The 60,948-nt window shown below is 43.9% G+C and overlaps 4 protein-coding genes across 6 annotated transcripts in view; all 4 read left to right on the top strand.

Annotated features, from left to right (window-relative positions):
- Nucleotides 1-5,114: 5,114 nt before the first annotated feature.
- LOC125759161 (uncharacterized) lies at nt 5,115-11,123 on the top strand. Its single transcript, XM_049417557.1, has 7 exons — nt 5,115-5,282; nt 7,191-7,237; nt 7,316-7,354; nt 7,442-7,477; nt 9,079-9,175; nt 10,559-10,704; nt 11,112-11,123. Exons 1-7 carry the CDS (start codon nt 5,222-5,224, stop codon nt 11,121-11,123), a joined length of 438 nt encoding a protein of 145 aa, XP_049273514.1. The 5' UTR covers nt 5,115-5,221.
- Nucleotides 11,124-12,293: 1,170 nt separating this feature from the next.
- LOC119400255 (serine-rich adhesin for platelets) lies at nt 12,294-28,836 on the top strand. The gene is made up of 12 exons (XM_037667266.2): nt 12,294-12,338; nt 12,468-12,503; nt 14,228-14,423; nt 17,883-19,756; nt 20,606-20,644; nt 20,759-20,791; nt 22,158-22,257; nt 23,401-23,513; nt 25,311-25,358; nt 26,661-26,696; nt 27,833-27,998; nt 28,692-28,836. The coding sequence occupies exons 2-12, from the start codon at nt 12,468-12,470 to the stop codon at nt 28,697-28,699; spliced, it is 2,649 nt and encodes an 882-aa protein (XP_037523194.2). The 5' UTR covers nt 12,294-12,338; the 3' UTR covers nt 28,700-28,836.
- Nucleotides 28,837-35,036: 6,200 nt separating this feature from the next.
- Nucleotides 35,037-60,948, top strand: part of LOC119400253 (uncharacterized) — a 344,569-nt gene continuing 318,657 nt past the window's right edge. Inside the window, exons 1-9 of one of the 3 annotated variants that reach the window (XR_007416987.1) lie at nt 35,037-35,248; nt 36,621-36,667; nt 37,098-37,136; nt 37,393-37,428; nt 39,804-39,900; nt 41,220-41,362; nt 43,072-43,119; nt 43,713-43,748; nt 45,835-46,806. Coding sequence is in view for 2 of the 3 variants with exons in the window: in XM_037667264.2 (XP_037523192.1) it covers nt 35,179-35,248; nt 36,621-36,667; nt 37,098-37,136; nt 37,393-37,428; nt 39,804-39,900; nt 41,220-41,362; nt 43,072-43,119; nt 43,713-43,748; nt 45,835-46,026 (708 nt within the window). In the remaining variant the exon portion in view is untranslated. Of the gene's footprint in view, nt 35,249-36,620; nt 36,668-37,097; nt 37,137-37,392; nt 37,429-39,803; nt 39,901-41,219; nt 41,363-43,071; nt 43,120-43,712; nt 43,749-45,834; nt 46,891-60,948 lie in introns of those variants that run through there. The other 2 variants (XM_037667264.2, XM_037667265.2) reach the window with 2 other exon arrangements.
- The window catches only part of LOC119400251 (uncharacterized), a 16,353-nt gene continuing 7,815 nt past the window's right edge, over nt 52,411-60,948 (top strand). Inside the window, exons 1-4 of the mRNA XM_037667262.2 lie at nt 52,411-52,847; nt 55,335-55,381; nt 56,175-56,213; nt 56,831-56,866. Of these exons, the coding sequence (XP_037523190.1) occupies nt 52,784-52,847; nt 55,335-55,381; nt 56,175-56,213; nt 56,831-56,866 (186 nt within the window). The 5' untranslated portion in view covers nt 52,411-52,783. The remainder of the gene's footprint in view (nt 52,848-55,334; nt 55,382-56,174; nt 56,214-56,830; nt 56,867-60,948) is intronic.

The following is a 60,948-nucleotide window of genomic DNA, read 5'->3' as shown; positions in this document are numbered from 1 at the left end:
TGCACTTTACGATCCGTTAATTATAACGCGAAAAAAAAAAAACAAACTAGAAAACACGACAGCGAAAGTCGAATAAATTGTATTGCGAGTCTCGGAAAAATATTTTTCTCGCGCCACGGTATGGTTCTTCGGTCGCATCGTCAGTTTAATTTGGTCGGTTGTCGTGTGCTCACAGTACTTTATCTTGTCGCCGTATGCGAAGCTTCCCGGAGGCAAATTAATTACTTATGCGGCTTAAAAGGAAAATACATATAAGAGCTACTTAATAAATTATTTAGCACAAACATTTGACCAACATACGATAGTTTTTCGTTCTTGTGCTTCTGCCGATGTCTGTGCAGATTATGTCACTTCATAAATCACGGGTTTTGGAAGCGGGCTCACCTGATTGAACTCCAGTTTTAGTTCATACTCCACCATCGCTTGCCTCAGTATGCCGCAATGTAAAATCGCTGCTTCTGTGATTTGCTTTTCTGCTGTCAAGACCCGTTCTGTGTGTAAATCATCCGCTGTTCAATTGATGAAGCCAGCCTTGAACAAGACAGATAGCGATGTGACACATCGATGAATAAACTTCCACTCCATAGTGTAGGTCCCCTGACGGATGAGTCATTGCGCTTTTATAAGTTACAATATAAAGGTTACAATGCTCATCCCGGTGCTTTAGCTTTTAACTTGGCACGCTACTGTCGATGTAACCTTTATGAGAGAGGGAAATAAAGAAAACACAAAGATAAAATTGCTGTAACAGCCATGTAACTTATAAATTATAAGTTACATGTCTTTTTATGCTGTCGTAAACGTTACCGTGATTAGAGTGTATGACAGTCCCGAGTTGAACTGGGGCCTTTTCAGAATCAACGAGTTTGTGCCCGAGTTCGCGCGTCAATCAATTTGATTGACAGACGCCCGCGGCGAAGAGGGGGTCCACCCACCACGTTTCCTCTTGCCGAGGAGCGGTGCTCACGCAACAACGCCTGCGAGCGGTACGATTCATCTATGAGCTTAATCGCACATACTATGCACACACGCACGAAGAACTAAAGGTTATATCATCACGTGGCTACGGTGCCTCGCATTCAATTTCACCGCTCTCACGTCGTACCACTCACAGCTATGAAGAAAGTGCCTCTGGTGGGATTTGCGGCGAGAAATGTTACTATTACTTGTTTGCGGAGACACTGTTTCTACCGATTCGCTAATACAAAAAAATATTCATACGTGTAATGTAAGTATAGCAGTAACCTGCACATTTATTAATATGTAATATTCCAGAGAAGCGAAACGAGCTGCACCAGAGTGCTGCTTGGTCGCCCTTGTTGCCTTCGAGAGTGGAAATTTTCATGCTGCAGGTGGAACGAAAGAATTTTCCGAAAGAGGACAAACGCCCACGAACACGCCCGTGGGAGGCGCGATGATCAGTTGGCAAAAAGATAGCGCGACAATCACGCTGACGTCGCTGCACTGTCAAAATGTTGACTAAGTGGCGGCGCTGACTCGTTCGCACGCGGTATTCCTTTGAAAACCGCCGCAAATGCCGCGCATGCGTTTGTGACGCCATTCTCGTTCTCGTAGCCGTTTTTATCAACGCTTCTATCGCGCGCTCCGCACTGTCTTCCTATCATGACCGTCGTAGGGCGGGCTCAGAGCAAACTCGTGTGCCCGAGAAGCTCGGGCCATCCTGCATAGCACCCCTGGGCCAAAAAGGTCGCGGCGAGCTACTTCCCACCACCATTCGAACCACCGGCAAGCTAAATTCCATGACCTCGCCGTGCCGTCAATAAAGTTGTTTCTCTCTCTTGCCAACATGCGCGCTACTTCGCCACGCCGTTATCGAAGGTGCGCCCCGCGTTGCGTTGGTGTGCCTCAATGCGCACCAGCCTGCTGGAGGGGGGCGGGGGGGGGGGGGGGGGGGGGGAATATGGGCGCGCATCGGCTGACACGACAGCTAAAAGATGGAAACCAGTAGGCAGTTTTTAAAGCTTACTCGTTACTTTATCTCGAAATATTAAGAGCATTGGCTACTAAGTCCACCGAAATGGAAGTTCAAGGTTGCCAGAAAAAAGTCATATAGCCAACCTGGGACGCCACATTGTCGAATTTCGTAATGGCGGCATTTTAAGCTATTGAGAGACGCGGAAGCAGTCCTCTGGGCCAATCAGTGTTGATCAATGGCAGAATTTGACGACATGGAGGAATTTGACAATGTCCTGAATAGCACTCCTGAAGTTTTCGTCGCCAGGCTTGGTTGCAAGGTAGCCAAATTTGGCGGAAAGCAGTCGGGGGGGGGGGGGGTGTAACCACTTTTTGCGTACGTTCGTGTGTGCGTTTGTATGTTTGCGCACGTACACAGGCATGCAAAAGTGAACTTTTTTTTACTTTTTCCAGCGCCTGAAACCTTGAAACGGAAACCGCAAGCAAGTTCTTTCGTCATTCATGCACAGAGGCTCAGAAACCTTCCAGCTGTGTCGCTATCACATTGAAGCATAGATAACCACCAAGTGATGACGCTGCCGTGACGTCATCAAAACCGTCATGTACCAGTATACGCTCAGAACCTGCGTCCTTTACGTCACGTGCGGCATATTAAAAGAGAGGGTAGATGCTTCGCCGATCACCGCAGCCGTGGTCTAGTGGTTAGGGCGTCCACTTCGGCTACGGAAGGTGGCAGGTTCGAAACCCCACCGCCGGTGACCCGACCGGTTATCAAACGGGTACAGACGCTGACCCTGGCCCTCGGCGCCCAGGGCTATGTCAAGGGTGTGTGCGTCTGGGAGAAGACTCGCTAACCCCGCCAGGGCGAAGGCGGCAGAGCCCAAAACTGAGTTTCGATACGATGCGGCTGTTGTTTCGACAACTGCCCACCATGTAGCCTGCAAAGGTGGTTTCACGCTGAGGCGATGATTGCATGCCGCTTGCGATCACGTGAACCTGCGAAGGTTTGACGTCGCAGTTTGCCCACGGTTATGGTTTGGTGGTCGACGCGCGCCATGCCTGCCAGTGGTCAGTCGAGATGCTGGTTATTACGGTCGAGCTAAGTCGGTGTCAAAAAAGAAAAAGAGAGGGTGTATGGGGCCGTGACTGGTGGGGGTTGCGGCCAATATAACGCGCCCGCGAGACTTCTTTTGCAAATTAAATGAACTGTCGTGGGCACAGGGCGGGCGGGGGAGGGCAGTAGCGTAGCCAGAAATTTTCTTTAGGGGAGGGGGGTGTCTGTTCCGCCATACTTTATCCACGTTCGTACGCTCGTGTGTTTGCATGTGTGCGTGTATATATACACATGCGAAAGTAACAAAAATTTCGAAGGAGGGTTGGACCCCCCCTCCTTCCCCCCCCCCCCCCCCGGATACGCTACTGTTCGCGATGGGTAGAAAAATGCAATTGAAGCGGCGACGTGCTCCTGACAATGGCCTGACTTTGGTCACGGGCTTTCCGGGGGTGAATGTGAGAAGTGAACATCTTGGAACGCAACATCGGGTATCCTCGGCCGCCTTTATCGACAAAAAAACTTGCGGGCTCATAAACTTGCACATTGAAGTGTGACTGGACAGGTCCGACAGTAAAGATGTCGAGCTGAGTTGGCGCCCCCCTTGGATGATTAGTGGGGGAGGGGGGGACTGCCCTCCCCCTCCCCCATGTGGGCAGCCTATGAGCGGCGCACACTTTTGGCGTAGAGAGCAAACCGGCGAATGCTTTTTACATGACTCGTGTTGACGCCGCCGGCGTGGGACGCGGATATGGGACTCCGGTCAATTTTCGTGTTTGATCTGAGGCTGTCGCCAGAAAAAAACGACCGTTCTGAACGTAGTCTTTGTTTGTTTATCCTACTCCTCTTTTGACACTTATTACAAACGTACTTACCGTGTACAAACAGCCAGCAAAAGAGCGAAAGCTGCCTTTACAAGCGCCTTTACATTGACTTCGTGTTTCTATACCCGTAATAGCGCAATGGTAAAACGTTCTGAGGCCGTCACATGCGTGAGGTTCACATGGCCTGAGCTGAAACGTCACGTCTGACGTTATTCCACCGTCGTAAAATTTGGATCAAAGGGAAGGTTCTACCGCTTCACACAAAGGAAGGAAAAAAAATCACAGGGTTTTTTGTGCATTCACCTAAGACGACTCGAAGGCGCAAGCCATCTTATGTTTCTTCTCAGTCGATGTGTTATAGAGCATACATAAACGGTCCGTTATGTAGATGACGTCATGAAGATGGCTCCCTAGATGTACTTATTCTGCCCCGCCACCCTTCGAAAGCTTTGTGCACCTAGCGTGGTTTTGCACTGCCTCCAGGATCGGAGGCACTGCACCTGCTTTTGCACTGCCTCTGTGATCAGCCGACCTTTGACCAAGATACGATGTCATGTGATGACAGTGAATGCGCAGGAACGAAGGAACGAGACGGATGAACCAGAATTGGCGCCAGCAGGGAACACGAGCCATGACTTTTTTTTTTATTGACGTGATGTAAGGAGATGTCGGCGCACAAATAAGGCGCCGGCTACTCCTAACTAACTAACTAACTAACTAACTAACTAACTAACTAACTAACTAACTAACTAACTAACTAACTAACTAACTAACTAACTAACTAACTAACTAACTAACTAACTAACTAACTAACTAACTAACTAACTAACTAACTAACTAACTAACTAACTAACTAACTAACTAACTAACTAACTAACTAAGCAAATAAATAAATAAAGTAAAGAACCGATGCTGCATACTTCGGCTAGGCTTACGTGTTTTGTACACAACTTTACTTCAACTATGCCTGTAAACTAGAACAGGCCGTTCTTGACACACTAAAGCGACCTGAAGGAAGTGCACAAGGTTAGCTCCGCTTTCGGAGGATTTCAGTTTAAAAGCAGAAAAATGCCTACAAAAGCACAAATGCTCACAAATCCCTACACATTTTGTGCCCATCTTTATTTTTATTTTTCGGAAACATCGTGTCACTCGCATATTGGAAAGAAACCTTCACACGATGGGGTGTGAAAACAATGGCTGCTACCTGGTATCACGTGACTGGTATGGCTGACGTAGCAGGTCCAAGGACTCAACGACGGTGTCTTCGCTTCCCGGTTTACCTGACAAGGGCGCTAGGAGCGCCGCAAGACCCAGTCACTCACAGGAATTTCGTTACACTGCAAAAAAAGCTGCTGCGGAGCTGTCCATGTCGTTTTGAGTTGGCCGTAAGAGCTTAAATGCTGCAGCCATGGGTGTTCGGAAGGTCTTATACTACCTCACCGTTTTTGCGACGCTCGCCGGTTCACACGGTGAGCCTATTGTTCCTTTCCAGTCCCTCGCAATGCTATTGGATTACAGTGTGTGTTAGGGGAGTGCTTTATCGAACACTGAAAGAATAAACCAGTCCATAGAACAATTGAGAAAGTGGAGAAGTGACAGTTGATACTCCACTCGCTGTGTGTACCTGCCACTACTCTCCTTTGTTCCTCGTGATTTTGACTGGCTCATTCTTTCAGCGTTGTAACGGACCCCGACTTCAACCTTACTGCAATGCTTCATTGAGCGGCGTGGCAAGCTTTTGTGGTAGTCGAATCTACCTTTGCGGCACTGCCGGTTTCTTACGCCGGTGACGCACAGACACTTTCGATAATGGTCGCAGCCAATACGGATTTGATTTCTTCATCGTGATCAACAATGGTCTCTGGTACACGTTCGAAACTAATCCGGATTGTGTTCGGCGCAGACTTCAACCAAATCGCGATCTGGAAGCCAGATCGCAATTGTTTTGATCCCGATCGGGCCTGATCGCAAAAAAAACGTGACCATGTAGCAGCAGCATCTGATCCGGATCGGGCCTAATCCAGATCCTCCCCGACTGCGTGTGAAACCTGTATTAGAATATTCTGTATGATATACAGGAAAGTGTTCCAGCGAATAGTTAAGCATTTGTTTACAGTGCTGAACATAAAAGATTGATTCATGTTGGCGGTGAAACAACACTAAAATCAATGGATGTCAGTAGTTGTTTATTAGTCAGCGAATATATTTTGAATCCACAAATGTCTAGTAGTTAACGCGGCCAAAACATGATACTGAGCCAAATTCTTGCTTGCGAGTGCCTAAAGGCCGATCATTTATCAAGTATTCCGAAATTACACCACAAGAATGACTGCAAACGAGGCCTTTCATAGAAACACGAAATATTCATCTGGTAAATCGCAGGTCCTGTATTTGAAATGTCCAGCTATTTTTCTTATAAACTAGAAAGCATATTGTGGGGAGAACAATTGGAGTGCTGTTATTTTTGTAGCTCACTTCTCAAACGAATATGATGAAAGTTGTAGCAGTATTTGAATTCAGATTTCGTTAGCTTGTCTTGAACGACGTGCTATTTGGTTTCCTGAGTATGCACGATGAAGGAACTTGGCTTTATTTGGTCATATATGCTAACGAATAACTTCAAAAATCAACGTACAATCCACTGTGCTTGGTAGCTTGAAATATGTATGCTCTTTCGAAAATGTGGCACCTTTTCCTTTACCACGTATTTTTTCAGCAATTGCTGGTAGTCCATGCTGAAAAGTTTTGTCAACTCCAGCCAAGGCTTCGATGATACAGAAACTACGATATCTCTTTTCAATATCACAGCTTTTGTAAGCATATTCCAGGACCGACTAATTCGTGGATAGCGATCATTGCGAGTAATAACTGCGATCCCTTAACTATTACATCCTTGTCATTAATTGGGCTACAGTTAAAAACGACTAATCTTCCCTACGCCTTCTTTGGATTCATTGTCTGTTTGCTTGATTCAGTCGTGTCTAACAAAATAAAAAAAAAGGACCTGATCCATTCCCTTTCTTTTGTTCTACGCGCTAAAAAAACCCGAGTAAAAAGGCTGTCTTTTTGTCCCACAGTATCGTCGTACGGCAAGCTTGCGTTTCCTTTCTTCAAAACTCGTTGCTCGCCAATTTACTATCAAGAATGCGATGCGACGCTGATAACGGGCACGCCGTTTGTGACCTGGAAGTACCGCGTGCCCGACGATAACGTAAGGAGAGGCGCGCGATATAGATTACGATTATTGTCGTGAGACAAAAGGACAATCTTTTCACTCGGTTTTTTTTTAGAGTTTAAGATTGCTTACGAGATAATAGAGCAGAGATAATAGAGAAGCATTGTGATTCTCAAGGTTCCCTTTTTCTCTTGTCTTGCAGCACAGTGCGATAATGTGCTGCTGCCCAATGTGGGAAGCTTATCACAGGTGAGATACCACTCAAGTCAGGCTTGAGTTGACATTACGCGGATATAAAATGCGATGCTTCGTTTTTCTTGTTTTCAGTGCCTCGACAGAAGGCTAGGCGAGTGCGGCACGAATACGGTAAGTTTCCGTATTGCGGTTATTTTTAAGCTTGCCGATAAAGTTTGAATAAACATTGACAAAGCTAATGTCTTATTTCCTGTGCAGGAAACGCTGGAAGAGGACTTGACACAGTTTTTCCACGTCAGTGGGCAGCTCTCAACTTTCTTTATCTCGGTGTTACCTTTGGCTGGTTCACGTTGTTGTGCACTAGAAAACGCGCTTTCTTTGCAACTCTAAAGATGTCTACCACTACATGAAGCACATAACATACAATCAAAATTTTAATACTTCCGAACGGCACGCTATTAACAGTAATAAAAAACACACAAAACGACGCTTACTTGTTTTTTGTATGACACTTCGGTGCGTATGTCAAATGTACTGTTCACAATCTTTATAATTAAATAAGCATAAATTTTACATTTATATGTTTCACATAACCATATTCATTTATTAGCAGATACCACATGCCCATACTGCACTCTATGTATCGGACATGCCACTTTTTGGTGGGCAGAATAAACTGGATTGGGTTGGATTAAAGTAACTTAAATTAGGTTGAGCCAGGTTCTAAAGAAAACTGTTTCAGCCTTTCAGTCTATCACAACGCGTTGATAAAGTGAACAAACAACGTGAAGAAGCATTTTCTTTTCTGCGTAGTCCGCAGTGAATCTCAACAAGCGTCGTAATTTTATAACTACACAGAAAAACTTTTCTGAGTTCAGCAGCGAGCCTGTCTTAATTATAATTGACGGAGTCGGGACGTATTAGAACCACGACATGATTATGAGAGACGCCGTAATGAAGGGCTCCGAAATTTCGACTGCCTGGTGCTCTTTAATGTGCACCTAAATCTAAGCCTGCGGTCCTCTAGCCTTTTGCCTTCAGCGAAAGTGAGTCTTTGTGTAGTCGGCATTTTATTCCAGCAATAATGACACTCCGCCACATTATGTAACACTCCATGACATGGCGGGTACAGACAAAACGGCATCTGTCAGGCTTGATGAGGTCTTAATCTCCGGTCTTTGGCAAGCAAGGGTCATGACAGCACACTGCAGGACTAGAATCACAAGAACAAAAACAACAACAAAACGAAACCAATGAGTACACCGAAAGCTGAACTCTTCAATGAAAGGTTGTAAAAGAGCTTGTTATGCCAGGAATGTTATTATTATAGGTACGCGAACAGCAAAACCAACAGATCGTAAAAAAACAGCGCAGTAAACAACGGACGAACACAGATAGACAAAGGAGCGCTGACTTGTTTATTTTTCCAGAAACACCCAATTTTTATCATTGGCATCACAAGGAACATAGAGTTACAGCATGCGCAGAAATGTCTTTTCTTTGTCAAGAAGGAATATTGAAGGTGTGCTTACACACTGATCACCAAGTTTGTCTATGATGTCAGCTTCTATATTCTCACATGTAATCGGTTTCCCTCATTTGTCTCTTTGTGTTCGTCCGTTGCACTTGCGCTGTTTTCTACGATCACGGACAACTAACTAGCCCTAGCCCGAATCACCACCCTTGTGAAAAATAACAACAAATGGTAATGCAGACAACCAGTAAGACACTGACGCTGCGATCGTCATACAAATGCGAATAGAACAAATGAAAGTGCAAGAAGTCTAGAGAGGATGTGACATCAGCCGCTCTGAGTAGATGTTGGAGCATTGCGATCACAAGAAAGGTTGCTCTTGCGTGACGTGGAGGTTTGAAGTCCTGTTGACATTTCGCAGTGCATGTTTGACGAGTTGCCCCGGATCACTGACCCCTCCGCAGCGTTGTTCAACCTCGTGGATCTCTACCAAGCCGTGCTCTCTGAGCTAGAACTGCGTGAGTTACGTCGTTTGCATTTCTGCCGCTAAGTTTACTGTGTTATGCGAATGTAGCACTAATTGCACTAACACAACTACTACGACGCCATGCTGTTTTGTCTGAGTGTAAAGTGCAAATGAAAGCTTATTTCTTGAAAATAATCGCTTACTGTTATAAAGGAAACCTACCAAAAAGCTATATGTAAACAATTACGTTAGATGTAAAGCCCGATGTCTTCAGGAACAACTCAATCCCTGCCTCAGGTGTGACCATAGGTTCTTCCCAACCAGACAGTTTGGTATAAATGTTCATGTTTAATTTTTCAACATCGCGTCCGAAATCACAACGCCGAAGGGGTATGTCTGTTACGTCACATATTGTAGTATATTTCGGCTGCTGTTGTGGCAGGAAAGCAGCCTCAATCGTTTCCACTTCCGGTGCCCAGGTTGGCTCCAGTACACTGACACCTTCCTCTGTTTAATCGCCAGGTTGTCTTTCGAGTTTTTCTTCCTCATAATATTTTGAGATTTTCAACTATTTCTTATCAAACAGCAAATCGCCTAAGCGAAGAATTTCACTTGTCCGGTCACTGGCCATATATTTTTATTCAAATTGCAACAAACCGATTGAAATTAGTTGTAGTGATGACCGATAACAAAAATTAGGTAAAGAAAAATGAGCTTGCAGTCTTATTTAGCCAGCATTATACTAAACAGAGCTTCTTTGCACTGCCTAATTGATGGCTAATTTTTATCTTGCCTGAACTCCTGTTGGGTAAATATGGCCTGTGAATAAATGTTGGCTGCAGTTAATATTGGCAAATGTTGGTTGGTGATGTGACACACTGATTTAAAGATGGCTCTTTAGTAAGCAACAAACAGGTTAGTGGTAAGGCAGACAGTAAGTTGCCAATGTTCAGAGTTCAAAAATAGCGGGGGGGGGGGGGGGCGGTTTGCGCAAAGCATAGATCCCGCATATGACAAACTGAAACGGTTCCTTATGGTTTCGCCTAAAACGACTCGAAGGCGAAAGCCATTTTTTCCTTCTCAGTCGATGTACCGATTCTCCCCCGTCTCCCTCCGAAGGCTCTCTGCACCTAATGTGGTTTTGCATTGCCTCTGTGATCGTCCCACCTCTGACCAAGCTACGATGTCATATGATGACATTTTCGCACCACTCGTGTTGACGCCGCTGACGCCTACGGTCAAATGTGGCGTTTGATGAGGCATCTAAGGCTTTCACCATAACAGCAATACAACAATCTATCTATTACAATAATGGACAAGAGCACACTAGTTAACGCTTCCTCCTATACTGTCGCTGAGTTAAAGTACTCGACTTTGTATGTAGAGCAATCACTACGAAATAAAGCGAGCGCTTCCATCGTCACAATTCACGCAGCGGTCAACGTGACTTCCGTGGCTACGCTTCTGTGCTATCGCCTCAATTTCTCCCTGGAGGCCTGCGCCCAGCCGGCCGTGTCGGGAGACGCTCGCTGCGGCTCTCTCCTGAGTGTATTCTTCCCTGCATCGTTCGCAGTTCGACAGGCAAGCCGAACTTTTCACTGTATCATTTGGCTGGACGGGAAGTTGTACTCCGTTTCATGCATCATGTTTAGCGCTGTAGAAGCGTTAAGTGTAAGTACGCTTAGAGAGTGTAAATACGCTCGTCTCACGTTTGGATTTCGTTGTTGTGAACATGGCCACCACGATTGGTTCCGGCTACACGCTACCGGAACTAATCGCGGAGGCCACGGTATGAAAACAAAAAGACGTTAAGCGATCCCGAACAACCTATTGACAACGTCATAAATAACGGGGTTTCTTGATTTCTAACGCACAAAGCAGCGTCATTTATTATTCAGTCCAAACAAATCACAGCACGGGTAGAAAAATCATACAACTATTTCTTGGCGGTAATGCGTCTACTGCAAGAACTCTCGTTATCTTCATAGGGTTGCACCTGATGTTTGAAACACAGTATAGGGCACGAAGAAGCAGATGTGCGAACGAGAGTACATGAACACGAAGTGCTAGGGGATGAGTGATTTGTAGGAAAGGAGGCAGTCCTCACGTGCGTAAACTGCGCTTTACGATTGGTGGCACGCGGTCGTCCCATTGAAGACGCACTTTATTCTGACATTCGAATGGCACGTTAACATTTAGAGGGCCCCTAAAGTACCGCTACAAAGGACGAGGCGTCATTCTCTACCGGCGTTTCCCGTATATTCCGCAAAGTTCGTGATGCCACCACTCCTTTAGCGTGACGTCACGAGAAAATAGCCTCTCGAGTGACCCGTATACGGGAGATATCAGCCGTGAATTGTCTCCTATACCCTGGTCTTCCGTGCTGTCGCAAACCCTTTCTGCCTTGTCTCGCATGACTATCTTGCGCGATCGTCTATTTCACTTCGTTTTGCGCGTTTTTGACTGCGCAAGCGGAGATAACAGCGTGCCGCCGAAAAGCGAGAAATCCTGATAGGTTCAACGCTTAGTGGTGACATTGTCCACGTGTTTTATGACGAAATAAGTGACGGGGAGCAGGTAGCGCTTGTAGGAAGGGCAGTGGAGGCTAGAAAGAAACCACTATCTCGTCTCTTCACGCCACCCGGCTAGTCTCCTCTGGACCCCAATAAAGTTTGCATCATCATCATCATCATCATCATCATCATCTCGTCTCTTCAACTATGAGTTATTTAGGGGCCCTTTAAATCCGTGGGAAGGAAAGCCAAATGAAGTTATTAAATGATGAACAGGGGTACAGATAAAAACGAAAGTTGTTTTATTGATATATTTAACAGAACTGCAAATTGGGCTAGTTCATTAATATGTAACATTTTTTGTAAAAATATGAGTAAGTTATAGTCCGATAACTTATACTTAGGTTGACACAGGTAACTAAGGTAAGCTACACTAAATTGTAATTCAGAATTTTCAAATTGCGCAGGCTTGTAGGCGTTGCAGTTTTCATTGCAAGAATCGCCTGCGCGTCACAGGTTGACTTCCTTGCCCTACGACCGTGTTATGCGGCGATGCACATAATGTCTTGGGGTGAATGCATGCGAAAATGTTTTTGCCTGTAACACCCGTTTTTTGACACGTGATGCGCTGGCTCGTTTTACGTGTTATTGCAGTGCGCCGACAGATCCTCTCTTATCTGCTTCGAGGATGAACAACCTCAGGTAATGTCGCTTTTCTTGGTTAGTTACGCATTATACCAAGCATCTACCGGGTCCCGCTTTACTTGTTTTATGAATTCTGGATCTATTCCTGCGATTGAAGTTAATACCCGTTCTTCTCTCTTTCCTCAGATGAGAACGTTGAAGGCGCTCTTCGGAATGCTCACGGTAGGTACATGATGCCCTTGACATGTGTCACAAGCAAAGAATGTCTAGCACCGCTGTCACACGGTCAACTTCAGTCGGGATCTGGCCTCACCCGGATGGAATTTCGCGATCGTAATTGGCTCTCTTTACGAAAGCTGCGGAAGGAAACTAATTACTGTGGAGAAATTCGATCCTGATCGGGCTTGATCGCGATCAGCAAGCAGTGAACGGTGTGACACCGGCATAAGACACTTTCGGATGACTAGACACCATTTACACGCGCGTTCCGCGTTTAGCGGTACAAGCATCGAGCGACACTCTTGTTCCTGTTCCAAGTACTTCCGGTCGAGCACTTATTTCCTGTTTTCCGAATATTTAGAAAAAAATCTTCTAAAAAGTAAAACTGGCACGAAACCGATCGTTCTGGTTCAAGTGGAGAGTTATGTTAGATAAATATTATATAGGAGCATTTTACTTAAGATGCGGGGCAATTAACGCTCATGGCAATTCAGGAAAATTTATTGAATGAGTTCATTGGAAGAGCACATGGTTTTCTCGTGAGCAGTCTGGATCGTTGGGACACCTGGAGGAGCACATCTGAACCACGCGCTTCTTACTACGTGGCCTCCGAGATCCGCTTCGGCAGCGCGACGAAACGCAATGTTAACCCAGAGAATACACCAGGACACATGAAGTCCCACGTGCGAGTGCCACAACCTGCAACCTAAGTCCCTTTTTAGGGTCACCTCCAATTTTGTTTCAATGCGTAACAGTATCCGGCGAGTAGGCGTGAAAAATCCGTTGGTCACGTCAAAAAAAAAAGAGTATATTGTGAGAATTCCTGGGTCCATGGCCTAGGTCCATGGCCAACACTTGCTTTGAAAAAACGCGCACTATCAGTAATGAACACAGTTCTAGAAGCAATTGGCGTACTTGGAAATTATCTAGAAAACTTTGTAGGCTGATTTGGTGCATACAATCAGTCTAAAAGCACCCGTCCTGTGTCTGTCGTTCAACGTGAATGTCTGTCTGATTTTGCGCTTCAATGCTCACAAATAGCTATGCACCATCTCGCGGAATATCGAGCCTTGTTAAATTACGCGTATAATTTCACCTGACCGTGTCGTGTTATGTGTCGCGTCGTGTGCGAAATTATTCTTTTTCCCTGGGATTGGACTTTGCCAATTTAGGTGTTGTTACGTGACTGGGCATTGTGTATAATTTTAATATCTGGGGTTTAACGTCCCAAAACCACGATATGGTTATGAGGGACGCTTAGTGGAGGGCTCCGAAAATATCGACCGCCAGGCGTTCTTTAACGTGCACCTAAATCTAAGTACACGGGCCTCAAACATTTTCGCCTCCATCGAAAATGCCACCGCCGCGGCCGGGATTCGTTCCAGCAACATTCTGTGTATCACTTTCAACATATACTATGTTCGCGTGACTGCATTTTGTATGAACTACAGTGTTATGTGACTGGACTGTATTTTGTCTTGTTTTCCGTGTCGCTACGTGAATGGACCTGCATGAACTCACCCTAGGTGCTCTTTTATGAAATTCTGTTTTCATTACTGCGATTTCCGCGAATTCTATTACCTGTGAAAATGAGCAGCTGACACTACTTAAAAGCATTAACATCTCCTAAATAACACATACTTAAAAAAATGAGTTAATTTTGTTCTACATTCTTTCGTTGCTACTTTTGTGCGATCCTCTAAAGCGATACCTTTCAATCTGCGCAGTGTGTTTTCGAGGGCGCTCCTGCAAACGTGAGATCACGACTGGCACTCTCGCTGGCATGTCCGCTGATCCAACTGCTAAGACAAGCTCTGGGCCAGTTCACCCAGGTGATCACGTGGCCCATCTTCGCCGAACAGGTCCGCGACTCGGTCGAACAGCTGACCACTCTGCTGCTTCACTTGGCTAGCTGCGAGGACGGTGAGTCAAATGGCTTTCAATTGCAATTTCAATTTAAATGTTTATTAGGGGCGAAGCTCCTTAAAGCGGCACCCGTTCGTCCCTCGTAGTTGTCGTAGTCGTAGTGCGTAACCAGTCGTAACGCTAGTACCAGATCCTGACCTCCAAGGTGGTGCCGGTGGGAGATTTTTTCTGTGCGTTGTTGAACAATAAAAAATTCGCAGCGTGCGTGTTAACTAAAAGCCCAATTCTTCTGTCTCTCATTCCCCATTAGCAGCCATTGGCATGTTCCAGTAGGAAACGTTAGTAGAAGTAGAAGTGTAAGTGTTAGCTAAAAGCCTACTTCTTCTGTCTCTCATTCCCATTAGCAGCCATTGTTTACCTCCAAGGTAGTGCCTGGTGAGATTTCTCCTGTGCGTGATTAAACAATAAAAATTTTGTTCAAAACGCCGTTGACTGATGAAATAAACCAACGAAAGACGCCAGATGTTTTCTAAAAGCAAGACGAAAGAACACCAGATGTTTCTAAAGCAAAACGAAAAGACGCCAGCTGCTCAACGAAAGACGCCAGATGTTTTCTAAAGCAATGGTTTTCTAAACAATGAAAATTCACAGCGTACATGTAAAATAAAGTGAGCTGCAAGTCGTCATAACTCATCGAACCTTTAGTATACACGCGCCCGATCTCACGTCGTTGATGATGTACTGGGCAGAATTCACGGAAGATTCACGGTTTACCGATGAACCTCCGCAGCTTCGCCCACTCATCATCATTCACTCCGTGGATATGCTGTGATTTTTTTATTTCCGTAAGTATGGAGGAGCGCCTGAACAAAGAGTCGAATGGCACAGGGTCCCTTGTGCATTCGCCTAAGACAAATCGAAAGCGAAAGCCTTCTTCTTTTTTTCTTCTCATTCGATGTATTGATCCTCCTCTCTTTCCTTTCATCATTCCTTTCCCAGAACTGAATCTCTCAAATTGTGCCACATGTTTTCAGCATGCAGTGATTCTATAAGCTGAAATTACCTTTTTTCAACTTTATGCTAACTATTTCGACGCGTCGTGAGTGTTGTCTGTGGTGAGTCCTGGGACCCCGGTATAGTTCTTCTACCGTAAATGATGGGGTTAGGATAGCAAGACCTGCCTTGTTAGCTTAGCGCCTAAGGTGTTGTACTGCTAAGCTCGAGCACCAGGGTTCGATTGCCGACCATAGAGGCCGCACTTTGACGGAGGCGGAGCGCCAAAACACACCGTGTATTTTGATTTAGGTGCATATTCAAGAACCCCATGTGGACACAATGAATCCGGCTTCCTGCACTACGGCGTGCCCCATAAACATTTCCTGGTTTCGGTACGTAAAACCCTTGAAAGTAACTAACTAGACCACCAAGACGACGGCAATCAGCGCGAGAGTACGTAAGACGAGTGAGAGAATTGAAGAACAGGCGCATTATACAGATGGCCATACAGAAAAGAAGAAAGTAATCGACCACATATCCAAAAACTCACAGTGTCTTATGCATTAGCCTAAGACGACTCGAAGGCGAAAGCCATCTTTTTCCTCTCAGTCGACTCTATTGATACCCCTCTCCCCCTCCCCCCCTCCAAACCCTTTCTGCACCTCACGTGGTTTTGCACTGCCTCCAGGAGCGGCCCGCCTTTGACCAAGCGACGACGTCGAGCAATGACGTTATCATGTGTCATCATTATGACGTAATGATGACGTCACAGGGATACATCATTGATGGCGTCATGTTACATTGCGGTCATGTGACTTTTTTATGCCAACTGCACCTACACGTTCACTTGAATATCACGTGATCGATTTTTATTACGTAGTGGTTTTTTTTTTTCATCATTTGTCTTGACGCAGACGCCGGTTTCGCGATGTATCGTCAGGTATCGCCAAATCTGGAACACGCCACCGATGCCGGCGGTCAATTCTTGCGTATGACGATGCATCTATGGCTTTCGCGCTGAAAAAAAAAAGAGAAATGAAAGTGCTTAACTTCATGACGCGCGCTGACGTACGGACATATCTTCTTGTCCTCTGGTTATACTCCCCTGTGTAGCTTTCAGAGCGTGAGCTGGGACGAAATGCGAGAGAAAGCGCATAAAGCGTGCGGCAAATTCCTGTAACTTCACTCGTACTTGACCGATTCTAAACAAAATGGCGGCAGTCAGTTTGTGAGGCAATAAACTCTGATAATGAAGTCATACAACAATTATTTGGAAAAGTGTTGCACGGGCCCTTAAATGTGAGCCAACTGGAGTGTATTGCACGCTCACTTCAACAAAGCTTTGACTGCATGCCGTGGCCATAGGTTCGGGTGTTGCTTTAGCAGTCTAACTGTGGGTCGCTAAGCCACATCTGATTGTCTATTGACAAATGATTCTCTATTTCTTATAGGCAGCGGGACCACCCTGCGTACTCCATCACAGCAGTAGATCCTCGAATGACCGCACAGGCTAGAGACTTCTTCATCTTATAAGCAACTACTTAAGACCCCCTGCGATGAAATCACGAAGCCCTGTCAGTCTACTTGTCACGTGGCTACAACCTATCGTCGTATCGTCGTAGCACCTGCGAGACATCGATAAGACAGAATGTATGCAGTGTGTAGAAAGTACGAGATTATGCCATTAAAGAGGATATGAATTCAAAAAACAAGAATCATGTTGTCCAGAGTGAGCTCAATTTAGTTTATTTCAGAAGCTAATGATATTTTGTATGCGCAAGTAAGAATGTAAACCTTGAATATACCTCATAATATTTTGGGAAAGGTCCACGTCTGTATTCAGTATGTGAATGTGACTATAGTGCATCAGTTTCCACCAATTAAAGGTAACCAGTTCACAATTTTTTTCTTTGCGCTTTCCCACATATTTGCAGTTGTACATTTACAAGTTACACATACATTTACAAGTTCTACTATAATTTTAGTGTAGTGTGAGCACACCAGACCTTTTTTGGTGAGAATTTTCGAAGATAATAAGGTCAGTTAGATTAATTTACATGAATTTCCGCCGAAGCTATCAGAATAACACAAAAAACTATATATTCCAAAATTAATACAACGCAGCCTTCAGTTAAAATTAAAACTTGTGTAAACCATCGAGATTTCCCTGATACAAAATAACGTCAGTTATTATTTAAAATTCGTATATATATATATATATATATATATATATATATATATATATATATATATATATATATATATATATATATATATATATATATATATATATATATATATATATATATATATATATATATATATATATATATATATAAACAATATCGCGAAAGTTGTCGAGTTTATGATAAGAAACATTAATGTGGCTCACTTATAAGAAGAAATGCATTAATACGTTTCTCACTTTTGCTTTAACTTGCAGTAACTATGAAGTTTTAAAACAGCAACAATATCTCCAGTTTATGAACAACGCGTCCATTACTTTCTTCTTTTCCATAGATATGACTACCATACCAAGCAGCAGTGGAACCAGTATCGCTACGATGTTACCAAGTTTACCGTCATCGTCCAACTCCGCTACCTCAACTACGATTCCATCCACAAACGTTTCGTATACTACTCTAACTTCAACCAGGACATCCGGGAACACCGAAATAATGACGCCAGTTTCCCCTGAGGCAAGCACAACGAGCTCCAGTGCTACGACGCTAGCGAGCAACAGCACAGACATAACAAATTCTTCATCTTCTCGATTAACTAGCTATTCATCGAGCCAAAGTTCAGACACTCCTACGCTGAGTACTGAGCCAAGTAGAACAGCTTCACCTACGCAGTCAGTGAATTCCGAAACCACGACAACATCCGCGACAAACGATTCAAGTCGCCAGGAGAGCTTGTTGACTACAAATGAAAGAACGACCGTAACGGACTCGGGGTCTGTTAATTCTACTACGTCCCAAGAGGCCAACGTCAGCTTTAGTAACAGTACCACAACTGCTCCTACGAGAACATCGTCCTCTTCATTTGAACCAGACCAAGGTACGGCTTCACAAAGCTTCGGAACTTGGAATGCGAGTATCACGAACGCGAACGCGCAATCCAGCGTGGCTTCAACCTCTGGTAACGGCGCTTTCTCAACCACGAGTGACGTTACCACGAACACACCTGCTACGGTGTCCATCGATGGAACCACAAGCGCAGATCCTTCCTCAGAGGTCTCAAATTTGACTACAGAATCTTTTAATTCGACGATGACGGGAAGCTCCTCGGTAACTTTGTCAGATACTACATCGGTATCACTAATAACGTCATCACAAACGTCCTTATACGTAACGACATCATCAGTGACGCCATCATCATCGTTGTCTGCATCCGGTCAAACTTCAACGCTCGGTCCAAGCTCCGCCCCCGCAGAAGACGACGAACCGGGTACGCCAGCTAACGTCACTGCGTCCACAATTACAGCGTCCAATCAAACAGCAAGTGGCGTTTCTGTGACGTCTACGACCCAGACGCAAGACGGGACGATTACCACAATAAACGCAACCTCGTCGCGTAGTCCTTCGTCTGTTACATATCAAACCATATCTACCTCACTGTCAAGCACTGAACCTTCGTTTACAATGACGAACTCCTCAACGATTGGAGTCAGTGATGAGCCATCGAACGTGACTACCTCGGAAAATTTCCCGACGCCGAGCACCATGACGAGAAGTGTCAGTGTTTCAGACGTCAGCTTTACATCTGATGGAACTGCTACACGGAATGGAACGTCTGTCACGCAAACCAGTACAACGAGCGTTTCGGCTTGCGGAACGACAGTTTGTCAACAAGACGTAACAACAGGAAAGACGGGTGAAACAACAGAGTCCCAAAATAGCAGCAAGCCAACGAGGATGACTACAGTTTCCACGACGACAAACAAGCCCGCTGGTTCCACAGTTAGCGCAGCTTCCGACAGCTCTATGGTTACGTCACCGACTCAGGGTCAAAGCACGAGTCTCCCAACAACGAAGAGTAATTCTTCAAGCACTGACGTCACATCCGGTGGTCCAAGCTCCGGGCTGTCATCGACCACTTCCTCGAACGCGTTTAGTTCCGAAACTTTCAGTACTGCTACCGGGGAAAACTCGTTCACGAACTTGACTACTGTTATGACATCTGCTCGCAGCACGACCATGACGTCGTTCACGACCCCGTCATCCGTAACTGCGATTGCGAATGTTTCCACGACTGCCTCGGCGACGCAAGGTGGAAACGGAACACCGGAGGTGACGTCTATCTCAACGACTGCGACATCTGTCGACCCTACGACGGGATCACCGGCATCATGTGTCAACGTTACCCTGCCAAATCTCTTCGGCCTCGACACGGTAAATTGAGCTCTGTTCATCACAATAAAAAGCTGGGCGAGTGGGTTTTGATTCATGATGGGAAAAGCGGCGACTAAAACGGCACACAGGAAAGAAGGACACAGGACGACACGCTAGGAACACCACCTGCTCCAGGAAGAAATTTTTTCATGTGCTTGAAGCCGCAGAAGCTGCGGCATCGAGCACGTGAAACAATTTGTTGCTTGTACACGTGGTGTTGTTCATTGACTACACTTGTCGAGCGGGAAGAGAGAGAAAGGGCAAGTTAATTAGAAGACGGCAGAGAGGTCGGCTTGAGCTTGTGAGCTCTGGCCTGCTACTCTCCTGGGGAAACCCGGAAGGTGCCTGAACTTACGTCTTCGGGAGCACAACAGTTGTTTGGTTGTCAGGCCGTTTGCTCATCTGTCGTTGCACTGCAACAAGTGTGACGAAGTCATTTACAAGCCTCTTTTTGTGCAAACTACGACAATGTACAGGCGCAGGAGCTCTACACAAATGGCGATAGTCCAGGCGTTCTATTTCGAGCGGGAGGGGCAAAGTCACGTAAGTAATCCTTCGGCAGAAAGCATAGGTGGCCTTTCTAGGACGACATGTGAAGTGATTGGGCTTGGGGTTGGTGCGGGTTTCTGTCAGCACGTTTGGTTTATCGGGTTTAATTGCGTTAGAAATATATATTTTGCTGAATTAAACATGTTAGTTGCCAGAAGCACATCCTCCTCTGTCCTTCTATTCTGTGTACCGCTTCAGTCGCTCCTTTTCAAATCATGAGTTCTGTTATTCAGTTATCAGAAACTTTGAAAGTGCCGCAGTGCTTAAAAGGCAAGTTTTACTGTCAATTTTTTGTTCCAGTGCCTCGGACCCACTCTTGACTCTTGCACAACTGACAACGTGAGTTGTGGTATGCCTCTTCTTGGTATGAGTCGCATGTTGCACTTTCGTTTGTGACTGCTTCGAAAGCTTCACGAGTACATGGTAGCCAGTTTGTTTCATATTATTTCCTAGGATGCCTACGAGACCGCTGGAAACGTGGTGAGGGTAAGTAGCTCACTTTTGTTTCCAAAGACAAAAAGAAACGCTCAGCTTAGCATATTGCTTTAAAGCTTTAAAATATGAACTTTCATTCACTTTACACGGTGTGCCTTAAAACATTTCCCGTAATTTGCGCAATCGATAACCTGTAGATATTACGCCATGCAATGTGCACTATAGAAAAAAACCCATCGTGTAAAGAATGTAAAGTTGTGTAAAGTTTAAATGTTCCACATGAACGTTGTTTGCTTGCGTCTGCTTTTCGGCTCGACGTGTCTAAAATTCTGCAGTATTATAAAAGAATGCTCGCAGATCCTGCGGCCTTAGTTATTGTGCTTTTCAATTAATACAAACATTTATTCATATAAGCAACGCTCACAGATTTGAAAGAGTCATCAAATCGAGTTATGGTAACATTAAAGTCACCACGGTACCATTGTTGATGCGACTGGACTGAAAGAGCCAAAATCGCTTTAGTGATGAGCAGTCATTTTAAATTGGTTTGGTCAGCAAGGAGGCACATTCAAATGTGTACTGAACTCCTCAAGAAAAGAAAGGAACACATTGACATCTTGCAAACAAATGGAACGTGTTGAAACAAGAACCGTGCATGTGAGACTTGAAATTTGGCTAAGTCAAATGTATAAACAAGAACAAAGAGAGTAATTTAATTGAAGTTAAGATATAAGCAAGAGTGAATTCTCAAAAACCCATAATGCTTAATGCAAAACGTACTGACTTTAGGTTCACAGGCACAACAATATTTGTTCACATGCTGTGCAGTAATAGAAATGTAATGCATAGAAAATAAAGAAATCTCAAAACGCTGCCGAAATTACGTCGTCAGCTATCACATAGTTTAGTGCGAAACAAGTTGTGTGCATGCATAGCCTCTTGTAAATAAAGCGGTATATACGGAATCACTATCAGTCTACAGCCGCTCGTGCAAGTCCGCTGTCCTTAAAAAGTTTTGACAATGCATTCGTTGCTCAATTATTGATGGATTTTCAGGATTATATTCGCTTTTCGTCTCTCTCTTTCTATACTTTTCTTTCAATCTCACCCATCCCTTTCCCCTGTGCAGTGTAGCAAACCGGTTATTCTAAACTGGTTAACATCCCTGCCTTTCATTTCTCTCCTATTCTCCTTCCTTCCTTATCAGAAAATTTGAATTAAATCCGTCAGTTCAGCCTTATGCGTGCCTAAAGAAAACAGCAAAAAGAGGAAAAGCGGTTATTGCTTTTACCATGCTTATAATAATGCGTTCATCGTAAAATGAAAACGCATGCAATCTAGTGTTTCCGCGTGTGAAAAGGCTGCCTTCTGATCGTAGCGGGTGGCACTGAGTTATACCTTTTTTTTTTCATTTCAGTGTACCATTCGAGTGCTCAGCACGTCCATGAGCCTGCAGTGCGTACTTGCCGCAGTTAAAGATCTCATCATCGCGGCGTTCACGAGGTTCAGTACAGATGGTAAGGTTCGCAGCATTTGTAAGCGTAAGCACTAAGGATTTAATCGTATAATACCAAGGGCCGCATTCGCAATGCTGTGTCTTTAAGTGATCTGTCACTGGCCGAATGTCTTCGCCAATAACGCGAGCGGCACCAAGAATGGGCAGAATGTCTTCTTGTGAACAATTGTGCAGCGACAGATTTTTGCGTACACAGTCGCATCGTTTTTTGCACGCTAAGAATGCGCGCCTGTATGTTCGTATGTATACAACAAGAAAATGCACTAGGCCAGAACGTGTCGCAAGAGCACACGATATCAGTTGCTGAAATTCTAGAGATGAGCTGAGCCTCAGCAGCCGGTCATTGACATACAACACTTGCGAACGAGAAGATTTGCGCCTTCCACTCCATGAAGATAATCGTCTTTCGAATTTATCAGTGGCAAAAAAGTTGTGTCAACATTATTCTGACGTCATCAAATCATGCATGATAGTTTAACCCTATCCCCCAAGAAAATTGTATATAACAGCTTCATGCTACCGGCGCTTACCTTCTACGGAGTAGAAAGCAGGAGGTTTACAAAGAGCGTTCAACTTAAATTGAGGACGACGCAGCGAGCCATGGAAATGAGGCTGGTAGGTGTAACCTTAAGGGACAAGAAGAGAGCAGAGTGGGTCAGGCACGGGTGTTTGGACATCTTAGTCGAAATCCAGAAGAAGAAATGGGCTGGGCAGGGCTGTTTGTGAAGGAAAGATAACCCCTGGCCATTAAGAGTAACAGACTGGATTTTAAGAGAAGGCAAGCGCGCAAGGGAGAGGCTGAATGTTAGGCGGGCCGATGAGATTAAGAAGTTTGCGGGGATAACGTGGCTGTAGGAAGCACAGGACCGGGTTCATTGACGAAACATGAAAGATGCCTCCACTTAGCGAAAATAACCACAAGAGCTCACAGGACAGAGAACGAGACACCACGAAGCGGTTGTTCTCTCTTTCTGTGTCCTGTATGCTCTTGCTGTTACCTTTGCTAATCATGAATCACCAACTGGCCTCCACCCACACCCTTCTATGGTGCCTTGGCCCTGCAGTGGGCGCAGTCAGGCTGATGAGGAGGATGATGATGATGACAAAATCTTTGAAAGAAGTGTTACGTACAAACATATTGCAGATGACGACAGCCTTTCGAGCGTTCTCAGTTCCTTCACATGCAACAGTATGGCACTGGACGGGCTGTCCTGCAGCGGAAACTTGAGGTTGGCACTACCAAGAAGGTTTGCGCAGGTATGGCCAACAGTGAACTGGCAAGTGGAATCGTGGTATCCTTTGTTACACCCGGTCACCATCAACGTCCTCATTGTCATTACCATCATCACAACCATGTGTGAATTATGAGATATATATTAATCAGAGAAAGCGAAAAACATTAGTTCTGCCAAACAAGTCAAACATTGTTTTGCTTTGATCGCTTTCAATTCAATACAAGCCTGTTTCTTACCAGAGTGGAAAATATTCTAGATGGGCCTCTAGGCTAAAGCCGCAAAAAGCAGCTTGACGGGCCCAGGAGATCATTTACATGGCAACATATGGCAACCTACAAATGTTTATAAAAAGACACATACATAATTATACAGAATCTTATACAATCACACATTTGCAAAAATATACAAGTCCTTACGCAAGCAGCAGGACACATTTTTTAAAAGATACATTGAACTATAAGTATGCCCCTACACCGTTAAAAGTATCAATAGATAATTCCATATTTGGTAACAAAGAAGAAACTGTAATGTATGCAGCGCAGGTTAATATAAGCGTTTATGTTTATTTAGAATTTGACTGAAGCGGCTTGATTACTTCTCAATAATATGAAAGTCAAACTTATCTGTTCTTCAATTTTATAGCATAACTTCAGGGACAGCACGTTGGTTTTACTTCATTGCCATCTTAAAACGTACGAACCATTTTGGTGGGTAAAAAGATCATCAGCGCTTCCTAGGGGTAGCTTATCGCTTGTATAATATGCAGTGCAATCCTTTATTACTCGATAGAATCACTTCGACTTTATTGCGCCGTGCAGAAAATAAAGACGTCACATAGAGTAGCGTTAAAAACGTAATGGTGCAGTTGCCACTTCGTTATACGTCTTTGTTTTGCCTTTTCTGGCTTGCCATGCTTCGATTAAAAGTGTGCCTTTACTGTTACCGTATCGTCGTTAACTAAAGTAGCTTAGTATTCCTTATTGGTTACCCCCCAAAAACCATGACAACGTAGCCACATCAGAAACCACGACAGTGTAGCCACGTCTTGTGCTGGATTGTACTGGATTTTGCGTGTGCTGGATAGGTGCCTTTTACTGTGACTTTCCCATTGCCACGATTCTGTGTAACTCCTTGTAGCCTGTATCGCATTTATAATCACATGGTATTCATACTTATAATATGAAACACCGCTTGTTATGTGGTTCACGTCACTTGTAACTTGATAAGCTTTATTGAAGCCAATCTTAAGCTATAAAAGCATTCACCCCTGCTTTTTTAATAATGCGACGTTTTCTGGCTCACTTTAAAAATAAAGTTTTTATTTGGCGGTCCAAGCTAATTGGACATATAGATTGCAAAGCTGCTACAGTAGTGCTGAATATCGCAGTCTCCTTTCAAATTTTTATTTACGTCCTAGAGTCACTAATGCAGGTTCCAAGCAGTGTCGCAGAGTGATTTTGCTTACAATTAACATATTTGTTTCACAGACCAGTAACACTGTTAAAGATTAGGGCTTGAACAGTGATCCAACAAGAGATGCCGAGGGAGAACGACACACCTCGTTACATAACTGCTGATACCTTCAAGTCTCTATCATTCTGTGACTGTGTGTCCAATACGGCTTCAAGATAAGATTGTTATAATTGAGATTGCAGTTAGATTAGTTGAACGAAAATCCGAATGGAGCGACTGATAGGAGCTCAATAAACGCAAGAAGTGGCACTCTCTGAAGTGGGGAAACCAGTAAAAAAGATGAAAACAGATTGTAAAGAAATGTTTTGCTGTGTACACAGCTAGAGTGACTTGCATTTCTCTGCAGTGCGCGAACGGAAGCAACGAGGTCTGCAGGGGCCAGGAACCCGTTCAGGTGAGTAATATGGTTGCGATAACGCATTCGCGGAGATCGCCAAAAATCGGCAGCACCGTGAGCAAAAACAAAAGAGAAGCAGTTCCTGCAAACAATTTCCGCGCTATTTTAAAGTGGAACATTCATGTATATTGAGGCATTTTATCAACTGTAGTTGGGAAGAACTTTAGAAGGCAGCGGCATTTTCACCTCAATGACGCATTCACACAAGCCTGCACCGACTAATGACGTCAGCGAAGCAATGGTTGAAGTCATAAGCCGATGGGTGCGTGACAGCGCCTGATGCACACGACCGTGCACCAGAGAGTTTGCTTTCTCGACTGACGTTATGAGCCGCACTGCCGGTGACCCCGCCTCCGGAGAATATCGCTGAGTACATGAGCGGGACTATTTCTTTAGTCGCGAGGCAAACGGCTGCCGCGCTTGGGTTATCATGGCGAGACGTCTCCTGCCTTCTTTAAACGGCAACCGACTGTAGCGCCTTGGCGACGCCTACTCTAGCAAGCGGAACGTACGAGAATGCTACCAACATTTGCGAAACAGTAGCCCGTATCTAGTCCATATTAACCGACAGTTTCCAACGGTATCCAATGCTATCCAAGAGATAGCCAACGCTGGTAAATGCTATGTCATAGTTAAGCGATAGGCAGCGATGATAATTTTATATGAGTAAATACGACAACTTCACACATCGCGTTTTCGGCAAACTTACGCACTTGCAATCTTCTAGTAAGTAGTTATTGTTGATTGTGGTTTCATATGCAGTACTGTCGTTTGGCCAGTCAGAGAGAGAGAGAGAAACAACTTTATTGACGGCATAGCGAGGTCGTTGAATTTAGCTTGCCGGTGGTGCGAATGGTGGTGGCAAGTAGCTCGCCACGACCTTTTCGGCCCAGTTGATAACTTCTGTCTGAATACGTTGGTCATTTGCCAGTCAGAATGCGAAACACTGCTATGCATGTGGACATGGTATACAAAATGACAAGCACTGCAATAGGAACCTTAGACTCTACTAATTCTTTATACGCCACATATCGTAGATATAGAATGTACAAACTGCTTCTGATTAATTATTTCTTTTCTTATTCTTTTATTTTTTCTAGTTTTCCTTGTTTTGGTGTGTTTCTTCAATACTACTATCATGTAGAAGGGATAGCCGGCTCTTATGTAGCCTACCTTCCCATGCATTTTTTTTTCATATATAAATAAAAAAAAAACAACCTAATCGACAAGCGGGTTTACTGATGCATGCAGTGTCTTGCGTAAGCCTCGAGACATTAGCAATGCTCCGTTTCTTTGCAGGAATCCCTGGTGTCTTCCTTGTTGAACCAAGTTAAGGTAAGAATATACAGGTGTTCAAATGAGAAATCTTATCTATGTACGCAATAGAACATTACGAAGAAGGAGAGTTTGATTCGGCTTGTATCGCTTTTTCTTTATTCACAAAGATAAAAGATTATTTCCACCCCAGGGATCTTACGTCTGCATAGTGATTCTGATTCTTTTTCCTGAGTCTTTTATTTTTACGTCCTTTGTGCATTTTTTTCAGTATTATTATCATGATGCTGGGCTGGCCGCCTCTAACGTAGCCCACCTTCCCATGTTTTTTAATATATATAAATAAAAAAAAGATGTGGCGCAAAAATAGAGCTCCAGCTACTCCTCAGCCTTTCGATAGGGAGGACATTTATTTATTTATTTATTTATTTATTTATTTATTTATTTATTTATTTATTTATTTATTTATTTATTTATTTATTAATTTGTTTATATTTAGGCCCCTAGCCTGTTACAAAGGAAGTTGTAGCATGATAAGAGCAACTAATAGAATGCTTAATCAATTATATTAACATGTATTATGAATCATTAAAATAATAGTAATAATAATAAATTCGTAAACATTGGTTGTGTTCTGTAACCTACGTTTCGACAAGCCTTGTTTTAGTTTCGGTCTTGTTTTGAAACATAATAATCAATCAAACAATCAATCAACCAATTATTTATTTAACATGCCCAGGAACAACCGTAAGGTCTTCGTGCAGGCACACGCAAAATTAAACAATAAAAATAAACAATACAAAACAGAGAGACTTCAGAAACAACAAGAGCAAAAACGCGTAGACAAAGTGAAATGTACACAAAAGGGGAGTATAATAATAATAATAATAATAATAATAATAATAATAATAATATTAATAATAATAATAATAATAATAATAATAATAATAATAATAATAATAATAATAATAATAATAATAATAATAATAAAGCGTAAGTCATTCCTCTTTCCTCCATGATAAATATAAAACAGCGCTTAACACACGGGACAAAGGAAGAAGGGACACACACGTGTCAGTGACACACCTTTTTCATCCTTGGCTATATTTCCGCATTTTATAGTGAATGGGCCTACCGCTTGACCTAGTATTCTTTTTACGTGATTTCTACTAGAGGCTTTCCTGTGTCACATGCAGTGCATCCTTTTCACTATATTGGGTGACGCCCCTTCGAGCGTGCTCTCGGGAATTCTCTGCGAGGTGTCGTCAATCCTGGCCGAGAAGGTCCGCCAACTGCCCTACTACGGATTCCTGCGCAGATTGCTCAAGCCGGTCCTGAAACTTCTCAGGAGAATCGTTGGATGTGAGTGCGGTGCGCTACGTTGGGATATATGAAGAGCAAAATACTTTCTTTGTATAGAGTGCTGTGTGTGGCCACACAGAGCAAGATCAACAGTCACACGTGCCCTTACGCTTTTGCCTAAGACGACTCGATGACGAAAGCCACCTTCTTTTACTCTCAGTTGATTGTATTGATACCCCCCCTCCTTCCCCTCAGAAAGCTTTCTGCACCGAACGTGGTTTGGATTGCCTCTAGGATCGGCCCACCTTTGACCAAGCGACGATGATTTGTGATGACGTCATCATATGACGTCACGATTACGTCACTAATTGAAGACATCACGCGATGATAAATTTTTGCGCCACTCGTGTTCACGCCGACTATCACTTTTCGCGTTTGACGAGGCGCCTAAAACTTAGGTCTTAAAACAAGATCCAGGAAACAGCGATAACACAATATATGTGACGTCATCGTATGACATCGGTAGAGGAATCTCCAAAGGAGGGGAGGACCAATGAAATCGGCTGACAGCCTCACATTAATGCAAACAGCGTTGCTTTAAAGCATACGCTCAGTTAGTTATCTTTGCCTAAAGCGACTGCGAGTTTTATTTCTTTTTTAAACTAGCCTTGCCGCTTTACACGAGTGAGATATGTCGTGTTCATTTTGTTCGTTGTGCTCAGTCCCGTAATTTGTTCTTTTATTTTGTTGCAGGTGAGTGAATCAAAATCCGCATGGAATCGACGAGTATTTGTTCTCCATAAATTGTTTTCATGAGTGAAGACGGCCCCCTGCACAACCAAAAAAAAAAAAAAACTTTTTCTTGTGCCTCCACCTCATGCAGCAACATTAAACGTTACCTCCGTCCCAGTTTCATTCATAACAGAATCGCTTCAGCAGGTTGCCTACACGTATAGGAACAGCACATTATGTACATTTCTATGCTGAGTGTGTGAGAATAAGCCTGAGTTCAATATACACGCTTTATTGTTATCCACTGTGTGCATGCACCAGACCAATTAAGTTGATGTGGTTGTCTTTCTATATCTTGTATGTCCAAGACATGAGTTCCCGGGGTGATGGAAGCTTCATGTGATGATACATCGTTGAATAGGGAGTGTCACTGAAGCTAACATGTCGTCAAGAGGCCTCGTCTTCGTCAGAGCCGCAACTGCCATCCTCTGCAGCGTTATGCTGAGCGATTTATTACAACTTTCATATGACTGTCTACAAGCTCACTTCCTTTCATTAGCGAAGCCGCTGTAGCTAGTCGTAGCTTGTGTGGTGTCACCAGAAAAACTTCGCAAGTGGGTATGCGCAACAGGAATTGGGCAAGCCCCACTACCGTGCACTGCAGGTGGCAGCGTCAAACGAAAACGAACGCGTGAAGAAGAGATAAAGAAAGAGACAGAAAATCATGAAAAAGATAGAAAGATAACGAAAGCGATAGAAAGAAACCGGAAGAGAAAAATAGAGAGAAATAAATGGAATAAAGACATAAAAACATCAAAAGAAAGAAAAACATAGAAAGAACGAGAAAAAAAAGAGAAAACGAGAGAGAAAGAAAGAAAGCAATATAGAGAAAGAGGAAGAGAAAAATACTGAAAAATAAAGGGAATAAAGGCATAAAAAGCTACACACAAAAAACATGGAAAGAGAGGAAGAGAAAAAAGAAGCACACATGAAAAAAAGATAGAAAAAATAGAGAACAAGACAAAGAGAAAAGAAAGAGACAAGTAAAGAGAAAGAAATAAAGAGAGAGAAAGAAGCACATAGATAAAGAGAAAAAGACAGAAAGAAAGATAGAAAGACACAGAAAGATATGGAAAAAAACACACACGAAAAAGAGGTAGAAAGGAAAGAAGAGAAACAAAAATAGTAAGAGCCAGAAATAGAAAGAAATAGACGGAGAAAGAATGAAATAGAAAGAAAGCATATAAAGAAACAGATAAAAAAGAATACAAAAAAGAGACAGAAAGAGAAACTAAGAGGAGAAAAAAAAAAGAACTTGGAGGACGCTTAAGCTTCGCCTTCAAGAGTAGAACGCGATAGCTTAATCGGGCTCCGTGTGCATCGCCTTCTCAACTACTAGCCTGCCTTCGGTTCTTGGTCCGTGCCCCAACCGTGCCGTAGGGAAAAAAACGACTGTGCGCATAACATTGGTGGTTTCAAAGTATCCTAGAATCCCTACTGCAAGTACAGTTGCGAAGTGCCCACTACGCCATAATTTTTCTTTTTGCGTGTTGCCTTACGCGTCTGCAAGGCAACACGCGATCCTACGCAGCTGTTGACTTTATAGATGCTTTTGCTGTTTATGATGATTAAATATGTCTGAGCGCTTTGTAATGGGTGGGCCTTTAAAACACTCACTCATGACACCCCCAATTGACACGTTCTGACGCCTGGCGCGATTCTACCCTTCTGGCGCGCAATATTACATGCGTTGAGGAGTCTCTCTCCACTACATGACATTCACGTAGCTTTATTATTTTTTTTTTTGAAGCCGTTTCAAGAATTGCGTGGCTATGTGGTAGAACACCAGCTTGCCACGCGGACGGCCTGGGTCCGATTCTCACTCGAACCCGAAGTTTTTTTTATTATTTATTTTATATGCATCTTTCTCCCTTTTTCGGTCGCGTACAAGATCATGATTTTTCGCTCACAACTGACGACGCCGTCACCGACGCCGACAGCGGAATTTCTGCGAAGCGAGCTCTTTAACGCTATTGCGTTAAAATAACGAGAAACAAGGAAGTCCACCCAGGTGCACTCTTCCTTCAGGCTTGGCACCAATAGCGCGTAGCTGCCATAATGTTTACCGCGACAGCATTAAGAGCTCGTTTCGGAGAAATTCCGGTGCCGGTGTCGGTGACGGTGTCGTCAGTTGTGAGCGAAAAATCGTGATCTTGTTGCTGAATTCGGTTATGTCATCAGCAGAAAGAACTTGTTTGTCTGCCTGCAGGCACGCGCTCTCCCTCCTTTTACCTCATCGCATGGTGAGGAGAAGCGCTTGGCCAGAAGGAGAGACGAGCCAACGAACGGAGCGTAGCGAAGGAAAGAACAAAACGAGCGGGGGGCGCATTTTGATCATCAAATGCGTGAATCTCCGCTATTACGGCATCATTTCGAAAAATTCTCGGGGCACGTGCTCGTTTTACACTCGTACACAATTGCAACACCACAACTAAATTTCGACCTCTGGGTGGCTTAGGTACCCCTTAACAGTACTTCAAAGCTTCTTCTCGACCTTAACACTTCGTTTTCCCATTTTCGTGTTTAACACTTCCCATTGTCTAATCGCTTCAAATCAGGAATTTCAAGGAAACTTGAATACCTTTACCAGTGCACAATGACATGGGAAGCGAATGAAAGACACATACACCGCGAACCAAATCAATCAATCAATCAATCAATCAATCAATCAATCAATCAATCAATCAATCAATCAATCAATCAATCAATCAATCAATCAATCAATCAATCAATCAATTATACGATCGTGTATGAACGAACATAGTAACTTCTTCCTAGAAAGACAGAAAGCAACTGAAAAAATTTCGACGTGCGCAGCTTGGCAGCTCTCTGGCCCATTCTAGGATATAACGTTACCTCTTCAACCACGTCTCAAAGAGACGTGAAGGTGCATGAAAAAGATAGCCTGCCGCCAGTGGGAACGGAACCCATAACGACTGCGTTGCGCGGAGTTTGACAAGTGGCAGGTCGTGTGTTTCGTTTTCTTCCTCATTTAGTGAGGGTAAAGTTATGAACACGAGTATGCAGCCGCATGACGTCGGTGACATCACGGAAAGGATTGACAGGAGGACACAGTGGACGTATAGTTTTGAGGTTTTCGCTGGAGTTCTTGAAGGACGTTGCCACTGAGCAGGGGTGTAAACGGAATTTTTTTTCGGTGGGTTGGTCGGGCATCTTCAACTAATTTTCATGCGTGCTCGTGCGTGTGTTTCTATGTGTGCATGTATGCAAGATTGGAAGTTCATAATTTTCAAGCAAAAAGTGAAAATTTCCAGGGGGTGGCGCTCAACCCCCTCCCCGAGGCTACGCCAATTCTACTGACTGACCACGGAAAAGTGAAGGATTTCCGCGGAAAAGTGAAGGATCGTCGCCTCTCAGGCACACGCTGGAAAATATTTCGCAGAACTTTAGCATTTTTTATCTCTCATAGTCAAGCAACAATTGGAAATGAAAATAAGAACAAGCAAAACCTTTATGCTCACCATATATAGTAAAACTATCAGCAAAACTTGCCGTTAACTAACACTACTAGTCAGAGCTCTGCCTTCAGTGTTTCCGCTAGTGCTTTTACGGAGCTGTCGTACCGCGACCGAGTAAGTACGCCTCTCCACCATTGTTGTTTTCAAACTGTGCTCTGCGGCTCAGTGCCCATGCCCGGGGTCTTCAATGACAAATTATTGAATTGAACGTATGTGATTGCTCCACTGAACAGCGCAAACATTTGTCAGGTAATGCAGAATGAAATAGGCATGTTGGTCGTGCGTATTTTAATGAACCGCAGAGATATGGGCGTGACAGCACACGGGCGCCTCGGTGTGCTGGTCGTTGTTATTAAGAAGTGTCATTAAGTCGCTAGAGAGAGAGAGCGAGAGAACAAACAATTATTACCAGAAAAATTCCTCAGATCTATGGCGGGTGGGGTTCTCCGTCCAGGTCTCTAATAGCTATAGCGCCTCGCTGGGCCTGGTCTAATGTTGCCACTTGCTGCCCATGTCGTCGTATTCTTGTGTGTGTTGTTTTCACTAGCGGCAAAATGTCATACAGTCCGCAATGCCAACTAGGCCAAGAAGAGGTTCTCCTCAAGTATGTTGCCACTTTGCTTCCCAGGGCCTCTTCGAAGAGTCGCGCCTCTCGAGGAACATCGGTACGTTGTGTCATTGTTGTGTCAGTGTTGGTGTCGCTCCGCACCAGGGGAATTCGTCTCGGTATTCTGTAAGGTGTATCTTAGATAGTGTGTGTAAGTCGTGGTATGTGTTCGTCTGCAGTCGGGGCCATTCCCTGAACCGCCGTCTGTCCAGTTTCGGGTTAGGTGGTGCCATGGTGCGTCGTCCCACTCTCTATAGGCTTCGAGGATGTTCGCTCGGCTTATTGGCTGCCCGTAGTCGAGATGGTCAATTTGTCCAGGGTCACTCCCGTCGCAAGGTATGTGGTAGCGAGGGCGACACAGTCTCTTCTTTGGTTCTTTGTTATACCCGGGTATGCCCGTGTTAATTTGCTAGCGACTCCTGATGACATGATGACTATATGACGGTCAGTGGGACATACAGCAAGTTCTCCAAGCCCATCTAAATGTTTCCCTGTAGACTCTAAAATACCATGTAACGAACTTGCGCATGGGGTGGCCAAGTTTTCTTTTATTTTCCACTTTTGCTTACATTAATATCCGCTCCATTGAACTGGCAGGTCGCACGAGATGACCTAAAAAAGTTACACTCCGAGATCTATAACACCAGCATCTGTGAGGTCTGCCAGACAGACACTGCTACACTTAAGCATATGCTCTGGGAATGCGAGGCTCACTCCCAGTGTATTAATCCCGATTCTCTCTCGGCGAGGTGGGAAGCCGCTTTGCGCAGCTCCAAGCTCGCCGACCAACACTGGGCAGTCCAAGCAGGCCCGTGAAGCGGCGGAGAGGCAAGGCCTTGACGTCCCGATACGGGAGACCTGAGACCGGGCCATTAATCTGCCGGACAAGCACTAAAGTTTTTCCACCCATCCCGTGTTCTCAAACGAGCCATGACATGAAGTTCGCCCTCCACTCGAACGTGTTGATCACAACGCGACCACCCGACTAAAAATGACGTCGCGATTATAAAGCACTGCTTTCAATTATCGCTCATACGCTGTGATGGTTTCTGTTTAGGGCGGGCGCTGCCGTTGATAGTTTCGAGTCAAGGTGGAGAGAAACCTCGACTAATTCTAGCCTATGAGCTTGAGGTTGACGCTTGGGCTATGTATAGCGGGTTACAACATAAGAATAAGTATAAGTTACGCCCACAGGCGTCAGAGTCCCATCCAAGTGCATTTGGTGATTTCCATGACGTGAAGCACCTTTCGCGTACTTAAGGCGGATGATTTTCCTATGCGCATGTTCTAGCCGCTGGTTTTCGGTCGATAAACTTGAACTTTCTGGTAAATTTCAGCAAGTATTCCGACATCACTGTGGGGGGAAACGTAATATTCACGTCGGGACGACGAACTTTTTTTTACTAATAGGCGTAGTATTTACATTAGCAATAGAAAAGTACTAACAGACACAGCGAAAACCACCTGGCATTACTCTGTTACGTATATGAAGGACAAGCACGCCGCTGTCCTGGGGACGGAGCTTGTATTTATTTTGTGTAATCTATTGTAGTTTGTAACCTATGTAACCTATTGTAGTTTGTTCTGATTGCAGGAGGAGGGGAAACTCCGCAAATTTTAACAGCGAAGCTATTCTAGTGCTGTGCCTGACGACAGATGAGTGTCCGCTTTGCATGTCACAGCTCTGGTTTCTAGATACAGCCATAGATGGCGTAAGTGCCTCGGTCGCGGAGGAAGCGGTAGCTACAAAGTGAAACGGGCAGGGGCGGCTTAAATACGGCCTACAGTCGTCCCGCAAAAGCAGGTTCCCAGATACACTGATAGATGGCGTAGCTCTTTCGTTCGCAGACGAATCGTAAAGTCGTATTCACTTGCCAAAAACAACGGCTTTTTCCACTTTTTAGAAAACTCGATAATAGTGAGTCTGGAAACTTCAGAGGATCACAAACTGTCGCGTCAGTGGCTAAGCATGCGACACTGTTTATCTTGTAGTTGAAAAACTGACGCGCCACGTTTCATGCATTTCCGCATTACCTTCAGCTGTCGTCACACTCGACAACCAATGTCTAAAGAATAGCACAGGCTTCGTGGCCGCGTGTTCTGAAGTAAACAACGTTGATACGGAAGATATGACAGCTTCGGTGGCGGCCTGGCCTTGTAAAGAACTCGTTCTAAGTCAAGCGTGAAAAAAAAAAAACTTTTTTAAAAGAGAACCCCGGGTGACATACACGAGTCGATCAGAAAGACTTATGCAAGCTTTTCCTAAAGGCCACATACTCTGTGGAACATTTGCGTCATCTGCGCACTTACAAATATTGAAGTAAGAAACTGATGCCCGTGTGGAACGATTACCACCGAGAGGATGATTGTCAAGGCCGCTGCACTGTCGAGCTTCGCGCTGGCCTTAATGTTCACCTCAGCTTATGCACAAGGTAAGAAGCGAAGTACTCATATACGAGAGACACAAAGAAAAAATGTAAGTGTGGCTCATGAAAAAAGAAAAACAGGACAACGATTAGGCGCAATGTTTGCCAGTACAAGGACATAAAATAGAGCGATAAGACTATCCACTAGGTACGAAACGATTGTGGAGTAGTGCAAAAACACAGTGACAAAAGCTAGAGAGACGATACAGGCGCTTTCGTCTCTATAGCTTGTGTCCCTGTGTTTTTTTTGTGTTACTGCACAATGCAAGATTTAGGATGGTCCAGTCTATGCTGAGCATCTGTACACGCAGGCTGAATTTGAAGTAGAGATAACGGATGGTAAGTGACAGCGTCGGAATAGATACCAAGAGATGGGAAGCGCGGCCGTCAACGGCAAAGCGGTGGCGTGATGATATCAAGAAATTTGTGCGCATGAAATCAGTTGCGCAGGGCAGAATGGGTTCGAGATTATTAGGAGAGCCTTTCGTCCCGCACTGTGTGTAATGTAGTTGACGCCGATGACGATGATGATGTATAATTGATGATGTTTCTGTCAGTAAAAACTGCTGATAATGTTTTGCCCATCATGTTTTTGTAATGTGGCATGCATTTATGCATTGCACTGCTTGAAATACACTGCCCGCAATGTAATTTACTGGTCTTGGAGCAGTGATCTGCGCACTATTTGCTATCGACGAAAGAATTCAACTTCAGTCTAGAAAATTGCTGACCAATAGCACATGCTCACTGTAACCGCACTGCTTATTTATGGGCTGACACAGAAGCTAGCGGCAGTCTTGACGACAGAGTCGGACAGACCCCTATAGAACTGTCAGTGCTTGAATGCCGATCCGAACTGTCGCCGCACCGGAAAACAATTAAGGCCTTACTGTACTTTTCGCGAGGCACTGGTCTATTGAATAGGCTATGTTGCTCCCGCTCTGCACCTTCCTTTTTTTGCGTAAATGCTTTTCTCTCCACTTTCAGTTCCATCTTTCTTTCTCTTGCCAGCTACCCTTAGAGTACGGTAGCAAATGGGATGCTATAATTCTGGTTGACCTGCCTGCCTTTTCTTTCTCTGATTTTATTCTCTCTCTCTCTCTCTCTCTCTCTCTCTCTCTCTCTCTATATATATATATATATATATATATATATATATATATATATATATATATATATGGTTTAAAATCTTGTGGAAGGGGCATCTACATGCTGATAGCAATTGTGCTCTTGGTTTTCCCTACCCAAAATTTGGATAGTAAGCTAGATTTAACCCCACTAGACCATTCCTTGCTTGTTTTCTCCGTCTTGCTTCTTTGCCTGTAGTCGTCATTCGATTGTTACTGCTTATTTTACTGTGACGTGCGCACATTTTCAGGCCAGTGCACCAACACCCAACTGCCCAACGTACTTGCGCTGGGAACGGTGAGTATGATGACCTTGGACTCAATACTCAAGAAGAAATGATGAGGGCAGCATTCATCTATCATACTCATAATAGCTCACTGACCGCCAGTTTCTATTTTTGATGTGCATCGCGGTTAGCTTAAAAGAGGCCAAGGACTTGACGCCGATGAGAACTGTACTTTGGGAGAACTTACTAATTAACCATGTGGAAACATTGGCTTTTTTTCTAGTGGCTTTAAATCAATACCTGAAGAGTGATTAAAAGGAAGTGAGATTGCAGATTTGACGGTCACCTCCTATATGTGTCTAATGTGTTTGTCTTCATGCTTAATGTAATCCTTCCAGTTACTCCATATTAGAAACTGTTCGGTAGAAGACGCGTCAGTGTCACAGAGCCTGTAGGGTGTACATCAGTTCTTGACATTGATTTGTCTTCTATCTCTTCAAGTGCCTCGGCCTGACACCCGATTACTGCTCGGACAGACCTGTAAGTTGTCACTTTTACGCTGTGTCTCTTAAAGTGCACATTCAGTAAGAACCTGCACATAAATGTGCACATTCAGTTAGACCCATTTGATAAGAACCAAAGAACTCGAGGATACAAGTTTACATGCCAAAACGCGGACTCTAGCCTACATTACTTGTTCGGCGTGCATGTTGTTCCTGCTGCTGTGTGTCGGAGAAACAGCGGTGCAGTGCTGGCGACTTATGCGACCTTTGGCAATTGTGTTTTGCAATTACAGGAAAATGCTACGCTGGAAGTTATCAGAATATTCACGGTAAGCTGCGAAGTTCCGCTTGGCATTTGCCAGAAAGCTATTGGTATGGTTTACGTTACTGAGCTTCGTCTTTTCTACTGTGTTGCTGATGATAGCAAAAACGTAAAACTTTACAAAAGTATGTTACTTTGGGCTTTTTTTATTTTCAAATGCATTTGAAGCACAGAAGAATGTTTTGCCTAAAGCACAGGTCATGTTGGTCTCACCAAGGTCCGTTTCGTTAAAAAAAAGACAAATAATATTATTAATGGCTGGGATAGATGTCTCTTACAAGGACTCACTCTATCACATCTCTTCTTGTGGATCAAATAATTTCAAAGATACTAATACCATATATTGCCGTTCAACCTGTTCCGAAGGATGCCCTCATGGCAGATGTGAACGTTCGCAACGAAAAAGGCAGAGAATAATTTCACTTGTGTTGCGAGCAAGTTTGTTTAAATTTAGGCGTTATAAACTGGTGCAAAACAAGGAGTGCATTTACGAAGTTCTAACGCTAAACCCATTTGTGAGAGCAGACGCCAGCCAAATGGGATGTCGGACTGCATATTTTTAGCGATAACTGCCCAATGCCAAACACGTTTTAAGAATGTAAAAAAAAAGCGCCAAGCTTGCACTATTGTGGCACAAGGCTGGAACCATCAGCGGAGCTAGTGTTTGACCTAGCTAAGTTTTGCTAGTAATGCCAAGCTTTTTGCTAGAGATGCTAAGTTTTTGCTAGTAGTACTAAGTATGGCTAGACTTGGCGCGACTTGGCAAGACATGTCACGCGACTACCTGCTACGTGATGGTATTTTATTCGCGTCACTAGCTGTTGTTACGTGTTAATGACGGGAACATGTCACGTGACTAGCTATCGCGCGATGTTGCGTGATTTTTGTCACGTGACTAAATGCTACATGATTTTTAGTGACGTGACAAGATGTTGCGTGATGTTACGTGATTTTAGTCACGTGACTGGACGTTACGTGATTTTTTTACATGACTATTTATTAGGTGATGTTACGTCATTTTAGTCACATGAATTGTTATTACGTAATGTTACGCCATCTTTAGCCTTGTGACTAGCCTTTGGGGGTATGTTAAGCGATTTCAGCTCCGTGACTAGTTGTCACGTGATGTTACGTAATTTTTAGTCACTTAACAGACTCGCCCATAGTAGTTTTTGTATTCCACGCCGGAAAAATGGGCGCACATGTTGTGGGAGTGAACAGACGCTGAAGAGGACAAAGCGAGCGCGTACCGGTTCATGATGATGATAATTTCTGTTCGCACTACCCGGTGCAACGACAAGCTTAACGAGCTCCACTCTTAAAATTAAATGCATATTCATCGTAAGTAGTGCATAAACTAACGTTCATCTTATTGAGTAGTTCATCGACTGAAAAAAATTACACCATTTCCCGCTAAAGGGGACCATTAGGCGATGCGAAGCCGGAGCACTTGCAGATCGCGTTCCGATGGCGTTCTTTGGGCATGCTACCAACCTCGCGTCGTGGAACGCGAAGAGGAACGCTACGCGCGTCTTGTCTTCCCTCTAGCCTGGCCGTTAATTCTCACAGGGCGAGCGGGGAACGCAGTCGGCAGGCGTGCGAGAGGGGGGCAGCGTAGGAGAGGAGAGAGAGGGGGAGGGGGCGCGCATGCGCTGCATGGTGCTCATCGCGGCGTTGCGCAGGAAGAAAATATCGGCATGTCTAGCCTGCGTTTCAGAGGAGGAGTGGAAAGGGGGGAGAGGGGAAGGGGAGAGGGTGAGTGGAGAGGGTATGCGCATGCGCAGTAAGGGTGGTCACGCCGCACACCACCACCACCACCACCACCGGATTGAACTCCGCCATAAGATACTTCGCATCTAAAATTTTCTCAGACTTCTTACCTGAGGTTGTCGCATGCAATAATGGTTATCTGCGTTATACTCCTATTCTTTTTACCATTTGCTCCCGGTACGTCCAGGTTCACAACGGCATACGCATATTAGTGTGCGGTGGGGATCTTCGGGAGAACTAGTGACTCCGATCTTTTAGGAAATGAAATCTAAGAATGAAAATCAACAATTACGGTCTTGATAAAAAGATACATCCCAAAAGGTGTAAACGGATATGCTTTCTTTAAACAACCATTGTAGCCCTCTTTACCTCAGAAGACACGAAGTTCGGTCATACCAAAAACGACAATTTTTACCGTTACACACGATCGCGAAACATTTTTGTATAGTTGACTAAAATTATTTTCCACAAAGCGATGAAGTCAGAGTCATTCAACAGAAAGATTAAAAGAAGGCGGTAGAAAAACGCGTGTTTTCATGTATTTCCAGAAATTCGACGACCGTGCCACCGATTAAACATTGCTAATAAGTTTCTCAATTTTTTTCCCACCAGTGTGTATTCAGAATGATGCCTCAAATGACAGGACCAATAAGAACTCTGTTCTACCTTCGAGCTGTCATCACTGCAGTGCTGTCCAGGGTACAATCAGGTTAGTTTACGTTAAAGGGCCTTTAAGCAGCTTATGAAAATACGAAGAAGGAGCGCGTTATTGTCTCCTGGCGTTTCCCGTGTTTTCGGCACAAATCTTGACTCCAGCAGTCTGTTAAACCCACTTTTAACTTGGAGTGGTTTAGGGGCCCTTTAAGTTTTCTGGAATCCTTTTAACTCAACAAGGAATCCATTTACTCAACAACAATATCTTTCTCAGGCAATTATTATATGTGAGTGCTGCGTGAAATTCTGTCACGTAAATTCTTGGTCGCCAGAGCACAAATACTTTTGAGAGGAGACGTGCGCTAGAGGAAAAGAGATAAATCTCAGGTCTTGTGAACAAAGAAACTAACTTAATTTTGATTACACAAAACTGCACAAAATTTGCGACAAATTGTAGAGCCTGCACAGCGCGTAGCCCTAGAGATAATATTGTCATATATTGAACAGTTTGTCAGTATTATTAGTAAAAGAAAACACGCCATGAGCGTAACACGAACAACTAAAATAACGTTACAGTACGACAAAAGATGTAGAGTACGGTCCGTACATTACGGGAATACCATAAGCGTACAACAGTCTTCATACGAAAAAAAGACTGGCCTGATGTGGTTCTTTGGGTAGCCCAATTTGGGAGGAATACTATTGCCGGAACTTTTCCATAAACTTATGCGTAATGATTCTCAAAGTAGTAATTAAGTGCATACCCGCCGCAGTGGTCTAATAATTACGAGGCTCTATCGCTGATCCGAAAGTCACGGGATCAAATGCCGACCGCACCGGCCGCGTTTCGACTGGATACAAAATTCCGGAAGCCCATGTGCTTGGATTTAAAGGCACATTAAAGAACCCTAGGTGGCCGAAATTTCCGTAGATCTCCAGTACGGCGTCTCTCATAATCATATTGTGGTTTTCGGACTTAAGACATCCACAGTTATTATTATTATTATCAATATGATCTCTTTTATAACCAAGGACCACAGTTTAAGGTGACCATGTCCTCCGAGAGAACACGTTTTCACGTCTGAACCGTCGAACGAATGGTATGAGACAACGTACCAGATACATTCCGTAATTTTTTGACCAAGAGATCCTATAAAAATAGGGGGAATGTTGGCTATTCGTGAATATTCGCGCGTCCTATGCAGTAATAACACCAGAAATAGCTACAAAAGTTAACAACTTCTCCTTTTTCACGACTCGCAGCGAATTCGTGGGAGTGACAAAAACTTGGTGTCGCGAAAAGTGTCGGCTGTGCCTCGGTTCTGAACATCTTTTCGAACGGCAAATGTTGAATAAATTTCGTCGCTTTTTCAGATCAGAACCTTGTCGCTGTAGCCAACATGATGTGCAATCCGTTCGGGCTGCCCTTATTTCAATGCGAGGACGGGTTTCCCGACACAATAACCTGCGGGCCACCCATAAACATCAGCCTGCCCACTTCCTTCGGAATTAGTGACGTGAGTAGAACTTTCGAATTGAATTCATAACTTTCACAAAGAATCAAAAGCAGTTGAAATTCGCGCATTCGCTAAACACGAATGAACGCCGCAAGCAAATATTGTGCCTAGACACTTCTGTAGGACTAGAGTTCTCCCTTTTCCTTGATAGTATAGAGTCAAGACGAACAATAAACAGAGGAGTTGTTGGTGATGTCTACCTAATTTTCGTAATGTTGACTTACAGAAGAAATAGGTAAAAGCGTTCAGATTCTAGGGTTAGGCGAGCAAATGCCGCATTCAAGGAAGAAAACGGGAGAGAGGAAAGACAGGGATGTTAACCAGTTTGGCATAACCGGTATGCATTTCAAAGTGTAACTATGTCCTCTCCAACTGCCTGGGGCTCGCGAGTATGAACTATAAGCATAACGGAGTCGAGTCTATATTCGTTGTATGTAACAGAGTGTTCAAAGAACCATTCAAGTGAAGCTTTTTCGAAATGGTGTTGGTCATTTGACCGCAGCGAAAGTGGTGTTGCGCAAAATGATCGGAAATATAAGTGATATGGGTAACGCTCAGAGACCTGAGGACGGCAGAATGAGTCAGTTAACAAACATGGGTAGCAGAAACAAGGGTAGCAGATAATCTAGTTGACATCATGTGAAAGCACTGAACCTGGGCTGGTCACGTTATGCGTAAGACAGACAACCGGTGGACAGTAAGAGCAACAGAATGGCAACCAAGGTAAACGCAGTCGGGAAAGGCAGACAGTTAGATGGTGTGTCGAAATTAAGAAGTTCGCAGGGTTAAAATGGAATCAGCTCGCACAGGATAGGCTATAAACGGAAGAATATTGGTAGGGCACTTTGTCCTGCAGTGGATCTATACAGGTTTGGAATGATGATCGAATGATTATGATGATGATGAGCTTCGTGGTATCTGTTAAGCGAATGCTGAGTAAAATGATAACTGATTTCTATTGTTTTCTAGAAGACGTTCCTGAAGTAAAAGGACCCGAGGAACAAATTTTACGCAGATTTCTTGTGTTTGCTAGCGTCCACGTGACCTCTCTTTCCGTTTGAGTTCGACAGCTTCGTTACAATGAGTTATTTTTTTTTACGCGAGAAGTGTTGCCAACTTGACATACGCCCGTTCAACCTTGTGGCCACATGCTTGTATTCTCTCTCCATCCAAAGGTCGCCTCGTGTTAAATAGTCGTTCAGACAGTTCAATTCGTGGCGCCACGCTAAACACAGTTTTTCATGTAGGGTAACAGAAAGTCGTAGAGATTCATTGTGAAAGAAAGTATAAGGCGTGGAAACACAAACGGAAGAAGCGGACGAGACAACACAAGCAAAAAAGAACATACAGCACAGCGCGTGTGGTGTGTGATTCTTGTTCAATCAATCAATCAATCAATCAATCAATCAATCAATCAATCAATCAATCAATCAATCAATCAATCAATCAATTAATCAATCAATCAATCAATCAATGAATCAATCAATCAATCAATCAATTAATCAATCAATCAATCAATCGATCTGACCCTAATTATAGCGCCATCAACAGGGCCAGCAACATACCGATCTTGATTTTGTGTCTTTCTCGCGGTCTATGCTTTGTAATTATTTTGCAGAATACACGGATAAACTTTCACCCTCCACTAAGAAAGAGACTTTTGCCCTATTAACGGGATCCTTGAGTAACGACAAGTCTTCTTGTTGCAGTGCGTCAATTCATCGCGCTTGGTCTGCTTGCAAGGTGAAACGCTCAGGGTAAGTGAGAGATGACGCTTGACTAGTCGTTAAAGAGCAAAGTGACATCAGCAACCAGTACGATGTGTTAATATCTATCTTATCTAGAAGACAACATATTCATCAAATCAACAGTAAAGAAATTTGCAAGGTAACGGAGTTAAAAACCGAAAGCCAGCATTAGCTTATGGCGCAAGGTATACCCATGTTGTTTTCATGAAAAATAGATGTTTCGCACGCCAATAAAAAAAAACTTCCTTGGTGCCGAAATCGAATCGTGCATCGTGGTTTATGCACGATATGTCTGTATGCCAATTTGGTTGACCAATGGTTGTTTTTTTAGCTCTTTATTGCGTATGGACGAATTATCACTAATTTTCATAGACGATGCTTGAACCTCGAGCATCTTTTCACAAGAGACATTATAAGACTATTCGCAAATGCTACCTTTCTGCATTCATGATTATGTTCCTTTAGCTGTAAAGTTTCTCCAGAACGAGGGAGATTTATATAGAGCACATAATAATTTGCAGAATAAATAACTGTTCCAGTTCACAAAGTTCAAGGTTACAATAACAAATTGTCAACACTATTCTGATGTTTCTTTTTTTCAGAATGAGACTATGACCGAGCTGATTGACTTTCTTGTGGTAAGTTCATTATTACCACTTAGCGTGAAGGTATGCGCTTTTATGAACTCTTTCATCGAGAACAGTGATTTCAGTCGCTGTGAAATCATGATTATCCCAGATGTTGCGACACTCGACACATTAATCATGATTATCACGGATGTTGCGACACTCGAAGCATTAAAAGACAAAATACACTTGGTCATCTGTTACAATTACTTTTTTACGGTTCTGTCTATCTGCTAGCCTCCTCCTTTTGTGATATTTGTTCCGTTACGCTTTTGGGGAGTGTCTACTCGCGCCTAAACAGCTCGGGGCCACGTGACCTGCGGGAAAATGCCCGATGTGACGTCACACCATTGCCGCACAGTATGAATGAACGGCAACATTTTGTTTGACGTACCATAAGTATAGCTTTGTGGCAGCACAGTGAAAAAATTGCGAAACGCTTAAGCTTCGCCTTTAAGAGTTGAACGCGATAGCGATATCCGGCCCCATCCTCATCGTGCTCTGTTTCGCTTGTCATTATGTTCAGTCGCCTGGTCTCACACACACACACGCACACACACACACACACTCGACATACCTATAGTAAAGGTAAAGGTTTCCGCCTTCTTCAACAGCACGTTCATGACAACAGTGTACCCACTAAGTGTGTGTAAGAGAATGCGTGCACTAATGTGCATATCCTTTGTAATGGTGGGCATGCTGCGATTACAATGCAATGGGTGGCATGAGGAGCAATTACGCGCCTAACACTTTTTCGAAGTTGCGATGCACCAACTACGTGTTCGTAAGGGAATACGCCCAGTAATATGTGTGCCTTTTGTAATGGGTGGCCGGATCTAAACCACCAACTCGTTGTGCAGTTCACATGGTTTGACGCCGGATGTCAATATGCTCTTGTACCCCGTTTTACTGCGATATACATCTCGTACTGTGACACCTGTAGCCCGTGCGCGTATGTTTGCGAAGCATTAATGTTAATCTCAGTGCAGTTCGAAGCAATGGAGTGCCTGTGTGGTAGAACACCTGCTTGCCACGCAGACGGCCTGGGTTCGATTCTCACTCGAGCGTAACATTTTTTTATTATTTATTTTATACAAGATGACATTTTTTCGCCCACAACCAACGACGCCGACACCAGAATTTCTGCGGAACGAGATCTTAAAACTACCGCGTTAAAAAACGGGACATTCAGCACAGAGCGCTGTCTATCAACTACACTGCGTCCGGTATGTTTACGAACAGCGTTTTCTGCGCCGTTCTGCCACAAGTTCACACACCAACAGCCCACCTAAGAACTATTGTGTATATATAGCTCTCTTGACAGTGTCAGTGGTTGGTCCGTGTAACTGGGGGAGGAGGAGCAATAACCTATACGCCGTACCGCTTCGTGGTTCTCGCTATTTGGCAGCATCACTTTCGCCAGAGCCAGGGTCGAAAGCAACGTGCCACTATACCGTTGACGTCACACATGACGTTTCTTCTCACGTCACATGGTCACGAATCGTCGCGGTATAAGTAAACTCCCGTGCTTTTGTGATACGGCTTAATAAGGTGAAGGTTTGGGCTAGTTGGTATCTTATGCTAGGGCTGCCAGCTGGGGCTTCAAATATAAAGAGCATTGCCTCTTGCGTTATCAATCAGATTTTCTCTTCGGACTTTTTTTGCCACGTTTGTAGATTGTAATGACCTTTTTCTTTACAATGAATCTGTCTTAGTCTACCGTGTGCCGTCATCGTCGTCCTCATCGTAGTAGTAGTAGCAGTAGTCGTAGTAGTAGTAGCAACAGTAGTATAATAGTAGTAGTCACGCAGGTCACGTGACCAGAGGAGGAGTAAATAAAGATTGCGATAATGATGGGGATTTTAAATGATGGTGATGATACTCCTATAGATTAAGATGGTGTTGCTAAGTTATCATGAGGATGCTCGAAATAGTTATGACGATAATGATAAATGGTGATGATGATGACGACGATGATGCACGTGATCTCGTTAGCCAATCGCACACACTCGTGCGCTTATAGCTTCGCTTTCCAACGGTTTTCATGGAATGGAAGGGGCTAATTTTTTTATTATTTGCGTGACCGTTATGCATGCAGTGCCTCCTGAGTCGATCACCTGGTGAAGGCGACACGCTTGCCGGACGGCTGGCATGCACACTCGCCCAACTGGTCCAGTTCTCGGCGCAGCAGTTTGCCGCCTCATTTCCTCTTCCGCTACTGGCCGCCGGAATGCAGATGTCTGCCAACCGACTCAGCACTGAGCTCGCGATGCAGGCTCGCTGCTACTAACACCGGCGACAGCAAACAGCACCTCCGAAATCCAATAAGACCTTATTGAAATTTTTGTATGGCAGTGGTCTAATGGATAGGTTATTGTACTTCCACACCACACCTTCCTTTTTTGTCTGTTTTTGGGTGGCTGCTCTTTTCTCCACTCTTCTTTGCATACTTACTTCCCAATCCCCTTAATGTAGGTTAGCAAACCAGATGTTATAGTTCTGGTTGAACACCGTCATTTCCTGATTTTTCTCTCTTCCCTCTCCTATATGCTTATCACAGTCCGGTGACTATGGCGGAGTGCTTCCGCCGACGAAATTTGGAGTTCAGTTTCAATCAATTCAATTTATCTCTACACTTCGTACCTCAGAAACACAGGTAGAAGGGATAAGAGGTTTTGTCAGTCGTCAGCACGACGACGATTACACTAAGGTTACATTAAAATGACAGCTCGACAGTGGTTGCTACCAGCGGTTGGTACCAGCCTGTTAGAAAACATGAAAAACTTTCAATTCAACAAAGTCCTCAAATGGCACGCATAGAATACGATAATTCTAAAATGCAAAGTATATCCGTAGTGAAGCACGAACGAACAAACAAAAATATATGAAAATGTCGAAGTTTTTGTCAATCACACCGAGCTCTTTTTATTTCAAAATATAATTAGGAAATCGATCACGAGTTCAGTTTGCTTCATCTCTAAGGCATTTATTCAAGAACTTAAAAATTTTTAAACAAGGTTGTACGCGGCTATAGCTATGATGTCACATGTCCCTTAGAAATCGCAGGAAAGTACTAAAAAGTTGCCTCGTTACAAAAAATGTACGACCTTCCATCACAATGCATTCAGATAGATAGATAGATAGATAGATAGATAGATAGATAGATAGATAGATAGATAGATAGATAGATAGATAGATAGATAGATAGATAGATAGATAGATAGATAGATAGATAGATAGATAGATAGATAGATAGATAGATAGATAGATAGATAGATAGATAGATAGATAGATAGATAGATAGATAGATAGATAGATAGCAAGTGAGCGGTGTTGTTGGGCAATAGCCGTATCCCTAGCTTAAAGCGTTAAGCGAACAGTGTCACACGCTTTAGAAATTGTCAAAAAGTACACTCTGTGCATGTAACTGGACGATACATACGAAATAAAAGTTTTGAAAACACGTCTACAGTACTTTCATGTGGCACTAACGCTGCTCTTGAAGTATCTGAATCTGGCTTCGTCGACACTGTTGCCATGGCATCGACCAAGGTTTGTCGACATCATGTGACCAAACGTCAGGTAGAGAGACGTTTCTAACGAAATAATTATCAAGACCCTCGCGACGTTTACTCTGGTCACTCTTGCCAGTGGAAGCCTTCCTAACAAGAGAATTGCAGCGAGGCAATGTACTGTGCTGGTCAAATGAAACCCGAACAGCGGCAAGCCTTCGCAGTGGTATAGTGCGCGCCGTCCAGTTATCACCATGGACAGGCGCGCATATGCGCAGTGCGATCAAACCGAATGCGCGCGCCTGTCAATGGTGATAACTGGACGGCGCGCACTATACCACTGCGAAGGCTTGCCGCTGTTCGGGATTCATTTGACGAGCACTGTACAATGACGTCATAACGAGTCCACAGTTTTGATGGCGAAATTGAAACTGGCTCGCTGAGACACTTACATACTATTTTAAATTATTATTGGCCATCGGTAGATTGCCATTAAATACATAGAATTTAGAGGATTAGGACCTTCGCTTAGCGCGAAAGGTAAGACGCGAAAAAATTGTTATGCCAGTTTTCCTTGACATATGAGTGAGCTTTAGAACACGGGAAGAAAGCAGACACAGCATATGGGTTGGCTCACAGGAAAACGTTATTCACAGAGGACAACATTAATACGTTTAAAGAAGGGTTGGTGCCAAAATTGCGTTACGTGTAAAAGATGGTGTACAGTATGCACCTTCATCACGACATTATTGCTGCATGCGTATGACACAACATGGCTTTCAAATGCAGTATTACTCACCCAGCAAGCCACTCTTCTGGAGCGCAACACTGGTTGTTTTCTTGGAATCTTTGGTTGCCCGTTGCGCAACGTGATCTACGACCAACTATTCGAAACCTCACACGAGTGTCATTAGTTTAATACGCAATAACCTGCTATTAATTACAGCACAAACTTGCCAACCGGTGTTGTGACACCAGAGACTCTGTTGACGCACATGTTCTGAAACGAGCACGCGCCGGTGACATCCCTGCTGTTAGTCGCAAAACATTCATCTTCTTTCCTGTCATGTCCCGCAGCTGTGAACAGAACTTCATGAAGCAGAAAACACAGAATTCCAGCTAGAGCTCTGTGCGCTAGAACGCAGGTTGACAAGTGACCATTATCATCCATCCACCTAGGATATGTTGCCTACGTGTAGCCCCTACAAGCATAGCGAGCTACAAAACGGAAATAACATAGTGCTGTCAGGAGGCTAAACATAGGCAGTCAATTATAAGGAATGAATGTGACAGTACATCCGTGATAAATGCTCAGTCGAAGCGTCTCGTTTCTTTCTCCTATTGCACTGAATATAACGCTACTGAAACGTTTTATTTGCTATTCCAATGATTTTATGCTTCCGTAAGATTCTTACGGAAGTACAGTACGGTCCACTGTTAAAGGGAACACTCGAATGAGCAACTTTGATTTTGTTGGTTCCTAACGGATAGTGGATACCGAAAGATTGTTCGTGCACGTTACTAGTCTATCATAAGGGTTCGCAACTGTCAACCACCGGTAGTGTTATGCAAATCTAAGCCACTATGCTTTTGCAGGAGAGCGAAATCCGCGCGTACCCGAAACTCAAGTGTTCCCTTTAACAGTGGACCCGTCTGTACATGAGAAATGTGCGGAATTTATATGGGGACAGAGAGAAAGCTCTTTCTTGAAGAACGAAGAATTCTCCCGGCGTAGATACAGGCACCAACATGATTCTCTATATAAGGGAAGGGGGTTGGGGACAGAAAAGCTCTAAGAGCAGGACGGCACGAAAAGAAACCAAGAAAAATATATATCATCAAGATATGTGGAAGCGTTAACGTAATAGCTGTAATGTAAGTAACTTTACAGCTCATTAGGTAAGTTAATGCCATCGAGGAACCCGAGTAGCCAGTTTTAAAATTTAGCGTTCCTGAAAAGTAGAAGACATGTCCGAGTATTTTCCCGAAGTCTAGCGGTGGTTGCGAAGTTGAGCATATTCCGCGTTGGAGACAAGTTCTTTATTCTCTGTATGCCTCGCAATCTGTCAAAACATGTTCATAGCGTGATAAAATAATGAACTGGTTTGCATAAACAGAGCAAAGTTACGAGAACAAAGCATGAGAGAGGAAGATATCTGAGGATCCAATGAACCTGCCACACTAACAAATATCTGGATCGTACGAGAAAACACCTTGATTTTCTTTTAAAGCAAAGGCAACGAAATCAAAAACTTAGTTTGGTTCTAAGTTCCAGCCTTGAAGAAGACAAGTCCACTCGTCGAAACGTCGGCACGAGCACGTAATTTTTCATTAGTTTGGTCACGTCATTCGAGCCGCTAGTTCAGTGAGGCAGACGCTTATGTTAATTAAAGTGGAACGCAAGAGAAGACCATCACGGCCCCGCACAAAATGGTTAGGTGGCATTTTGGACACCACATGGAAAGCCCTTGAGACGCTCAAAACATTTTTTAAAATATGTCTCAGTGGAGGTGACATATACTGATTTTGTCACCAGGAGGCCTGAGCTACACGGCGGTCTGCAACAGCAATAACTCTTGAGTACGTAGGAGTTATTAAGTCGAAAGCGTTAGATTCCTCGTCAAACACGAACATTGACCGTCACCTTCGGTGCCGTCGGTGGCAACACAAGTAACGCAAAAAATCTTCACCTGATGACCTCACCATATGGCGGCATCATGACGTCGCAGATTGCCAAAATTAGTGACATCATAATGACGTCACTGTAACGTAACATAACGTTACTTTACGTGATGACGTCATCATTTGACATCGTCACTTGGTCCAAGGGAGCCGATCGCGGAGGCAGTGCAAAACCAGGTGAGGTTCATAAAGCTTTCAGAGGGGGGTGGGGGAAGATCAGTGCATCGACGGAGAAGAAAAATAAGGTGGCCTTCGCCGTCGATTCGTCTTAGGCGAATGCATAAGGAACCCTATGAGTTTCTACAACTAGAGACTGGTGACAATTCTTTCTTGTTCTTTCACTTCCTAAGCTAAACGACGTAGAGAGTGGCTTGAGCGAAAACAACACCACCGCGTGAAAGTTGTCATGCGCCGTGTGGTTTGCACTGACTTGTTTAACTACGTCGGTAACTTTGCGTAACAGTTTCGTCAGGTTGTTTCAAGCACAACGCATAGCCCTAGTTGTATTGGTTGGTGAAGGTGAGAGGGGGAGGAGGTGAATGGAAGAGAGAGAGTAACTGGGAAGCTTTACTCGCACGGATATTCACGGCCACTTTCAGCAGTTTGGATTCCGGAAGCGACAAATTTGACAGGAGGACTGACTAAAAAAGAGAAGCCCGGACAACGCGCGTCCGTCACTTTCCTCAAACGAAGGCTTGTTCGACACGCAAACAGTGGCGTATTGTCGACAACAAAACATTTCAAAGGACAAGGTTGTGGAGCAAGGTCGCGCCAATAATACTGTGCACCTCTTTAAACAATCTTGCTACAGCAAGGCGGTTGATATACCTGAAAGTTCCTCAAGGAAAGAAGATTACTTTTAAAGGTTCGTTTTTCGTTGTCAGGCATAAAATAATGATAACTAACAGACAATATTGCCACGAAAAGTATAGGGGATGGTATTTGTAGTAATTGGGATATAAATGTGAAGAAAGTAAAGTGGACGAAAGGACAACTTGCCGCCGGCAGGGAGCGAACCTGCGACCTTCGAACAACGCGTCCGATGCTCTACCACTGAGCTACGGCGGCGGTAGTCCTCGCGTCCATTTTATGGGGCATATACATATATATGGGGAATGTTTGTGGGGCATATATTCATGTATACCCCATAAAGTGTACGGTAGGATGACCGCCACCGTAGCTCAGTGATAGAGCATCGGACGCGTTATTCGAAGGTCGCAGGTTCGGTCCCTGCTGGCGGCAAGTTGTCCTTTTGTCCACTTGACTTTCTTCACATTTATATCCTAATTACTACAAATACCATCCCCTATACTTTTCGTGGCATTATTGTCTGTTAGTCCTCATTATTACACTGAATTCTCCTTACGCACATTTATCATTGAACGTGTTTTACTCGTCATCAGTGTGTCTACAATGGTAAAATGGTGTGGAACAGGTGTAGTCTGACAAGGAATAGGAAATATAGAGAAGCCCACATACGGATATTGTGTCGATTGCAAGCGATGATAGTGATAGCTGCTCCTATGTGAACCACTATCGGTAAAACAGTGATAATGACAAATTGAATTCATGGAGCGTTGACATAACGACGGCTTGGCCGTCGCAGTTCTGGAATCAAGCCGAGGTTGGGACTTCGACATGGATCTATATTCAGAAAAAAACGTCTTACGCTAAATTGTTTTTTTTTCGTAAGAGAGTATGTCCTCCTATCGTGGCACCCAACGTATCAATTACGTAGCCCGCTTACTAATGGCAAAAACCATTTGTGAACGTAAAGCTTTATGAATTCACCCCTGTTTCTTGCTAGTCAAGTTTGAGGCTAACTAAAGATGATAATTAGCAGCTATATAGCGACTTAGAAGCTATATAGCGATGTCATGTACAGTCGAATAGACAACATTTGTGATGTGGTGTTGCAATAAAGAAGGCTGCAGAAGCCACGTCCCGAAACGTTACAGAAGGTCCGGGACACTGCTTGCACGAAAACAAAAATGAAACACTTGTGATTGATAGAGCCAGGCGCCACGTATATCGAACGAAGTATTTTTACAGGCATCGTTGAAATATGCGAGGCTTAAGTTATGTACGTGCCACAAACATCACAACAGGTCAGGGGGCCTTCAGACAGCTTGCCTGAACAGTGGTGATTGTGCCGTCGTTTTGTGCCGTGATCGGTTGTCCCATACCGGTGACGTCACGCAGTCATTAGAGGTCAATAAGTATATAGCATAGTTGCTCGTATCCACGAGGCTTGTACTGCCTGAAGTCTTTTCCAGCGCTCGTAGTGGTGCACCCAACAAGATAGACACGCTGCGTTGTTTCCAATCCACGCGCCGCACTTGTCAAGGGGTTCACTTCATTCCATGCACCGTGGCTTTCGCGGGCAGCAAACGAAAGACAAAAAGTCGGCACCCCCAAACAAACAGTCACGTGGGCCGCAGAAAAACACCGCGTCGCCGCGTTATTTTCGGAAAAAAACGTATCGGCTACATGCTCGAAGGAGCACCACTGAGCTGGCGTCTCTTACGCTACGTCGACAAGTTCCGTCAGTCTATTAACCAACCATTCTCCGTTCTTCGTTTCGAAAACAATAACAGGGCGAAGTTTAAATTGGGGAGCCTCTCAGCACTGAGAGTCAAACCCACTGAGTGTCTTCGGTCTCGGCTGTTCTCGACCTGTTCTCGCTAACCTTGACTTCGTTTGCCCGCCGTTTAAGGCACAGCTCATAGAAGTTACTTCTCCGGGAAATGCTCTTGTCTCCGATTTTGTCTCCAATCAAGCCGACTGAAGCAAGAACGAGATTTCAATCTATAGGTTGTGAGTTAAGTTCCAGATAAAGTCGATACCAGGAAGATGGCTCCGGCAATATCGTACGTTCTTCTAGTACTGGGAGTTGCCCTTCTGCCTACAGTAAACGGTAAGCTTGAGAGGTTTACTTTTTCTCTGATATAATGTACTTTGATTCAATGCCTGTCACACTGTTCTTATAAATAGTCTATTTCGTTCAAATTCCGAATCTTAGATATGTTTGAAACGCCAGGTATAAACCCTATATCCTCTATGAATTCCTACACACTAGCGGATAACGACAGCAACATTTTACAGCGAAATATGTTATGAGATCACAACAACTGATTTTGGTAGCATACTTGCCCGCCGCCACCATCGCCGGTGTCTGTATCCGCTATCACGCGCAATGAGAAATAAAAATCCAGGATCTAGCGGGATTTGACCACAAGCCCTCTGCCTGGTAGTCGAGTATTCTATCACAAAGCCACACCGGCACTCATGACTCATTCGAAAAAAGACCCCTTACAGCAATTCTGCCTGGGAAGGAATCACGTCCACAGATTTAATATAGCGTAGTAGATGATTAAAATAACACCAGTCATCCCACATTGCGAAATGGGGATCGAGAGAGTGGTTCAAAGCTTACGACCCATTACAAATGGATGAGCCATAATTCTTCATCGTCGTGAGCCACAGCATCAACAAAATGCACACAATGCTTTACAGATGTGTAGCTGGTACTTCGCTTCTTCGCAGAATGATGAATAATGGTATACTTTGTACTACCACACTTCGAAAAATTATGATGCTTTATGGCATAGTTCGTACCTCGCGACTGTACTTGTAGTAATCAGCCCAAGAGAGTTTACGACGGGCTCTTGAAAGGGCGCCCTTCCAGCTTTCGCTGTGAATGTGCTGCGTTTTCCGCGCACGCCCGACGTTGTTTATTCGCCGTTTTTCATTTCTGTGGGGTTAAATCGTGGTGAACGAACATCTTCACACTAACCTATTGATTAATTTACATTTAGTTCACTGTGACGAAGAATTACCATTTTTACTGTTTCATATGTCTACACAAACACATATGAACACAGAACAGAGAGAGAAGTGAGCAGGCTCACAACTTTCGTTTATAGGCGCACAATGGCAGCCTAAAATTTCGGGAAGAGGGAGTAAGTAGATGAAATAAAAGGCAGGCCTTCGCGGAGCGCGGCGCATTCACAGCTAAAGCTGAAAGAGCGGCATTTCTAGAGGCCCATTCTCAACTCTCTTGGGGAAACTAACATAAGTACACATGCGAGGTATACGCTACGCCACAAATCATATTTAGTTTTTTTTTGAAGTAGGGAAGCACCCACTATGCCATTATTCGTCCTTCTTCGAATAAGCGAGGTACCAGCTACACATCTGCAAGACATTGTGAGCGCTTCATTGATGCTTCGTGTGGCTGATGAGGATTAAGAATTACGGTTTACCACTTTGTAGAGAGTGGGAAGCTTTAAACCACACACTTGTTGCGCAATTAGCGTTATGTGACGCCTGGCTATTATTTTAATCTTCTGCCACACTATATCACACATGTTAACGCGATTCCTTGCCCGACATGACACCTGTATACGGTCTTTCTGCAAAAGAACGTTGAAGCACTTGTGAGCTCCGTGGTAGAATACTCGACTGCCACGCAGAGGGCCCAGGTTCAAATCCCATCGGATGCTGTACATGTTTTTATTTATTTGATTTTTTTCTTATTTCGCGCGATAATGGTTACGGACGCCGGCGGCGGCGCTGGCGAACAACAACGCCACTGCCGTTGTGCCCTGATAAGAGCTTTCGCTGTAAAAGGAGGAAGGAGAGAGAGAAAATGAGTCAGGAAATAAAGAGAAGACAGAGACACAGGTGTCCAACAAATGAGTTGGCGAACCTATTCTGTTCTATTCTAACTTGCTTGCTGGGAAGAGGTAGAGGCTTATAACACATCGGCTACACCATTTCTATATCCAAGAACAAACATTGGCAAGTCAAGAAAAACATATCGCAAACTGGAACAAACAAACAAAACATAACAACAACCTGGCAGTGAACCATTCACCCGCACGAGTTCCCTTTGCAACAGAACGTTCACACGCACACATTTCTGTCCAAGTTCTACCCAAAGTACGCCTTTACGTAAGACGTACGGGCACCGCCCCCTTGGGCGGTTAGGCGAATGTTTTCTTATTTTTGCATCTCCTGACGTGAATTGATACGGTAAACGTCGCATCTACCAACCCGACTGTTCATGCGTACGCGTATACAGCAGCACTTTTCGTTTAGTTGTTCAGTGATACAAAACCGCAAGTTGAACATCCCTATAGAGCGCTACCGAAACCCATCCGTGAAATAGTCTGTGCGGAATGACTCAACTGCACATTTTCGAGCGTTCACTCTGCTCAGGTGCGTTTCACTGGAACCAGAAAACCATCAACATATTGCAACAATTACCGATATGCGTCCATTCAGCTACATTGGAAGCGCGTTGTATTTGAGATCGAATTGCGCTAAATATGCAAACACACCTGAGGAAATTGTTTAAGCTTACAATAAAGCTGTCCTTTTGTTTCCTATTTTCATGCAGGGCAATGTATCAATGTCACGCTTCCCAACATTCTCAACTTGGGAGAGGTGAGTCCTGAAGCATATCGCTGAACAACAGATTCCTAAATTATTTAAGTATTTCTCAGTAAAAAAAAAAGCATAGCTTAAAGTACATCATGTTCGTAAGCGTTGTTTTTGACTCACGTGCCACGTTTTGTAACATGTCTGGCATCACGATCGAGTGGCATTTGTTATTATGAAATGCCCTGACGTGTGTATTTTTTAAAATATGGACCTTCACCCCCGAACTTTTTATATTATAGTACTTTACTTTTTCAGACACACCAGTTTATGCAAATGTGTTGACATTATGTTTAACAATATTACCTTTACCGAACAATAAGACCATACCAAAATACACAGATAATGACGTAAGATTTAATTTGAATGACGATGGAATTCCTTAGCCTTAGCTACAGCAAATGATGTTTTTTTTGTGTTTTTTTCGAAAGTCTGCCCTTAGGCATAATATTTATTCAGAAATACACATACAAATTTGCTTCGTGTATGAAGTCCAGTAGCGAGCGGTGGTGAGGTCCACTAATCCAGCGGTCAAGGTCGGGTGGTCGGCCAGGCCTGAGGCCTGTTGCAAATGATGTTTCTTTAACAACTCGCATCATCTGTTAAAGAACACTCGAAGCAACATGCCCTCACTATAATCTATGAGAAATATTCAAGCGAAATTTCTGTTGATGGAGACGAGAATAAGCAGAAGGAAATTGTACTACTAAATTGTTGTCGATGGGTCTTTCTTATTAAAAGTGCAAAAACGCAGTTGCCTATTGACTCAAAAACTGACGCTGTTCTTAATTGCCTCTAGTGCCTCGGAACTACGCTGAGAGCCTGTCCCGACACGTCGGTAAGTTTTGCAATATACCACGCAGGGCTTATACGTGCCCAGCCTTTGTTAAAACGAGAACATTATTTCTTTTGTTGTTTTTTTCTTTTACTGCGCTTCGGTGTTTACGTTGCTTTCTGGGATGCCAACGTAGAATCATATGGATGTAAGCATACATATTGAGTGTTTCTATACACAGTGCTTAAAGGGCTATCTAAAGATAAAAGGCGTTAGAGGTGAACTAATCATGTCGCTATAGGGAAGTGGTTGCGGTGTTGTGACCTGCTTGGTTTGATAGATCTTGTCTTCGTGGAATTCAAAGATGGTCCGCCATAAAAAACGAATAATATAAAGAGTTTTACGTGTCAAAACCATGATGCGATTATGAGGCGCACCGTGGCTGAGGAGTCCGGAATAATTTTGGTCACCTGGGGTTCTTTGACGTGCGCCTAGGAGGGCCAATTATTTCAGCATTTATTTCTTGCCGTGATCCTTCTGTATCTCTTTCGTTATTAATAGCGGTAAACTTGCTATTTAAGTATGTGTCACAGTCTAGCTCAACGAAGTTTAAGTAATTCTATAGCTTTTTTTAGAGAGATTAGTGGCTGTGAATAACCTTCGAATGGTGTTCTTTACAGGAGGGCTTGGTACCAGACCTAACCCGTGTCCTTGGGGTAAGTCAAAACGTCAAGCAAATATCTCGCGTGAACACGAGTGTCAAGTTGCGCCTAGTGTTTCATTATGAACACTGTTAGCTTTCATTAACTCATAAACGCGTTAACATTCTTTAAATCCATAGGGAAGGGAACAGCGCAAATACCGTCGAGAAAGCGCAAATGCACAAATTAGACAAACGCAGCGCTGAATTTCAACAGAATGTTTATTTTGCGCGTGCGCAGCTACTCATACTGAACAGTTGACAAAGAAGACATACTTGGAAAAATCAGCGTGAACATTACGGAGGCAGAAGACGAGACTGACATAGTACGAGAGCTCTCTATCTGTGTCCTTCTCGTCTCCGTCGTGTTCGAGCTGATTTTTCCAACTATGCCTCGTTTCCAACTCGCCCACCTATTCTACCTTACTACAAAGAAAACATGATCACACTTGCGCACAGGTTCTTCTCATATCACTATCGCCGAGGCATTTTTATCTGGAAAGGTCAGCTCTTTATAACACTGACTTGCACAGAGTTGACTTACACAAAGTTCTAAGCCAACTATTGCAAGAGAAATCATCGGGGCACCTGCCGTATCACGTGCGGGTCGCAATTGCGTCGGCTGCCTATCCATAGCGTCGTGCGAAAAAGAGCTGACTTTTCTAGGTACAAATGCCGGGGCGATAGCGAAATGAGAAGAATCTGTGCGCAGGTGTGATCTTGTTTTCTTTGTCAGGCGTTCTGTATAAGCAGTTGTGCACATTCAAAATAAACATATTGTTGAAAGTCAGCACTGCGTTTCTCTTTTGCCAGCCTTTGCTCGTCCTCGTGCCTACCTGCGATGTTCCCTTGACTACGTTGCACCTACAAACCCTAAGTGGAGATTCTGGTTTAAAGCCAGCTGGTAAAGTGAGGGCTCAATTAACTGTATGCAGCTATTGCCCTGTATTGATAAGAACGCTCAATATGGAGGTTGAATGAGCTCTGTAACGCAAAAGTTTGCGAAACAGCAAACCGGCCCTTCTGATTGTGAGTGGACGATCAATAGGGCATGATAAACGTGAGAAGAATAGATGCGTGGACGACACCAGCTTAAGGTTCCTTGTGATGCCCTGAATTTACGCAGCGTACGCTCACTTAATCCCTTTTTCCACAATGCAGGAACAATTAATTTTTGGTGAAGGAAAGCCCTAGCCCAGCGATTGGTGACCGTGGGCTAAGAACTGGGGATCCCAAGTAAAAGAGGGTGCGGGGGGGGGGGGGCGATGCATGGACAGAAAATGTGCTATAGGGTTTACATCAACAGGAATAGGTGCCTCGGAAAAGCTGTCCGACGTTTAGATAGGTGAACTTATCTTTGTTAACGGGGACACTAAACGCAAATAACAATTTATGTCAGAGTGAAAGCTCAATGTGTGACAACGTCTAAAACGGCAATATTATCAACAGCAGTGCCCTACTTATCGAGAAATTAAGCTAAATGTATCACAAGATGAGCGCCATGAAGTGGACATTTTTGAAGTGATCTCGATAACGTATGAGAGTCTGCCTACAATAAGTCACTAGTAATCAAAGTAGCAGCAATAAAAAAGAGCCTTCCATGCATCAAAAGACGTAATAAAATGCTGTTCGCTTCCGTTTGATTCACGGAAAAAAGAACCTTTGTGGCGTTGCCATGGGGAACGGCGCGCGTGGTTCAAAGGTTCCGTTTCCGCTGAACTGCGCTTCGCCCGGCGCCCTGCTTCGCTCACGTGGTCGCGTCCTGCCGCGTGTGTTTTGCGCGCTCGTGAAAGTCACTCTGACAGAAAGTTCGAGAAAATGCCGCATGCATGTGATGTTGCCGGATGCCCGAATGATGCACAACGCCAGTGCTGCAGCAAGGAAACCGATGTGTCTTTTCACTGGGTTCCGCGGAATGAACCCTTACGCTCGAAGTGACTTAGTGTCATGTCATTGCGCCAGTTGCTAAACAGTCAAAAACTCTGCCTGTGTGCTCGCTGCACTTTCGTACTGAGGATTACACGACCAACCGCAACTTGGTCAAGGCTTTCAATGTGCCCATCCGAGCAAGTCTTTGCCCCAGCGCCGTTCCATCGGTATTTCCCGAGTCCGAGAGTCAGCTCGACACCCTGCCCGAGTTGTCTGTGTCCCACGGCTTGCAACAACTTCTGCAGGACGACGACGCGGTGAATTCGATATTTGCTCCTCTTGATAAAGGAAAGTGCAAGGGTGTGTATCGTAGTACGCAACGACGCCGGCACTACGAGCCCTCAGCAGCATACCGCATTCATCGGGGCTGAAGTCACTGAATTGGAGCCCAGCGTCGCGAGCTAATGCCTCGTTGTCAAGTACTCCGTCCACATCCATTGCGGCGATTGCGGCAAGCTTCGATGGCTTCGATGGCCGTTGTTGCTGCTGTGGGTCCCACTACTTTTGCTCTGCTGCTACTAGTGCCGGCGGCCGCGTAGTAAAGGTTGGCAACGTTGGCCACGGTAGCAGTGACGTATGAAAGTCTGATTTCAGGCGGCTGATTTGAAGTGCGCTAACGCGATGCGGACCACTAAAACGTGATTTTATTTCAAAATAAGCACTTCCTTGGCACAAAAGTAGCACTACGAGGTTTCTGGACCGCTATTTCAACAATCAACGTCTACTTAATATTTCTTTCTTTCTTTCTTTCTTTCTTTCTTTCTTTCTTTCTTTCTTTCTTTCTTTCTTTCTTTCTTTCTTTCTTTCTTTCTTTCTTTCTTTCTTTCTTTCTTTCTTTCTTTCTTTATTTGTTTCTTTCTGTGCAAGTACAGAAAATGGAGCGAAGGCAAAAGGCTTAAAAGCCTGACAAAGGGCCTTTGCTCCAGGTGCAGTGAGGCACGCAGGCCGTCATAAGCACTTTGCAGGATACAAGTAATAGGAATGAAAGAAAAAATAAAAAAGGTACATGTGCAAAATAATGTAACAAATACAGCAATAATAAAGCATTATTTCTAGTATGGAAATGTATACACTACAATCGTAATGTTCAACATACCAATTTGACATTAGTTGCGAGTGCTCATCGCAATTACATAAAGCATGCAGAAACGACAAATAATAAAAAATACACAGGGATGCTCGGGGAAAAAGTACACAAATATACGATTAGGAATTGTCGTACGGTGTAGTATTTGTACCAGAAAAAAAAACAAAAAACATGAGATACAATATGGGCAAACAGGAATCAAAAACAGTAGTCAAGAAAATTCAATGTTGTTTTCAATCAGTACTATCCTGATCATTTTCTTAGAAACTGTGCAATTTATATCTAGAAGGTTGTCGATTTTGTTTAAAAAGGTGGGTACCTGGAAAGATGTGTGTTGCCGTCCGTAGATCGTTCGAGTCTTTGGAGTCCTTCTAGCATAAGTACGAAAATCATACACAGAACCACGAGGATCCTGCGAATGATAGAGTCTATTGCGTTTTATGTACTGAAATAACTAAAAAATAGAAAATCTGGCTGGCTTTGAGCATACTAAATTTCGAAAATAGCGGTTCTGTCCGCAAGTCAAGCATAGGGCCACGAAAATCCTCAAAGATTCTCAGGACCCTCTTTTTCAAAATAACCAATTTAGAATAGTTCGTTATTTTGGCTTTAGTGTCCCTTCAAAGGCGAATATAATCCTTGGTGAGTTAGTTTTAAAGGGTTGCTCGTGGACTTCATGTCACGTGCTTATGTTTAGCAAAAGCGCGCCATAATTAAGCACTTTCTTTATTGTGAGGTATGAAAGAATAAAACCTCGGCTCGCACCATAATAATATAGCAGGCAATGCCAATGAAAAAAGAAAAATGAACAGGGCACAGCCAAGTTAAATTTTGAAGGGGAAGGAGAACGGGACCCCATCCCAGAAGAGCGGACAAAAAAAAAAAACTACTGTTCACGTTTACATTGCTTTCTTGCTGCTAACATGTGTCAGAGTTTAATCTTCGGTGCTGAATCTTGGAAGTGGTAGCTCTTCAGTCTTGTCTTCGTGGAATCTTCCTTGTCTTGTTTCCTATGGTGGCAGGCTGTTGATTTTTGGTTTAACTTCTCCTACTGATTACGTGCTCTGTAAAATAATGAAATT

Source organism: Rhipicephalus sanguineus, chromosome 7 (genome assembly GCF_013339695.2).
Source record: "Rhipicephalus sanguineus isolate Rsan-2018 chromosome 7, BIME_Rsan_1.4, whole genome shotgun sequence".
Classification (NCBI taxonomy): domain Eukaryota; kingdom Metazoa; phylum Arthropoda; class Arachnida; order Ixodida; family Ixodidae; genus Rhipicephalus; species Rhipicephalus sanguineus.
This window is presented reverse-complemented; position numbering and strand designations above follow the sequence as displayed.

What these genes read in the sequence shown, in the direction of transcription:
- LOC125759161 (XM_049417557.1), top strand. Translation starts at nt 5,222, where the DNA reads ATGGGTGTTCGGAAGGTCTTATACTACCTCACCGTTTTTGCGACGCTC. An exon ending in ACTTGACACAGTTTTTCCAC is followed by an intron (nt 7,478 to 9,078) that starts GTCAGTGGGCAG and finishes GACATTTCGCAG; the next exon opens with TGCATGTTTGACGAGTTGCC. An exon ending in GCTCTCTGAGCTAGAACTGC is followed by an intron (nt 9,176 to 10,558) that starts GTGAGTTACGTC and finishes CAATTCACGCAG; the next exon opens with CGGTCAACGTGACTTCCGTG.
- LOC119400255 (XM_037667266.2), top strand. Translation starts at nt 12,468, where the DNA reads ATGAGAACGTTGAAGGCGCTCTTCGGAATGCTCACG. An exon ending in CACGAGGTTCAGTACAGATG is followed by an intron (nt 22,258 to 23,400) that starts GTAAGGTTCGCA and finishes AACATATTGCAG; the next exon opens with ATGACGACAGCCTTTCGAGC. An exon ending in TACCAAGAAGGTTTGCGCAG is followed by an intron (nt 23,514 to 25,310) that starts GTATGGCCAACA and finishes ATTTCTCTGCAG; the next exon opens with TGCGCGAACGGAAGCAACGA.